This window comes from Pinus tabuliformis, chromosome X (assembly GCF_031772625.1).
Source record: "Pinus tabuliformis cultivar Carrire ecotype Pingquan chromosome X, CPIR1, whole genome shotgun sequence".
Lineage (NCBI taxonomy): Eukaryota > Viridiplantae > Streptophyta > Pinopsida > Pinales > Pinaceae > Pinus > Pinus tabuliformis.
Window position 1 is genome coordinate 1,237,743,763 of NC_142308.1, and position 72,089 is coordinate 1,237,815,851.

The 72,089-nt window shown below is 34.7% G+C and overlaps 1 protein-coding gene across 1 annotated transcript; it reads right to left on the reverse strand.

Moving 5' to 3' along the window:
* Positions 1-23,520: 23,520 nt before the first annotated feature.
* LOC149144437 (L-ascorbate oxidase-like) lies at positions 23,521-41,103 on the reverse strand. The gene is made up of 4 exons (XM_089452159.1): positions 41,002-41,103; positions 39,111-39,260; positions 30,954-31,111; positions 23,521-24,316 (listed from the first exon to the last, which is right to left on the reverse strand). The coding sequence occupies exons 1-4, from the start codon at positions 41,101-41,103 to the stop codon at positions 23,521-23,523; spliced, it is 1,206 nt and encodes a 401-aa protein (XP_089308285.1).
* Between the last annotated feature and the right edge of the window lie 30,986 nt (positions 41,104-72,089).

Below are 72,089 nucleotides of genomic sequence, written 5' to 3' on the forward strand. Positions count from 1 at the left end.
CTTTCTCTTATTTCACATTTATTTTATTTTTTTCGTTTTTCAGTTTCATTTTTCAGAGAACTGTGCATAGGAACTTATTTATTTCATGAGGCAGAAGAGGGATCTCAACTTATTGAGTGAAGAAGAGGTTTTCCCTTCATAAAAGGATGTTATATATACCTCTGATATACTTATTAAGGTTTTTCCCCTCACCTTACTCTACTTGATTGAGTTGACGAGGGTTAACTAAAATAGAAAACTGATTAGAGTAGGCGGTACTAGTTAAAAGTGAAAGCGTTGTGATTTCAAGAGGACTCACTCCAAAAGGAACATATTTTCCATCAAGGTATCATCGACTAAAGAATGCAAGATCTTCACAAAGAGATGGAATAGACAGATAACCAAATGTTGCTAGTTGTACAAATTCTCTTGTATTTCACCAAACTTGTCTCCAGAAGCCAAACACGGTTTCATGGGAAGGTAATCCTATGAGTGCAAGAACAAAAAAACAAGAAAAGAAAAGCAGTAAAACAAAAGCAAAACAAGTAAGCGAAAGAAAAACAAGAAAGGAAACATTACTCCTACTATTAAGCTAAACTGTACATGGGCCCACTCACATGAAGTGATATTTCCAATGCATCTATTGATGAATTGGTTGGCCCATGTAGGTGAAGCCATGGTTGACAAGAAAGCTATTCAAGAAAACCAACATGCAAGAAAGATAAAATAATTAAAACCAACACGCTCGATGTTTAAATGTGTCCACAAAAAAGAAAAGAGTAAAAGCACATGACAGACACTCTGTAGACGTACCATGGTGTTGCACCACATTGTGCTTAGATGACATGCATGTACACTATTTTGACCTTCACACATCAGAAAACATGCAGAAAGAAGAAAACTTAAATTGTTTTGCAACATGACTTTCTACCTATGAATCCTCCAATGCGTGAGCGATAAGATCATGAGATTCTGGTCGAGGATGTGAAAACTATAGACTAGATTGATTTTCAATGTGCATGAGAGAGTGATGGGGAGCTTGGTTGTTCAACAGTTTTCTGATTGGTAGTGGAACTGACCTCAAGACCGCGAGAACCTGACATAACCATCATCTCGAGATGAAGCACCTCGACAACTTCAGGGGTTTCCACTTCATCAGTATATGTTTCATCAAAGACTGGTGGATTAGAAAGATCAACATAAAGTGAATTAGCATCATGATTGAATGAGTGAGTGAAGGAATCACGACAACCACGATAAAAAAAACTCAATATGTGCATGGACATCCTCATGATCTGACAAATCATATAGTGGGGTTGATGAGAAACATAATTTTTCACCCTATGAATTGCTAGAAAGAAAGGGTGACAGATTAGCTGGATTCGAAAAGAAAAATTGGTCCTCTCCGCAATTAAATGACGGATTGACATACTGCATGTCATGTGAATGATCAGAAGTATAAACATCCGGGAATGAATTTTCACAAGAAAAATTAGAAATGGCAGAATCACAAAAGTTGTCAGGAAAAATTAGATGAGGTGCAGACAAAAGGAGGTCATCCTTCACCACGACTTCTTCTTTAGATTCCCACACATACTCATAAAAAATGACAGTGCAAGTTGGTTGCTCAACACCAACTCCATCAACAACTTGATCCTCATGAACAACATATGTGGAGTCTGGAATGGGTGAACACAACACAATACAATCTGGAGGATCAAAGGAACCAAAGGACGGAGGTTGAGAAGACAAGACCTCGTGACAACCATCAAGGTTGCAGTACAAATATACGCAGATATCCAGAGCAGGTGGGGTGGGAGGATGTGACATTTCAACACATGGGTTCACAACTTCTCCCACCTTGTCCTACAGAGCTAGAGTCGTTTGATGAGAAGAGGATAAAGGGTCACTTGTGACAACAACCTTGTTCGTCTTATATTTGGAAGCTCTAATACCAAGGTTTTCTGGGAGGGGATCAAATGATTTTAACTCATGCAGATTTATAATTATATGAAGAAGATACTGAAACCTTTCTTTGAGAAATTTCCAATCATTTTCATCTTTAGGAATTTGAAAGGAAAGATTATAGAAGTGGTCCCAAAATTGCATAATAAATTCATCAGGTGCTTTCCGTAATTTCATAAATTTGTTTATTAAGTGCTTTACGGTCATAACAATAGAAAGTATGGATTAACTCTTCGATCATGTGATCAAATGGGTGAACAAAGGTTGAGGGAAATGTTCGACGCCATTGGTCAACATGCCCTTCGAACGTGTAAGTGAATAGCCAACAAGCAATGTCATCCGAAGGGACTTCACTCCTTTGATAAAAGCCTAAGAAGGCAACTCTTTGTCTTGACAGGGTTGCTTCACCTTCACATTGTACTTGATTTGTGACAAGTCATCGATGACATCCTCTGACACTTCAAAATCATGTGCATGAGAAAAACACCCTAGAGTTTAGATTGTAATGTAAGTCATGAATGATGTGAAAAGATTCAAAACATAGTTTGAGGGCTCAACTTGTCATCTGACCCTCCTTCTAGTGCTAGAAATGTTGACGGTGTTGGACCCACCAACATGTCAAGGGATCTCTCCGGTAAGAAGTCCTAACTAGACTTGAGACTGTTTGGAGTAGGAGTCCCAGCAGTGGGTAGTAAAGTAGTGTCTTGACCATTGTAGCATGCAGAGGTAAGTGTGATAACTTTGTCAGAAGCAAGTGAGTGACCTTGCAGTGAGTCAATTGAGATGCACATGGTTTCTAACACACAAATGGGAAAAGGAAGTGTGTCCCCTAGAAGCCTGTAATAGTATGCAACCTGAAAGGGACACATGAGCATAATGACATCACAGGATGGAAGCGAAATAACCCACAATCCAAAGTGATGGGTTAATACAATAATACGTCTCCAACAAGATTCATACAATTGCATACAAAATAGTTCATACACAAATACATAAGTTAAATAACTTACATTATTAAAGCAACCAGAATAGTGGAACTCCAATAATAACATATGCATAAAAACTTATTGGCTCAATTATATTATTAAGTGAAAATTCCATCCATGCATACACCATTGACATCCACTAGCCCCAGTAGTGGAACATTACTGTCAACACCGCATTCTCCTCTAAAGAGGTGTACTCTCTCTACATTGTGGAGAAGCGAAGGCTCATCATAATACTCTCCAAGCATTCTCTAAGCAATGCCTAGCCAAAATTTTGGCTCCCAAAAGCCCCTTCTATGAGTTATGAGGTTCTATTTATAACAAAGGGTGGGGTGACCCTTGACATTCCCCTTTGTTACTCTTCGACTACCCTCATCAATCTTCAACTTCGTTACGAATAACTCTTTACATTACATAGTGAATGTTCACATTCCACTAATGACACTTGGAATTTCACTTACAACATATTTGAAAATAATATACATTTTCCACATGTACCCATGTGAAACAAAATAGGCTAGAGATAGCATAACAAGACACAACACTATGACTCTGAAGTTTGGGGAAAGACCAACTCGGCAACCTCCACTTGATGATTCTTCATCACGTACTAATGCCAAGCTTGGTACTACGTTATGATGTCCCCAAACTGCCTAATGATGTCTTCCTGATAGTGGACACTTAACTCCATAGCTTCCGGGTATATGGTATTGGAACCTGTGTCCATCTCGTCCTGAAGCATGTGCAGCATGGTGTAGACCATGACAGGACCACCAATGTGCTTCTGCATGTTTGGTGCGCTCAGCTCCAAGTCATCCCTAGTGGCCTCTCACCTTATCTGCTCCATGTACCTGTCAATCTCTAACCGGACTTGGTTCTTGTGCTTAGCTTTGGTGAGGGAACTTGCATCTGTTCACTCTCTTCCATAGCTACTAGTTGGTACAGCTTATCAACATGTATTAGATATTTTTGTTCTGCCATTGCACCTTGCCTTCGTTATTATTTCCGCTTTTGCTTCTCATCCTGTTCTTTCTTTCTCAGGTCTCGTTCTTCCTTCGGTTCTTGTTCTGCTTGTTTTGATCTCAGTTATGCTACCTGCAAGCTCTACTTTTCTCTCTTCCTCTACTCTAATGTCTCTGTCCTTTCCTTACTTTTGCTTCTGTTGTCAAAGCTTCCTGCATGAACATTGAATTCGCTTTTCCTCTACAACTTTTTTCTCCCTTTGTTATTTCGGTAACTTCCTCTTTCCCTAATTTTGTACTAGATTGCTGCCATCCGCCACTTTTGTTGGTCTTATTCCCATGTTAATGTTGACTCACTTTTTGTAAATAGTTTGGCATCTACATATATTGGCAAGTAAACTAGCACTTTCTGAACTTCTTCCCCAGTACGTCTTTCATTAGTCGCTCTTGAAGTAGCTCTCTTTAGTGCCATGGTACAATGAATGCTGGAGAGAATTGATTCACGAGTGTGGTACTTGTGGGATAGAACAGACACTCATGGAAAGCAAATATTATCTCTTACAAAAATAACTTCACAACATGATCAAGAAGCAACTAGGGCATATGATGAGGGGAATTGCACAATTTTGACTTACAGGGGTGACTGACAGACTATGGGAGCTTCACATTGCGTAGACTTAATAGTCAGTTAGGAAGCTTGATGACTAGAACTATGCAATGTGCAGTTTAGTCTGGGTCAGGGCCTGGGAGAGACTATGCATTGCACAACCTTAGTGACCAAGCTGGGAGATTGGCTCCTGGAAATGTGCGGTGCGCAATTGGAGCTAGCCCAAGACAGGATCTGCGAAATTCAAGAAGCCATGGCTGAGGCCTTGAGCTCCCAGATTGTGTAGTGCATGCAGTCAAGTGTGAGATCCCGGTAGGGTGGATCCCAGATCTCTCCATGGGGAGTGTGCAAACAAGAAGAGTTGAAGGATGATGTAAGGATGAGTGGAGATCTGACTAAGTGTATATGTATGCATGTAAAACAAGTGCATCAATGGATCAAATTTAAGGAACATGAAGCATGTGAAGGGAGTCACCATAAGGCGACTCTTGGTGCAAAAACAGGAAAACTCATACGACGCTTGGGGAAGGCAATGTATAACTTGAAACAACACTTATACAAGCTAAAAAAAGTTAAAACGTCAATTTTCATTCAACAAAACGAGTCAGACGACACTCTCACAAGCTAAACAAACAAAAGTGACAAAAAAACAACAAAAAGGTGATAAAAGAAAAACTCGGCCCGAAAAGTGATGACAATGCTTCGAAGGATCCTTGATCTCCTAGTGAAGCTAGATCTTGATGATCGAATGTATAAGTGAGCTATAGAGGCATCCATTACATAGATTTGAGCAAAGTGGAGTTCATGACAAGTATGCTTCAGATCAAGGACAACAACGACACTTGGCAGAAACTTCTAAAGATGGCAATGTGTCATCTTCGAGAAACTAATAATAGATCCCTACTTCCTAGGGATTCTTTTCCTCTTAGCTTATTTCTTTTCAGGAAAACTGCCATGCACTGCCAAGAAAGATTGTGCAATTCTGGGAAGGATCACACAACTCTCTGGTTCATGCACTGAGCAGTTTCTGAGCACAATAGGTTTTGTGCAATTTCTAGGTTGAGCAGCTCTGTGCTGCCACTCAAAATCTACGCAATTTTCTAGCTGAATATAGGTTGTTAGCAGACTTTGCGCAATTCTGGAGTTGAAGGCTCACTTGCTGGCTTGGACTGCTCTGCGTGGTTTCCCAACTGAAGACAAGTTGCCAGTTAGGTCTGCACAATTATGGAGCCAAAGCTCACTGTTGGGTTGCACTACATATTTCGTGAGAGAAAGGTTGGTTTCCCTCAAGGATTGTGTAGATCATCAAGGCAGTGCTAGAACCGGTTTCTAACTATGTTACGAGGTCAGTTTATGGTTAGATGACAAAGAAAGTAAGCAAACACAAGTTGTAAAGAAAAAGATAAAACTCAATGAAAGCACAAGTACCTCGGCAGTGTAAGACAAGTTGCTGAGATTTTAGTACAGAGGCCCCAAAACAAAGTGAAGACAAAATTTTGGAGGGTTCTTTTAGCCACTACAACAAATATATATATATATATATATATATATATAGTCTTTTTAACTATATATAATATATTCATAGATGAAATTGAAATATTTTACTCAACATCCATAGTCCAATGTTTTAATTATAAACTACATTATATACACTAAAACTAAAATATTATTTTGTTATTGATATAGTTTTAAATATATGTTAATATTACTAACTCTATATCAATTTTATGTTAAAAATTACACATCTCCTTTTTATTATTCTTATTAAAATGTAATTGTACTTTTTAACTTTAATTACTTCCCTTTAGGGATGGAAATATTTTATTATGATTAACATTATATATATATATATATATATATATATATATATATATATATATAAACTTTCTCCCTATAAATATACATGAAATTGATATTAAAAAAAATTAATTCACAATGTTACTCAAATAATTTTTATTGAAATATTTTTAAGTATAACAATTATACATTTTTAATACTCAAAAGTAAAATATTTTTTTTTAACTTTTAATTACTTTATCTCTATTTATAGTTGACATAAAATTATATCAATTTTTTTTATTTATGGTTGATAGTGATATATTTTCACTAATTAAAACTAATCAAATCTGAATATTCATTATTATTTTTATTGTAACTGATTTTATTTTTATTATAAAAGGGGCATGTTAAAAAAAAAAAATTACACGTCTCCCTCATATTAAGTCTTAAAATAGTTGATTTTGATTGTTGCCACTATAACTTCTAACTTAATCTACTCCTAATAAATAACAATAACAAATAATTATATATATATATATATGTATATATATATATATATACATGATTTCTTATTATATGAATATTAATGTAGGAGTAATATGAGTAATATATGTTTCAATGAAAGTAGTTTATATTTAAAAATAAAAAATATTATATTTTTTAATAATAAAGTTATTTACGTTTTTTCTATCCAAATTTATCTATGTTGTTAAAATCAGCACATTAACACGGATTCGGATTTATGATTAGATTGGTAATTCATGTATTTAAAATTATAATTTCTGTGACCTTTTCAAGGAGTGGCTGAGTGCCTAAATAGAATATCTTATCATCGACTTATATTTCGTATATACAAAATTATTTATATGTTTACCCAAAAAAAATATTTTATTTATAAATATATAGTCAATTTAATTCAATGCTTAAAAGATTGTAAATATAATTTTTATAAAATAAATAATTATGCGTGCAGAGGTAAGTGTGATAACTTTGTTTGAAGCAAGTGTGTGACCTTGTAGTGAGTCAATTGAGATGCATGGGGTTTCTAACACAGATAGGAATAGGAAGTGTGTCCGCCTGTAATAGTATGCAACCTGAAAGGGACACACGAGCATAATGACATCACATGTTGGAAGCAACATAGTCTACAATCCAAAGTGATGGGTTAATACAACAATACGTCTTCAACAAGATTCATACAATAATAGTTCATACACAAACGCGTAAGTTAAATAACTTACATTGTTAGACCAATCAGAATAGTGGAACTCCAATAACACATATGCATGAAAACTTGTTGGCTCAGTTATATTATTAAGTGAAAGTGTCATCCATGCATACACCATTGACATCCACTAGCCCCAATAGTGGAACATTATAGACAACACTGCATGCTCCTCCAAATAGATGTACTTTCTCTACGTTGTGGAGAAGCCAAGGCTCATCACAATACTCTCCAAGCATTCTCTAAGCAATGCCTAGCCAAAAGTTTGGCTCCCAAAAGCCCCTTTTATGAGTTACGAGGTTCTATTTATAAGAAAGGGTGGGTGACCTTTGACATTCCCTTTTGTGACTCTTCGACTACCCTCATCAATCTTCAACTTCGTTACGAATAACTCTTTACATTACATAGTGAATGTTCACATTCCACTAATGACACTTGGAATTTCACTTACAACATATTCGAAAATAATATACATTTTCCACATGTACCCATGTGAAACAAAATAGGCTAGAGATAGCCTAACAAGACACAACACTATGACTCTGAAGTTTGGGGAAAGACCAACTCGGCAACCTCCACTTGATGATTCTTCGTCACGTACTGATGCCAAGCTTGGTACTACGTTATGATGTCCCCAAACTGCCTAATGATGTCTTCCTGATAGCGGACTCTTGACTCCATAGCTTCCGGGTATATGGTATTGGAACCTGTGTCCATCTCGTCCTGAAGCATGTGCAGCATGGTGTAGACCATGACAGGACCACCAATGTGCTTCTGCATATTTGGTGTGCTCAGCTCCAAGTCATCCCTGGTGGCCTCTCACCTTATCTGCTCCATGTACCTCTCAACCTCTAATCGGACTTGGGTCTTGTGCTTCGCTTTAGTGAGGGAACCTACATCTGTTCACTCTCTGCCATAGCTACTGGTTGTTCCCGCTCATCAACCTGTATTGGAGTTGTTTGTTCTGTCATTGCACCTTGCCTTTGTTCTTATTTCCACTTCTACTTCTCGTCCTGTTCTTTCTTTCTTAGCTCTCGTTCTTCCTTCGATTCTTGTTCTGCTTGCTGCGATCTCAGTTCTGCTACCTACAAGCTCTGCTTTTCTCTCTTCCTCTGCTCTGATGTCTTTTTCCTTTCCTTACTTTTGTTTCTATTTTCAAATCTGCCTGCATGAAGATTGAATCCGCTCTTCCTCTGCAACTTTTTTCTCCCTCTGTTATTTCAGTTATTTCCTCTTTCCCTGATTCTGTATTGGATTGTTGTCATGCGCCACTATTGTTGGTCTTGTTTCCACGTTAGTGTTGACTCACTTTTTGTAAATAGTTGGGCATCTACATATATTGGCAAGTAAACTGGCACTTTTTGAACTACTTCCCCTATACATTTTTTAGTAGTCACTCTTGAAGTAGCTCCCTTTGGTGCCACGCATGATGCTACAATGAATGCTGGAGATAATTGATTCACGAGTGTGGTAGCTCTGGGATAGAACAGACACTCATGGCAAGGAAATATTAGCTCTTACAAAAATAACTTCACAACATGATCAAGCATCAACAAGGGCATATGACGAGGGGAATTACACAATTTTGACTTACAGGGGTGACTGACTGACTATGGGAACTGCACATTGCACAATCCTAACAGTCACTGAGGAATCTTGATGACTAGAACTGTCCAATGCGCAATTTAGGCTAGGTCAGGGCCTGGTAGAGACTATGCATTGCACAGCCTTAGTGACCAAGCTAGGAGATTAGCTCCTGGAAATGCATAGTGCTCCATTGGAGCCATCCCAAGAAAGGCTCTGTGCAATTCAAGAAGCCATGGCTGAGGCCTTGAGCTCCCAGATTGCATAGTGCATGGAGTCAAGTGTGAGATCTCGGTAGGGTGGATCCCAGATCTCTCCATGGGGAGTGTGTAAACAAGAAGAGCTGAAGGATGATGTAAGGATGAGTGGAGATCTGACTAAGTGTAGATGTATGCATGTAAAACAAGTGCATCAATGGATCAAGCTGAAGGAACATGAAGCACGTGAAGGGAGTCACCATAAGGCGACTCTTGGTGCAAAAATGGGAAAACTCATATGACTCTTGAGGAAGGCAATGTATAATTTGAAACAACACTTATACAAGCTAAAAAAAGTTAAAACGTCAATTTTCATTCAACGAAATGAGTGAAATGACACTCTCACAAGATAAACAAACAAAAGTGACAAAAAATGCAGCAAAAAGGCGATAAAAGCAAAACTCGCCCCGAAAAGTGATGACAATGCTTCGAAGGCTCCTTGATCTCCTAATGAAGCTATAGCTTGATGATCGAATGTATAAGTGAGCTCTAGAGGCATTCATTACATAGATTTGAGAAAAATGGAGTTCATGACACGTATGCTTAAGATCCAAGACAACAACGACACTTGGAAGAAACTTCTAAAGATGGCAATGTGTCACCTTCATGAAACTAATAATATATCCCTACTTCCTAGGGATTCTTTTCCTCTTAGCTTATTTCTTTTCAAGAAAAACGCCATGCACTGCCAAGAAAGATTGCGCAATTCTGGGAAGGATCAGGCAACTCTCTAGTTCATGCACTGAGCAGTTTTTGAGCACAATAAGTTTTATGCAATTTCTAGGTTGAGTGACTGTGGGCTGCCTCTCAGGCTCTGCGCAATTTTCTAGCTAAAGATAGGCTGTTAGCTTACTTTGCACAATTCTAGAGTTGAAGCTTCACTTGCTAGCTTGCATTGTTCTGTGTAGTTTCCCAGCGAAAGATAAGCTACCAGCTGGGTCTGCACAATTCTGTAGTCGAAGCTCACTGTTGGGTTGCACTACGCATTTCCTGAGAGAAAGGTTGGTTTCCCTCAAGGATTGTGTAGATCATCAATGCTAGAACCAGTTTGTAACTAAATCACGGGGTCCGTTTGTGGTTAGACAACAAAGAAAGTAAGCAAACACAGGCTGTAAAGCGAAAGATAAAACTCAATGAAAGCACAAGTACTTGGGGTAGTGTAAGACAAGTTGCTGAGATTTTAGTAGGGAAGCTCCAAAACGAAGCGAAGACACTTTTAGCCACTACTATATATATATATATATATATATATATATATATTATTTATAACTATATATAATATATTCATAGATGAAATTGAAATATTTTACTTAACATCCATAGTCAAATATTTTAATTATAAACTACATTATATATACTAAAACTAAAATTTGTTTTTGTTTTTATTATTAATATAGGTTTAAATATATGTTAATATTACTAACTCTATATCAATTTTATGTTAAAAATTTAAATAAATTACACATCTCCTTTTTATTATTCTTATTAAAAAGTAATTGAACTTTTTAACTTTTAATTACTTCCTTTAACGATAGAAATATTTTATTATGATTAACATTATATATATATATAAAAAAACTTTCTTCATATAAATATACATGAAATTGATATTAAAGTAAATTAATTCACAATCATACTCAAATAATTTTTATCGAAATATTTTTAAGAAGTATAAAAATTATACATTTTTAATACTCAAAAGTAAAATACCCTTTTTTTAACTTCTAATTGCTTTATCTCTTTTTATAGTTGATATAAACTTATATCAAAAAAACTATTTATGGTTGATAGTGAGATATTTTCACTAATTAAAACTAATTAAATATGAATATTTATTTTTATTTTTATTATAGTTGATTTTATTTTTATTATAAAAAAGGCATGTTCTTAAAAAAAAATTACACATCTCCCTTATATTAAATCGTAAAATAATTGATTTTGATTATTGCCACCATAACATCTAACTTAATATACTTTAAAATATAACTACCTGTTAAAATTATATATATATATATATGAAAATGTTAAACAATATAAAAATTACAAGATTTCTTATTATATGAATATTAATGTATGAGTAATATATGTTTCAATGAAAGTAATTTATATATAAAAATAAACAATATTATATTTTTTAATAATAAAGTTATTTATATTTTTTCTATCCCAGTTTTCCATCATGTTAAAATCAGCACATTAACTCGGATTCGGATTTATGATTAGATTGGTAATTCACGTATATAAAATTATAGTTGCTGTGACCTTTTCAAGGAGTGGCCGAGTGCCTAATAGAATATCTTATCATCGACTTATATCTCACATATACAAAATTATTTATATATTTACAAAATTTATTTTATTTATAAATATATAGTCAATTTAATTTGATGCTTAAAAAATTGAAATATAATTTTTATAAAATGAATAATTATTTTAGAATTCAAAATTAATTTGTTTTATCTCACAAATCAAATATGATTCCCGGCCTGGAGTATGCCGTAAAACTGCTTCTGCTTGGCTAAGAGCTCGTCTTCCTCGGACGTAAGGAAACAGGTTAACGGCCCAAGACCCAGAGGCATCTGGCAGGAGTGAAAGCCTGCTCCCTTACGGACCACCAGCGGGTTATTACAGGTGGCGTGGTTTTCCTTGATAACGGTGATGAGTCAAACCGACATTCGCGGATAGCAGCCAGAGATGGCTGTCCTCACTGTTGGTTTGACACCTGAGTTTGATAGGTTTTGCCACCTTCGGAAAAAAAAAAAAAAAAAAATCAAATATGATTCGCATCATGATTTCTTGTTGTTGAATGTTTTCCTTTTATCTTTATAACGCTAACTTGGTCATATTCCATTCCCACTCAAAAAGATACACGCAAAAAATGCAACGCTGATGGGCCTGGCTGTTCACAGATGACTGACAACCATAATTATAAAGTGAATACAAGGGCGGATTTGCTATTCGGTGCAGAGTTCAGAATAATGTGGTTACATGTTCAAACTTTGATACTGAAGCTGGACACTACCATACCATTGATATTGCCTGCGATGCGCCTACGTACGATTCTGGAAGCGCATCCCTAAACAAGAAAGAGATGGCAAAACTTTTTTAATGCTGGTTTGTTAAAAGATAGCGCGCCCACCCCTTCTTTACCTCATTTTCGATGCCAATATGCATGGCCTTATGATATTATTCCTCAGAAAAGCGGTATTACTGCGACTTTTTGCCTCCAAATAAGTCAGAGAATGTGGGAGGAATTTCGATAAAAATACAAACGAAGTGCAGCTATTTTTGAAGTTTTTTTTTTTTCTAATTGTTTTTTAAAGGTATGGAAGACTCATGACCAATCTTTGAAGCTGTCTCTATAACATCAAGAGTCCATCCAACTACCTGCAAGATACGCTAAGTTCCTATGATTTTAGCAAGAGCAAACTCAGGTACCACCAAGACGGAATTGAGGAATCTGCCCCTTTAGGGTCCACCACAGCAGGTCAGTGTACTCAATGAGATTTGAACTTATAACACCAAGAGTACATCCAACTACCTGCAAGATATGCTAAGTTCCTATGATTTTAGCAAGAGCAAACTCACGTACCACCAAGACTGAATTGAGAAATCTGCCCCTTTAGCTTCCACCACAGCAGGTCAGTGTACTCAATGAGATTTGAACTTCTGTCTCTTGAACTTCGGCCAAGTAGACTTTCTGTCAAACCACATAAGTTTTTGTGAAATTAATAAGCGTTTTGTAAGCATTTAATAAGTTATTGTGTTGTTTAGAAAGGAAACTTTTGAAGTCAGTACACTGATCGACATGTACAACGTTTTGTTGTGAGCCCTTTTGATTCTCTCATGTCTCATTAGATTGTTTATTTATATTAGAATATGAATATGCATGTTGAAAACGAAAATTTTACTTTATTTCCAATATTTTTACATGTCCCATCTCAAATGTTACTGGGCGTTAATTATCGACAGGTAAATCTGAAACCGTTTACTGAAAAATGATTTCCAAACCAACGTCTCTCTCATGCTGAGGAAACTTGAGTGTGGCGTGGGGACTGAGTGTCTGTGATACGATACATCTCTGTCACTACGTCGCGAAAGCACAGTCTGGTCCAGGAAATATGGAGAGCTTTTATAGAGATTATCCAGTTATTAGTTAAATTTATAGTTATCAAGTTCAAACTTTCGAATAGGATACCGAAATAATTTGATTCTAAATCGGAAAAAATTAATTTGATTCAAAAAAAATTAATACGAAAAAAATTCCTTAGTATATTTCTAAATTTACCAAATTTACTTATAATCTGCTTGCTGGTTTAAATTAACTGCTGACTGCTCCTTTTATCTGGGCTATGAGTAATTTAAGCCACACTACATTAATATTTTTTTTTATCATTTAAACAAAAGGAGAAACCAGTTTGTGATCTCCCCATCCTCGGGCTTAATGTCTCCAGCCTATATCATCTCTGCATTGTAAAACGGATCGAAATTTTACGGACCGTTCGGCCGAATTGAACGAATTGACGAATATTCAAAATTTTCGACCGATTCGGCGGAATTTGGTAACTGCGATTCAATTATTGACCGATTCGGCGGAATTTGGTAACTGTGGTTCAGTTATTGAAGTAAAGTCCAATGCCTAATGCAGTGCCAACACTGTGAGGCATGGTTATGAAATGTAAACCGAACTAACTGGAGAGAATTAGCAATACCAGGTCGAGTGCTAAGTTCAGAGCACCGTATAGCCGAGCCTAAGATTATTAGTTGTTGATAATTTTCGCTTTAAAAGCAGAATTGACTTACAAGAAGTCGACTAAAGTGATTGGAGAGAGATTAGAATTAGAAAGTCAGAGTGCTCGAAGGTAGATTAAAGTCCAGCACAGTAGTAGTTAGAAAAAGCCACTGATTTAACTACTTTTTTGAAGTATTTTTAGGTTCAACACACGACACCAGACTTACAAGCCAACCCATTCTCAAATAAAAATAATAATAATAATAATAATAATAATATTATTATTATTATTATTTTTGGGGCCATACCGATAGTCAAGTATCACAATTTTCTTTTCTTTTTTATATTTTGTATTTTGGTTAATATTTAACCCGTGGACTGGTGTTGCAACTTGGTAGAAAGGAAGAATGCAATTTGTTATAAAAGAATAGTGCCCTATAAATGATCTTTACTTTGTTATGATCATCTTAAAGACGTTTAGTCATACCCTGGGCTTATGCAGTTAGTGCTTTCTTAAATCTGTTTAGTCATAAGCTGGGATTGTCTTAAAATATGTTTAGTCATAATTTGAGTTTATGTTGATTGTGATAGAAAGAAGCGGGAGGAAAAATACAACCTTCACAAAATACACACACAAATAAATATTTATTCATTAAACTTTTTTACACACAACAACAATGGAGTTGTTGCTTTGTCTTTCACACGTTACAATGACTTAATCGCTCCTCTATAAGGACTACACTTACTAGATATGGAATCATGCAGACACTAACTAGATTGGACTCAACTTCAACTCCAGTTAACTTGTTCATGCAAACTCGCACTATACTTCTAATATTGGACTTGACTTAACTCACTCATGTCAACTCAACTCTTCATGCATACATGAGTAATTCATTATTCCTAACACTCCCCTTTAATTATGACCTCAACATAACTCAATCATGAATCAACATAATATGACTCAACTATCTATGCTAGGCTTACAATAAAAATTCGTGGCTCAATTATCAGGGAAACATGTCTGCTGGCCTAAGTCTCACCTAAGTTTACAATGACTTAAAACTTTTACAATGTTAGATTTTCTTTTTCCATTCATCCAAATTCTATACCCTTCATCGCCACCTTTATTTTCAGATTTTCTTTCTTGTTGCAAGCTCCATGCTTGTTCACTTGCAGTTTCTGCTTCAATAATTTGCTTACTGATGCCATTTATGCTCACTATTATCAAGCTTATAACCAAATTTATTTTTTCATAATCATACAACTCACAACTCAACTGCTGCCATAACATTAACTCATAGTAAAATTTACTTTCTTCAAAATTCCAAATTTGAAATATTTCTTCAACATTTTTGTTCTTCTTCTCCACAAATTTCCATGTCTTTCTCTTCACTTTATTCTCCACAAATTTCCATGTCTTTCTCTTCACTTTAATCATTAGGTACTATTTTTTTGCCTGTAATTTGCACACTCAAGATCATCATTGAGTTTACATGTAAAATCATAATTAGTCTCTTTTTGGATTTCACCATTTCATGTATTTCTTTTATTCTAGTTTTTGTTTCAAGTAAATCATCAATTTGTTCAATTGGCTCTTCAATCCATTCTTCAATGAGCTTCAAATGTGCAGTGAACTTATCAATAAATTTGTTTTCAATTTTAGTTCTCATGCTATGTTGAACACCTACATATTAAAAAATAATAATGCTAAAAACATCTTCATTATGCTTTGTAGTGAGGCTTCTTTCCAAAAAGCTCTTATACCAATTTGATGGAAAAGCAAAGGAAAAACACAATTCATACAAAATACATACACAAATAAACTTCTATTCATTAAAATTTATACGGCTTTGACTTTCACACATCACGGATATATAAGGACCACACTTACTAAATATGGAATCATATAGACTCTAACTAGACTTGACTCCATTCTGCTTAACTTTTTCATGTAAACTCACACTTAAGTCACTCATCTCAACTTCACGCTTCATACATAAGGGAGAGGAAAAACACAATTCACACAAAATACACAGACAAATAAATTTCTATTCACTAAACATTACGCCACTCTGAATTTTACACATCATGGGTATATAGGGACGACACTTACTAAATATGGAATCATACAGACTCAAATTAGACTGGACTAAATCCCCTCTAAATTTTGCAACTTTTTCATGCAAACTAACACTAGGCTTCTAATAATGGAGTCCGTCACTCATGTCAGCTTAACTCTTCATGCATAAGGGAGAGGAAAAACACAATTCACACAAAATAGCAATACAAATAAATGTGTATTCATTAAACCTTATAGGCTCTGGATTTCACATATGATAGGTATATAAAGACCACACTTACTAAATATGGAATCGTACTCACTCTAATTGGACTAGGCTCAATTTTGCCTAACTTTTTTAATGCAAACTCACGCTAGACTTTTAATATTAAACTCAAGTCAAGTCACTCATCTCAACTTCAACTTCACTCTTCATAGATAAGAAAGTAATTTACTGCTTAATCTTCAAATGAAATAAATACCAATAATTAACTTTTCTTAGTGTTAATTTTGCTTTATCAAAACCCAAAGTCTGCAAAGTACTTTTTAAAAAAAGAACACACCCCCTTTGTCATTGAAATGTCTCACGTGGGTGACATCTAAGTCAATCTCAACGAGCGGATGAGTTCCCTTCAATGCCTTAACGCCTCAGGTGGGCCACATCTAATTCAATCTCAATGGTCGTATGAGTTCCCTTGAAAGCCTTCACGCTTTCATCTAGCAACGTGCTGGCTAATCTCGACACTTCGAATGGAATAATGCCTTCTACTTTGATAACATTATTTGAGGGCCCATTAGCCAAGAACGAGAGCATTGAGGGTTGAATCATATATTCTTTTGACTGAAAGAAGTCAAAATATTCCCACTATTTCATTGAACACAAACCAGCTATACAAATTGCGCAGGATGCGTATTTTAGGCCACAAGAAGACAGCGGCTAAGATCGGACTGGACCAAAGCATCCGAACTTAGTAATGCGTTGCATTTCGATGCAATCGTGATGGCACTGGACCAAAGCATCCAAACTTGGTAATGAATTGCATTTCAATGCAATCATGAGAAAAGTAATAGACATATATCTTTGAATTTTAATTTGGGGTATAGGCAGGTTAGTCACGATCTGGCCTCCCATTTCTGATTTGTTGAAATCATGTAGGAAATTTTCGTCATACCTCAAAATTCTTCAAAGTAGTCAAAATCATCCAAATCATTTATTAAGAGGGAAAAATTATATATGATGTCGACATATGCAACAAACGTCACTGAGTCTGTTCACTTTTCATTGCGAGCTAATTGACTGCATTTTGATTTGTGTTGTGCAACATCGTGGTGATTCGTTCACACCGAAATAGCTTGAAAAACTAAGCATTCTCAAAAGAATGATGAAGATTTGTTAACGGATCTAGCCTTAATTAGTTAACGCAGCCTAATGTTAGCCCTCTGCTAGGCCAAAATCCATTTCTGCTTGTGACATGTTTAGGTTTGAAACTGATTTATCACGTGGTTCTATCAAAATTGATTATGCCGTACATGTAAGATTTGAAATTGATTTATAACGGGGTTATATCAAAATTGATTATTTCCTATATTATATGGGAGTAGAATATATAGTGATGTTTACTCATTAAAGTATTTGGTGATGTGAAGGTCATTGGTTCTAAATTTTATGGGAAAAAATCCAACTATGGCTTAGTGTGGCCTAGGCACATTGGGTAATTCTAACAATTTAGATGTTTAGATCATTGTTTCTCAAGCCAAAGACTAAATGTACAGTCATCTCAAGACTCACACAACAAACCAAAAAAAATAGATTATGTATCTCAAGACTCATACAACAAACCAAAAAAATAGATTATGTTCTACATGTAATTGCTTAAATATTTCATAAGATGTTATCACACCAAAGTAAATAAAATTTTGTTATCTCATGAAAATCGATAAGATAGAACTACAAAACTACAAAATGTGCAGTGACAGTTATTGTTCCCAGGAAACAAGAGAAATAAAAAGGAACAGTTCAAAACAAAAGAGAAAAACTTATATTTGATATATTTTTTTGTTGGAAAACATTAATTCTAGCCAACCAACCTTCTGCATTAACTGTGTTAGGTAGGAATTCTTCTCGAGAATGTAAGGACCTCCGGTTGCGGGTGCGATGGGCGCCGCGGGGGGCGATCGTGCACGGGCACGGGCGGGCGCACGGGCGCACTGAACGACGATTGTGCGACGTTTGTGCGATGAACTTACGACAGCAATGCGACGTTAAAAGCGACAATACATGTGCAACACTTAATGCGACTAAGTGTGAGCGAGCACATTTATATACGATATTAAAAATATAAAGACCAACATGATAATAAGACATATGGACATGCGATGGCACATATATATGGAGAACCATGGATAATAAAATATAATATAATGGAGCACATACATATACGTACATGTTATAAGAAAATACGAAGGTTTATACATGTTGAACGTGGAGCATAAAATATACAAAGCCGACATCATAAAATACTATGTGAAGGGCTTCATAACATGAGTTAAGTGGTCGGCCTTAAAAAGGAGAACGCATGATGTGGAGCGTATAAATGAGGAAGGCTACACCTCATTTGAAACAAGCAATCTTCGCTCATCTTCATACGCATAGGGGTAAAACACAGGGGTAAAGTAGACTACGCATACCTCATGCGTAGTGCTACTAAAGGTGTAGTTTTGACTTAAGTGCGGGTTGAGTAAAGCAACCGTGTTCGGGGTGAGTTCTAAGGTGCAGTTCTTGGTGTAAGGCTTGGCAAGGATTCTTGGTGGCTCAGGTGAGCACCGTCCTTTGTGCAAGAAAGGCACAAGATGTTGTAAAGGTAGGATTGCCCCTCGGTTGTATTATTTGGCTAAGTGTTGGCTTGAAGTTTGTCAAGCACACTTGTATTGTAAAATTGAAGAAGCTGTTATAATATATTGTTGGGCAGACTTTACCGGGAGTTGCCCCTCCCTTTATACTTGTGTATTGTTCTCGGTTTATTGTACATGGTTAATGATTGAGAATGTTCTTTGTTAAAGTATAAAGGATAACACTTTATTTGGTTATAAGAACACAAGTTAAGTATGTTCATGTTGGAATAGGCGTAGCCCATAAACGTTAGTATTGTTAAAAAGAAAGCGTTCGGTGGTGTCGCACCTCGCTACAAGCGGTTGGAAGATCACCGCAAGTGTAGGGGCGTGACAGTTCAGGTGGTTGTCTCGCAACTTCTAAGACTTTAGATAGCTTCCCAAAGAAGCCATTGTCATCAACAATCCAGAAGCTTCATCACGATGTATAAAATGCGTTATCTGGCAATGTAAACTCAGAGTTTGTGGTGCAATTTGCGTTCTCTGATATCGTATCAAATCTCACATGAGTTGTGAAGAGAGGCTAAGTGGTAAATAGCTACGTGAGGTTGATTGTTGTGCTAAGTGTTTGAGTGTCTTCCTTTGAGTGTTTGAGTGTGCAGAGAGTGTGAGCTCTTGCTGTTGTGGGAAAGCGACATAGTGTGAAGTGGTTGAGTTGAGTTTTCAACTTTGTTATGATTGTTAAGGCATAGTCGACCTGAGGAGTAAGCCAATATGGAGCTTCCTAGAACTACATTAGAAGAAGCGCACTAAGGAGTGTTTGCAATCATGTTTATGTTCATCAAGGTATGTGAGAGTTTTGAGGTAGCGTTGTTGTGGACAGGAGTGTTGTTCGTGAGCACCGAAGAATAATCATTGTCATGTGTGTTTTCGTGTAAGAGAACGTGTGTGGTTTGTGGACCTGTGCGTTGAGTTGCCCGTGGAGTCTTGCAAGGTAGATCGGGCCATATTATTAGTAGAGGGCACCAGATGAATTGAAGAGGCGAATGAATTGAACACCTGTGCAAGTGATCTCTTCTACTCTCTGAGACCAATGTGAGGATTGAAGAATTTTTGTTGTGGAGTCAAGAAAATTGTTGTGCCTGTTGTCATTATTGTGGCTTGATGAGGCTGTGTTTGGCCAAAGTCATGAGGAAATTGGTTGTTACTGCGAGGTGCCAAGGTGAAGTGCAAAGCTCGGTGAAAACTTGGTGTTGTTGGTTTCAAAAGGCAGTAATCAATTTCAAAAGTAGGGGATTTGTAAGGAATCTTGTGAAAATCTCTCATAGGTTGTAGTGGGCGACAATTAGCCTGGAGGAAAAGAATGCACCACTGAGAGCCTGCATCTGCCAATATCGGCTTCGAGACAAAGAACGTGGATGCTCTAAACTTGGATTTGGTGCTTCGAGGAAAAGAGGTGAGTGGTCGCTCCAAGGAAATGAGCCAGAATGCTCAATGTGAAGGAAAATATAAGCGACATGTCTGTTCTAAGGTGAAGTTATTAGGGTTTGAATTTAGGTTCAGCTTCAAGTTTGAGTTTCAATAGTGGGATTTGTGGAGTGCAGAGAGAATGGATTTCAGTCATTGATTTCTCAGGCCATGTGAGCTGTTGCAAAATTGTGTAAAACCCAAGTTGCCTGGCATCGTGGAGCTTGGAAGATCGAGTTGAAGTTTGGATTTAGAGTGTTGGACCGCTGCATAAAAGGAGATCCATTCAGAGTCGTGGATCATAGTCAAGTGTGAGGGCTCTATTTTGTCAGGAGCGTCGCTCACTATGCTAGAGTCAACCGTTGTGACCCATCTCAGTGTGCGTGGAGCATAGAGTCATGGGAGAAGTGGTGTGAAAGTTGTGTGGTCCTTTGAAGCAGTGTTTTTTATTTTCTAATTTGGGGCTTCTGAAGTTTGAGTTGAGTTGTAGTGGAGGGAGATCTACTAGACTGATTTGTTGGCTGTGGAGAAAAAGTTGACTATGGTGTTTTTGGTGACGGCCCATGTGTAAGATCTGTGTAAGGCCAAGTTGAGAGCCAACTGTGGAGATCAAGTCAAAGAGCTTACCGTGGGAGTTGATCTGTTAAGCATGGAGCTACAGCCTGTGATTGGTGCATGTGTAGTAGAATGCCAATCTTTTGAAAGGCGTCTTCTTTTTGGGTTTGAGTAGTGTGTTCATGTGAAGTGAAGTCGGTGTGTGGAGCTGAGCCTGACACAATGCTCATGGTGTTATTGTAAGAGAGATGTTGCAGATCTGTGTGTGAAGAGCCTATTTTGCATAGTGGTTGAGAAAGATTGCAGTGGGTGCACGTGTATTAGGAAGCTGAGAAATGAGTAAAATAATGTTTGATAGTGATATTTTTTATGATGATTTTTTAGACACTCCATTTGGAAGTATTTTTTGGCTAGGTAACATTTTTATTCTGGTAGTATTTTTGAGTCAGAAGAATTATTCAATAAACAAAATGGTTTTATTGATGACCATGAATATCAAGAGGTGCAGTCTATTCCACATGTTCCTACAATCACTGGGAGTAGAAATTGCTTCTCCCAAAACCCAATTGTTAGAAATTTGATTGGATCTGCTTCTAAAATGGCTGCAATAGTGGATGATACGACCATGGATGTTGTTCAGAGGCCGCACATGTTCGAAGATGAGTTCATTTTGGTGGATGAAGAGGAACTTGGTCGCATACTTTACAAGGCTCCTTGTGATGGAAAGTGGGGAGAGCATGAATTAGATTACCTTGTTTTCATTGTTCGGGATGTTGCCTTGCATCCCAATCTAGAAGAAGTTGTTAAGTACCTAAGAAAAGAAAAATTGAAGGAGCTCATAAAGAAAGCAAAAAAAAGTGAGGCATAAAATGCTTTCTCTACCACTGTAAATTCAGAGTTTGTGGTGTAATATGCATTCTCTGATTATTTTTTCCCACATAAGTTCAACGTTGACGATTTCTAGTTGTAATATTAATATCATCGAGCATATTAAAAAAAAAAAACTGATTAAATATTTAAAATTAAATAATACCCGTTCAATTTTGACAAATATTTTTAATGAGGTTTAACATACATAGTTAACACAACCTAATGGTATCCTCTCCCTGCCTAAATTCTATTTCCGAGTGCGATGTGCTTACCTCGGAAACTGATTTAGAAAATAGCTCTATAAAATTTCATAGGATGTTGTAATCTCATGAAAGTGGATAAAATTTCATAGGATGTTGTAATCTCATGAAAGTGGATAAGACCTTGTCATGTCAGGAAAGAAAATAATATAGAACTGCGTAAAGTGCAGGGGCATTTAGAGTTCCAAATAATAGCAATCAAATTATTAAGAAGAAATGTAGGTTCGAGCATGCGTACAAATAAAATAATGAGGAAAATGTTAAAATGAAGAAGAATATTTCATATTTAATAGGTTTCTCTTCTTTCTCATATGGTACAGAAGTTAAAAAAATTATTTTGCTTGACTGAGTTTAATTGTCCCATCTACAGGATGCGGAAGAGGCGTTTACATGAGAAAATTAATCAACTTTTTAAAAGTCAAATAAAACTAGCATATAATGTAGTGATAGAAATTGTGGATGAAAGAAATGCTGGTCGTACTCATATTAGATTTGGGGTGATATCGAAATTGTTGGCAAGATAATATTGGTTCTATATATGATTAAGGTAACGCAAAGTAAATGTTATTTAGGTTTGTGATATTAATAATAAATTTGTGCTTAAGGTAATGAATTATTTTAAAAGATTTCTTTCTATGATCAAGGAGGGTTAATCAATTATATAAAAGATAATGTAAATGTAAAAAGGAAATGAGATAAAATGATAAGAAAAAATTAAATATGAAAAATCATAAAAGAAGGAGAAGAGGTTGATGAACGGGAGATGAAAAGTCATGTTTATTTCCATTCTCTTAATTCTTTCCATTATTTTTATTAGCAAAGGAAATTGAAATTGAATATCCTATTTTCTTAAAAATAGAGAAAGACGCATATGAACATAGTGTTATAATCATTACAAGGGTAAAAACAAATTTGTTTTCCATTTCCATAATATTCGGGGGCATATCTACTATCCTTGAAAGCAAAATACCTCCTTTGCTCTATTACAGGTATGTAAATGTTGTTGTTGATTAACTAAATCTTTAAACAATGGACCACAATCCAGATAAACTCAAGTGGTCAAGAGACCTCATTGGAAGAAAGGCATTATGCCTTAGATAACGAGAAAAAAAGTGCACAACCCTAAAAACGAATAGAATCATAAAAATCACGCTAATTTCTATAGAAGATGTAAGGCAACGCTTAACCAGCCATTTATAGAGTATTTAATGCCGGGGTATATGCACGCAACTTAGCCCGATAACATGGTAGTGCCTAAATATTATTTAATACTAAAACTCCCCGCTCCCGTATTATCGCGTTAAATTGCGTACATATCCCCGAGCATTAAATATAGCTGATTAGCCGTTGCCGAAGATGCAAGGCATGAAAATATAGGTTTTCGTATCGTGTAGGGTACTATCAAGGCAACCACGTCTTGGTCTCTCCACACCCCAGTCCAGATATTGGAAGCTTCCCGAGCATCTCAATTCCCTCTGCGAACACAACTCCCATGCCCATGTGCAAATGAGGCTCTATGTGGCAGTGGAATGCCCACGCTCCTGCATTGTCCGCCACGAATCTGATGGCCGTCCACCCGTATGGGAACACAACAACCGTGTTTTGAAAGGCCGGATTGCAGAGATTGAACTTCCCAACGTCTTGGCTTGGATTGAAAGCTCCATCGCCATAGGCGAGCAACCAGAAATCGTGGCCATGGAGGTGCCATGGATGTATGTCGCTGCTGTTAGGCGTCAAGACGTTGGCGTTCTGCAGAACAACATCGACGGTGGCGTTGAAATTAAGGGAGTAGACGGAGTTCCCTGTGACCGCGTTGGGATTTGACGGGGGTCTCATAATGTCATAGCCGTTAGAAGAATATGTTTCCGGGGCTGCTCGATGGTCGAAGGCGTTGCTTAGCTTGTATTTGAAGGCCGCCAAGTATGGAGTGACGGGCAGGACGAGAGAAACGTTGTTGATTGCCCATTCGGTGTAGCCATCGATGTAGTTCTGGGTATTCAAAAGTACAATCGTGCGATCAGATTTGGGCGGAACGCGCGGGTCGAAACCGTGTCGGGCCACGATTTTCTTTGCGAGGGCCTTGCTATAGGCGAAGTCGTTCCATGCGGCGCTCGCGGGTGGGGCAGCGGAGGGCCAGGTGGTACCCTGATTGGGGATGTAGTGGAAAATGGTCAAACCCGGCGGTGTGTCGGGCATAGTTACGAAGTTTGAATTTGGATTCGGATTCGGATTCGATTCGTTAAAAATTCGAATAAAAAATGTTTAATTGGAAAAAAATTCCACAGTACACATTTAAAATTATTTTTATTCATTATTTTTTCAATTTATTTTAAATTATTAATCATACAAAACTTTTATATCTTTTAAAAAAACTTATTTTTAAAATATATTTCTAATTCAAACATTTATTTATTTAAAATATTCATAATAATAAATACAAATACATTTAACAAATATATAATAACTTATCAAATTTATCACTCTTTTTAAAATTACCTCACAAATTCTTCACAGCATAACAAATGCTTTTTTTACCTATTTTCTAGACTCTTAAGTGGTAAATTGGTAAACTTCCACATTTTACTATGATTTTTAAATTTTCTCATTCATGATTGATTTTTAAACTTGTAAATTTCCCATTTCACTATGCGTTTTAATGTTCTTTCCTTATGGTTGGACTCCATACAAGTCCCAAGCTTCATAAATTAAATAGGATGCCACAACCGTCGAAAAACAAGTAATGATGCAGAGTCTTGGCAGAAGTGCTGGAAGATTGTTTGATGTTGAGATTGTACTGCACGGACCATAGCCTGTGAGCATTGATCTAGTTCACTTCTAAGCTGCAATTCTGCCCAATTGACAACTTCGAAGCTGGCACTGCACTTTTGTTGAATGAAATCTCCTGTATGGAAGAGACATTATTAATGTCTGATTTTAGCAAATTTTTATATGAAGTTGGAGATTTATTTCTGGAAGATCTCACAACAGTCCACTGACCATGTGGGCTTGTGATCCAATCAGGCCTGTTAGCAACATCTTCAAATTTACAAGCTATGGCCAGTGCCATCACTCTATCCCTAGGAGGTCTTGAGCATTGCCTAACTGACCTATTCACCTCTGCATTGCGTTCCCCTATTGGGCTTGGTACGTTGAGTGATAGAATGGGAGAAAGCACTGCATTGGTCCACCTCTTTTCTGAATCTCTCCGAAAGCATCTCTCTAAAAGCATTTCTCCAAGAAATCCTGGATCTGAGGTGAAAGCCATGCAGTATCTTAGGCAGCTTCTCCATGCATCCATGATCTCAACCTGCTGATAGTTCTTATTGAATGAACAATTGTCCCTCTGGGTAAACTATGTAACCTTTATCAATTAAACTTGAGAAACTGTTAAACCAGAGCATACATAACACACAACAAATTTATACTCAAAGACTTAGACAACAAAAGCAGAGAATAATTTATAGAGATAGACAAATGGAGAAACAATAAGGTTACTTAGTTAAAAATAGTGAAATAGATAAAACAATCACTGGAGAACAGATATCACTTTGCATTACATAACAGGCTTGTGCCTTGGCTTGCTTTCCTTGGCCGGAGAAATTACAAATTTATGGAGGCAAAAGAAGGATCTAGAATCCTATATGTGATTCAGATGGAAGTCTGGAATGATCTAGAAACTAATGGCGGTGTTGAAGAATCTAGAATCTTGCATGTGATTCTAGAAACTATTTGCAGTGTAGAAGAATATAGAATCTTGCATGTGATCCATGAATTTGGCTTCACACTTAACATTCTGCCACTTGAAACCAAATAAGAGTCATCAAGTCACACTGAGTCCTACCATGCCTCTACATAACTCATGTTTATTTCGTGGTAGAATCTTAGTGAGCATATCAGCAAGGTTCCTATCTGTATTGATCTTTTCGAGGGATAACTATTCTTCCTCCAACACATGCCGGATCCATTGGTACCTTAAGTCAATGTGCTTAGTTTTTTAATGAAATGTTGGGTTTTTTTCCAAGTGAATGGCACTCTGACTCTCATAATATAACACATACTTTTCCTACTTTATTCCTATCTCTCCTAGGAATCGCTGCATCCACAACATTTCTTTACAAGCTTCTGTTGCAGTTATGTACTCTGCTTCTGTTGTAGAAAGGGCTACTATTCTTTGTAGCCTTGACACCGAAGATATTGCTGCACCTACAAATGTATACAACTAATTTGTAGTGGACTTTTTGTTATCCATATCTCCAGCCATATCCGCATCTGTAAATCTTTCAAGCACAATCTCATCATGACCAAAACATAAATAATAATGACTAGTACCCTTGAGATACCTCAAAATCCATTTTACTGCTTGCCAATGTTGTTTGCTTGGATTGGAAAGGAATCTACTCACTACTCCCATTGAATATACAATGTCTGGTCGTGTGCATACCATGGCATACATCAAATTGCCAACTGCTGAAGCATAAGGAATCTCACTCATCTCTTCTTTCTCCTTGTCATCACTAGGACATAATTCAGTACTCAGCTTGAAGTGGCCTGCAAGGGGTGTACTAACTGGCTTGGCATCCTTCATATTAAACCTGTCACGCATAATCCGCATGCCCAATATCTATTGTGTTGGTTCCAAATCCTTCATTGAAAATTTTCTACCCAAATCTTTCTTCCACCTATTGATCTTATTCTTATCATGCCCAACAATCAACATATCATCCACATATAACAATAATATGATATACTTTCCTTGATCATAACTCTTGATATAGACATAATGGTCAGCTTCCAACCTCTGAAAAACATGTTCCAACATGAATGAATCAAATTTCTTGTACCATTGTCAAGGTGCCTATTTCAACCCATAGAGACTCTTCTTCAACCTACAAACAAGGCCTTCTTTGCCTTTTTCTATGAGACCTTCTAGATGCTCTATATAAATTTCTTCCTCCAATTCACCATGAAGGAATGCAGTTTTTACATTTAACTGTTCACATTCTAGGTCTAAAGCAGCAGCTAGACCAAGAATGACTCTAATGGATGACATTTTAACAATAGGTGAGAAAATTTCAGTGAAGTCAATACCTTCTTTTTGGGAAAAACCTTTCATCACTAACCTTGCTTTATACCTTTCATTCTTTTTGTCACCTTCATGCTTAATCCTGTACACCCATTTGTTTTGTAGAGCCTTTCTACCTTCTGGGAGGTTTACCAACTCCCAAGTTTTATTTTCCTGCAAAGAGTTCATTTCTTCTTCCATTGCATTCTTCCATTCTTTACTGTGCTTGACTTTACAAGCTTCTTGAAACAATTAAGTTCACCTTCATCAGTCAACAAAATATAGTTTGAAGGAGGATACCTTTGTGAAGGCTTATGAGGCCTAGAAGATCTGTGAACCAACTGTGGTGGTGCATTATCAGGTTGAATCTCCTGTAAAGGTTCTTGCAAGATTTCTTGTTTTTCATCATTTTCCACTTGTTGTTCTTCATTCTCCTGAATTTGATGTTCATTTTCTTGTATTGGTGGTATGTTTTCCTGCTGCTCTTCAAACTTGTCAATAACCTTCTTGACCTCCAACTCACCTACAATCCTCTTGAACATTTATGACTCATTAAATATAACATCCCTGGCTCTAATAATTTTATGTTTGACTGGATCCCATAGACGATAACGAAAATCTTCATCCACATATTCCAAAAAATGCATTTCATAGATTTATCATCTAGCTTAGTTCTATTTTCTTTGGGAATATGTACGAATGCTTCACATCCAAAGATTTTCAAGTGAGAATAATTTAACTTCTTACCAGTCCAAACTTCTTTAGGGATACCGCCATCCAAGGTTGTAGTTGGAGATCTATTTATGAGGTAGCAAGCAGTCCTGACTGCTTCAACCCAAAAATTCTTCTCCAAAGCGGAATTGGACAACATACTTCACACCTTTTCCATAATGGTGTGATTCATCCTTTCTGCGGCACCATTTTTTTGAGGAGTACCAGGCACAGTCTTCTCATGCTTTATGCCAAACCTGTTACAATATTCCTTAAATGCATTTGAGCAATATTCTCCACCATTATCTGTTCTTAAACACTTCATCAATTTGTTAGTCTCTCTTTCAACAGCATCATGGAAATTTTGAAATATTCCAAACATTTCACTTTTATTTTTCATAGGATATGCCAAAACCTTCCTAGATGCATCATCTACAAATGTTACAAAATATGATGCTCCTCCTAATGATTTGATGTTAACAGGTCCAAACACATTTGAGTGTACCAATTCTAACACATTTTTCTTTCTGTTATGGCCACCTCTAAGGAATGAAACCTTTCTTTGTCTACCATATATACAATGCTCACAAAGATCAAGATTGTAAAATTTCAAACCTAGCAATAATTTTTTACCAACAAGGATTTTAAGCCCTTCTCACTCATGTGACCCAAACGCTTATGCCACAGATCTACTGAATTTCCTTCTTTTGTGACAGCAGCGAAATCTGATTTTCCTATCAGTGTCTTCAATGTGTATAATGTTCCTGTCTTGGGTCCTTTGGCTACGACCAATGCACCTTTTCTAATTTCCAAGCCTCCTTTTCCAAAGCTTGTTGAATAGCCTTCATCATCCAGTCGTCCCATAGAGATTAAACTCATGCGCATTTCTGGTATATGCCTGACCTGTTTCAACAATATATCTTGTCCATCTTTCATCTTGATTTGGACATCTCCCACTCCAACAATACTGCAAAAATTATTATTCCCCAAATGCACTCTGTCGTAATCACCAGGATTATATGAAACAAAACTATCTTTGCATGGGGTTACATGGTGAGATGCCCCAGAGTCAAGGATCCAATCAAAGTTACTGCTAGATGTATATACACATGCATCCTCTACTGAAATAGTAAACAACACATCACCATCTGTGGCTACAGTAGTAGTCTCACCTTCATTTGTGTTGGATGACTTGTGATTTGTACTGGACGGTCTCTAATCCTTTTGTCCTTTATTCTAGAATCGAAATTCTTATTCATGTGCTCGGGTTTTCCACAATGAAAGCAGATGATTCTGCCTCTCCTTGATTTTGATCAGCCTCTCAATCTTGATCGCCCTTGCTGGCCTCGATCCATTCTCCTACCATGATCAGCTAGAGCTAGAGCCTCTCCTCCCTGGTTTTCCGCAATTGACTTGCGTCGCAGCTCCTCATTCATTAAACTGTTGTTGACATCATCAAACTTTAGGGTCCCTGTAATTGCTGAAGTGCTCATAGCTACAATTAAATTTTCCCAGCTGTCTGGCATAGAACACATTAGCAAAATAGCTTTAATTTCATCATCTAAAATGATTTTAATAGAGGCAAGCTGATTAGTAATAATATTAAATGCATTCAAGTGCTCAGCAACTGAAGCACCCTTCTTTATTTTGAGATTATAAAGCTTCTTCATCAAGAAAACTTTGTTTGATGCCATGTTCTTCTCATGTAGATCATGGAGCTTCTTCCATAACCCTTTTGCCGTCTTTTTTCCAGACACATTGAAATATACATTCTTTGCTAAATATTGGCGAATTGTTGCAATCGCCTTTCTATCTAGCTTATTCCACTCTTCATTTCTCATCGATGAGGGTATCTTTGTTGTGCCCTCAATCGGCAAATACTGATCCTTTAAAATCAATATATCCTCCATCTGTGATTTCCATAGGGCAAAATCAGCCCTACTCAACTTCTCCATATCTGTAACTATTGTCTCCATTTTCAATCAAATTCACGCCCCAAAACACAAAAACTCCACTTAAAAATAAAACTTTAAGTATTACTCTTTAAAATTTAGTAATAATGACCTTCCTCCTTAAAAATTACCATTTTCAAAATTCCTGCTCCTTTTTAAAATATACTTTTCAAAATTCCAACATATAATTATATATGTTTCATAGTATATATAAAAAATATATAATTTTTTAACCTTTTCACATTTCACATATACATATGTTGGTTTGAGAAAAAACTTGATGTATACGTGCAAGCTTGATGTAAAAAAAACTTACAAACACCATGTTTCAACTCCAAACTCCATGGACCTCCACGTTTCAAACTCCAGCAACGCGTTTCAACATAGGTCCACGACCTTGTTTCAACATAGTTCCATGACCTTGTTTTTCTTGCAGCCACTGTCTTTTAGTTCCAACTTTCCTCAGCTATTCCCTGGACAGATTCTTCAACAACTCCAGGGGTAACAACCAATGTTTTAACGAATGTTTTTGTAGTAAGGTGATGGCACTAAGCGGCTTGCACAGTGGATATTGAACCCTAGCTCTGATACCAGTTGTTAGACCAGAGCATACATAACACATAACAGATTTATACTCAGAGACTTAGATGGAAAAAACAAATAATAATTTACTGAGACAGACAAATGGAGAAACAACAAGATTACTCAGTTAGAAACAGCGGAATAGATAAAACAATCACTGGAAAACATAAATCACTTTGAATTACATAACAGGCTTGCGCCTTGGCTTGCTTTCCTTGGCCAGAGAAATTACAAATTTATAGAGGCAGAAGAAAGATCTAGAATTATGTATGCGATTCAGATGGAGATCTGGAATGATCTAGAAACTAATGGCGGTGTTGAAGAATCTAGAATCTTGCATGTGATTCTAGAAACTACTGGCGGTGTAGAAGAATCTAGAATCCTGCATGTGATTCATGAATTTGGCGTCACACTTAACAGAAACGAATCGAATTTGGACAAATAATATGGTATTCGTACTGAATCCACAAATTATCGTATTTTTTTGCCCGATTCAGGCAAATTTGCTAACTATGGTGTTGGGACATCACCCTCTCACATTCACGGCAGTCCAGTAGTTCTTGGACGGATCCTGGTCGGCCTTAACCAGAAAAGAATATGTCTGACCTGAATAGATGTCCACGTTCTCCACCTCAAGGGGTTCGATGTAGTTTCCGCCCTCTTCCACCAACAACACGTTGTGTCCCTACACCATAGAAGAGAAATTACATTAAATTTGAATTTCGGTTTCATATTTTCTTCTCGTTTCAGCAAGGGGGGTTCAATAATAATATTTTCTCATCGTTTCAAGGGGGTTCTACAATAATTACGCTGTAAGGCGTTCCCTTTGAAATCAACTCCCCTTCTTGCCCCTCTATCATTCTTATGCACCGTCACATTATATGTTAGACGATTCAGAAACGCTGAACCGTTAGATCACAAAACATAGTTATGAATTCGTTGCAAGTAGCTCTTCAATGCGGTTGTCGAAAAGGGGAAACTGAAGGAAGCATACGTTTTGCCAGAGGTGGTTACTAAGAAGGGATACGATGGAGCCAAGGCCGACATCTGGTCCTGCGGAGTCATATTGTTCATGCTCCTAGCGGGCTACTTGACTTTCCACGATGTGAATTTGATAGTGATGTATAAGAAGATCAAAAGGGGATTTCAAATTCCCGCCCTGGTTTTCCTCTAGTTTACCTCTAAAGTCCGGTGTTTGGTTTTCCGGCTGCTAGACCCTAACCCTCTGATGAGGATCACCGTTCCGCAGGTTATGGAGGTTTCTTGGTTCCGTTGGGGCTTCAAACACCCATAGGTTGACAACAATGTCGATGTCAGACAACTCGAAGATTTTGGATCGACCATCCCCTACCCCAAGCCGACCTGCTGAAACGCCGACCTGCTTGAACACCTTCGACACAATTTCCCTCTCACTAGGGTTCAATCCCTCTCGGGCCTGTTCAAGGATGATGTGGATCAACGACTTACTAGAAAAAGGGAGAATTATCTAGATACGACAATCCAACTCTCAAGAAAATTTCACGTCAAACAGAGTAAGGTAATTTCGTAACACTTCTCAAGATTACATAAAATTGTGCTTTGGGGATGAATCCTGCTTCCTACTTGTAGAGTCCAAGGTGATGTAAAACATGGAAAGCATATAAAAAAAAATCATTCTTGCTTTGGTGCCACATGATGGACCAACATATTTTCTGCTTTAAAATGCCTATGTTGTGGCTAGAAAATGGAATGATGCAGCAAAAATAAGGAGAACAGTGAAAAACACATCCCTGAAGAAGGAACCCACATGTAGTTGGATTGAAGTTAAGGAGCAGGAGGTCTACACTGAAACTGTGTGGGTGCTGTTTTTTTGGGATGGAGGGAAGGAGGGGGATTATATGAACCATGATTGTAAAGCACTGGAAAATTAGTCTGGTTCAATTATCCTTTCATAATGAGAAAAGGTAGGAACCATTGTGAGTCCATATTTGGAAATTTTGGTACTATGTTCCATATTTGCTTTATTTTTTGTATTTTTTGCCTACCGGATTGTGGTCTAGCCCAAGTAGTAAAGTGATTGGTCTTCTATTAAGTTAGATGATGCTGAGTGTAAATTCTGAGTGACTTTTACTATAGATGTGCCCCTCACAACCTTGCATCTTAGCTAAAAATAATCTATAAAAATCATTCTCCAAACTAAAAGAAAATAAAATATATACCTCTGTATAATCGTGGTACTTTGTAATCCTTACAAGAAATATAAGGCAACTGAAGTGGGGGCATCTGAAAGAGTTGCACAAAGAGATAAAACTATGTGAAGCTGCTCTACTCTATGGAGACGTGAATAACATTTCACTGGGCCATGGCCTTGAGGTTGGTCATTCAATTGAATATTTTTCTGTAACAAGATTAATATATTATGACATTGCAAATAAACATTTGTTTCTTGCAAGGGAGTGTCATTTTAAAAGCTGTTGAGATGGACCCCCTTTTTTTTTCTCTTTTTCTGTAGATTCACTCTTTTTCTCTGCTATTTCTCATCCTTTTTCATGGCCATGGCCATCGGAAGGAAGGGGAAACCAAATTTGGTGATAAAGAAAACATTTTTGATAGTGAAAATGCCAATAAACTGTTAGAGTTGGTAAAGGGTGAATGCTTGATAGACATGTTCACTAGACCATTAAAACGTAGAGGAGTAGCTTGGCTACTCATGTAGCTATGGGTAGGTTACGATTTTTTTTTCATAGAAGGAAGTTCCATATCCTATAGTGAAGGGTGCTGAAGAATTTAAATATGCACTTGGAATCCATGAAGCAACTAATTGCAAGCTTAAGCAAACAAATTCATGTATGGCTAGTTGATGAAGGTTGTCATTACTTCAATTTTACAAGTAGATATTATAGTATCACACCACTATGTCTATATGGTGAATATTCTTGGTCATGCTATATAGTTGGAAGAGGCAATGGATCTTATCAATAAAATATCATTTCAGTATTGGGATTCGTGGATGAATCCTGGTTCCTACTTGTAGAGTCCAAGGTGATGTAAAACATGGAAAGCATATAAAAAAATTCATTCTTGATTTGGTGCCACATGATGGACCAACATATTTTCTGCTTTAAAATTCCTATGTTATGGCTATAAAATGGAATGATGCAGCAAAAATAAGGAGAACAATGAAAAACACGTCCCTGAAGAAGGAACCCACATGCAGTTGGATTGAAGTTAAGGAGCAAGAGGTCTGCACTGAAACTGTGTGGGCGCTGTTTTTTTTGGGGCGGGGGGAAGGAGGGGGATTATATGCACCATGATTGTATAGCACTGAAAAATTAGTTTGGTTCAATTATCCTTTCACAATGAGAAAAGCTAGGAACCATTGTGAGTCCATATTTGGAAATTTTGGTACTCTGTTCCATATTTTCTTAATTTTTTGTACTCTGTGCCTATCGGATTGTGGTCTAGCCCAAGTAGTAAAGTGATTGGTCTTCTATTAAGTTAGATGATGTTGAGTGTAAATTCTAAGTGACTTTTATTGTAAATGTGCCCCTCACAGCCTTGCATCTTAGCTAAAAATAATCTATAAAAATCATTCTCCAAACTAAAAAAAAATAAAATATATACCTTTGTATAATCGTGGTACTCTGTAATCCTTACAAGCAATATAAGGCAACCGAAGTGGGGGCATCTGAAAGAGTTGCACAAAGAGATAAAACTATGTGAAGCTGTGCTAGTCTATGGAGACGTGAATACCATTTCACTCGGCCAAGGCCTTGAGGTTGGTCATTCAATTGAATATTTTTCTGTAACGAGATTAATATATTATGACATTGCAAATAAACATTTATTTCTTGCAAGGGAGTGTCATTTTAAAAGCTGTTGAGATGGACCACTTTGTTTTTTTTATTTTTCCCTAGATTCACTCTTTTTCTCTGCTATTTCTCATCCTTTTTCATAGCCATGGCCATTGGAAAGAAGGAAGGGGAAACCAAATTTGGTGATAAAGAAAACATTTTTGATAGTGAAAATGCCAATAAACTGTTAGAGTTGGTAAAGGGTGAATGCTTGATAGACATGTTCACTAGACCATTAACTCGTAGAGGAGTAGCTTGGCTACTCATGCAGCTGTGGGTAGGCTACGATTCTTTTTCATAGAATGAAGTTCCATATTCTATAGTGAAGGGTGCTGAAGAATCTAAATCTGCACTTGGAATCTATGAAGCAACTAATTGCAAGCTTAAGCAAACAAATTCATGTATGGCTAGTTGATGAAGGTTTTCATTACTTCAATTTTACAAGTAAATATTATAGTATCACACCACTATGTCTGTATGGTGAATATTCTTGGTCATGCTAGATAATTGGAAGAGGCAATGGATCTTATCAATAAAATATCAATTCAATATTGTGATTTGGGGATGAATCCTGCTTCCTACTTGTAGAGTCCAAGGTGATGTAAAACATGCAAAGCATATAAAAAAAAATCATTCTTGCTTTGGTGCCACATGATGGACCAACATATTTTCTGCTTTAAAATGCCTATGCTATGGCTGGAAAATGGAATGATGCAGCAAAAATAAGGAGAACAATGAAAAACACGTCCCTGAAGAAGGAACCCACATGTAGTTGGATTGAAGTTAAGGAGCAGGAGGAGTGTTGTCAATCAATTATATTCAAGAAAGTGACTAAAACCTAAATATTTATTATACCTCGGCAATGATGGTTGTTCCTTGATAAATTGTACAAGACCGTTCAAATAAGCTTCCCTTGACCTTAAAATTAGCTTGAGCATTATTGCCCAAATATACCTTCAAAGAAGGCCTCAACTGAAACAGTGTGGACCTCCGTGCAGTGAAAATCATACTTTATGGCTTGGTTCCCTCACCTCGATATGCTTCCCAGGTGTCGTGAAGGCTCAACATCTGCCATGAGATAAATCATTAAAGAGAAAACAACAATCAGACTCACAGATGCCATAATAATTTTTGGAAAATAACTGTTTGTGAATTTTCATTAATACATTATTACATTGCAAATAAACCTTAATTTATTGCAAGGGAGTGTCATTTTAAAAGCTGTTGAGATGGAAACTAATAAGTCATATGGTAGGCATCAAAATTATGTTGAATATCTAGGAAATAATATATTCTACAAAGAATTCTAGTGTACCGTGTATTTATGCCTCATCTGCACACAAGTTATTCATGAGAATTATGTTTTATGTCTGTGTTTTCATATATATGTGAACCAGACAAAACAGGGTATTATACCTCGGCAATGACGGTGGTTCCTTGATAAATTGTACAAGACCGTTCAAAGAAGCTTCCCTTGACCTTAAAATCAGTGTGAGCATTATTGCCCAAATATACCTTCAGAGAAGGCCTCAATTGAAATAGTGTGGACCTCCGTGCAGTGAAAATCAGATTTTATGGCCTGGTTCTCTCGCCTCGGTATGCTTCCCACGTGTCGTGAAGGCTCAACAACTACCATGAGATAAATCATTAAAGAGAAAACAACAATCAGACTCACAGATGCCATAATAATTTTTGGAAAATAATAGTGTTTGTGAATTTTCATCTTGACCTGAGTTTTTCAAAGTTTGCAAGGTTCAATTCCCTCGAGGTTTTTCAGGATGAGCAGGGCTCAATTCCGGTACAATATTTTTCCTGTTCTTGGAGACGTTTTCAGGATTAGCAAGGTTCAATTACGATGCAACCTTTTTTATGCTCTTGGAGGCAAAGTTCATGTTAAGGTACTGGTAGAATCTGAAACTGTTCACTAGTAAACGTGGTATTCAAACAGGTAAATAGAAAGATTATATTAAATGTTCTAATAACCTGTAGAATCATAATCCATTTCTATTTCAGCAACTTTAAAATTTTCAATCAAAACACTATATTCTACAAAGAATTCTGGTGTATGTGTTGCCTTTCTCAGCAATGTCCATAGGAAGCAGGATGCGACTGTGCAATTCAATGGAGAATCTTATAATCTACCTGCTTGCTCTGTCAGTGTCTTGCCAGACTGCAAAAATGTGATCTATAACGCTGTGAAGTTTAGTGATATTTTATATTGATTGTCATCAGAATAGCTGAGGTGATGATAAAAGTTGTAGGGTTATATAGGAGAAGCTCTAATCAGATGTGTATATAATTTATAGGTTAATATACAGACTTCCCTAATGGGAATGAAGTAGGTCAGCATGGAGTCCCTTCATCCTGTTGCAACATCAAGTGGAGATACAGGAAAAGTATTTGTATATTGGTCATGGCACAAAGAAGATGTTGGAATATGGGGACAAGATAAATTCTCTGCCCGGGGCTTGTTAGAACAACTAAGCACAATTTTAGATAAAAGTGATTATCTATGGTACACAATTAGGTATTGAGAACCTGTGATAATCTGTAATTGAGACTATAGGACTACTAATTCTCAAATTTGTTAGGATTTTGATTCCATATTTTATCAATACAGTGTCAATATCCCTGAAGATGAACCCTTTTTGAAGAGTGGAAGCCAACCAATCTTGCATGTGGATAGTCGAGGACATACACTTCATGTGTTTGTGAATGGGAATTTCGCAGGTGAGTAAGATGTTTAATATTTCTGTATAATTTATAGGGCATTTGCCTATTTTTGGTTGATTTATCACAAGAAAGCTAATTTCTTAAATTTCTGTTATATCTGAACTGAATACTTTGATATAAGATTGGATTGATGGATGGGTTGGTTAAAATCAGAAAAGACTATAAACATGATGATGATGTTATGCAGGAACTCAGAGTGGAGATTATTCGAAATGGGGATTTACGTTTGAGAAGCCAATTATAACTTGGCAGATGAAATTACTGCAAACAAACAAATATTTATCAGCCCTGAACATTAAGGTTTAAATCCTGTAAAGAACTGTAACAAGCTGTAATGAGAAAACAAAAATTACTTTCTTCAATACCTGCAATGAAGACTCAAGAATTACTTTAGTTAATATCTACAATTAAAGTTAGAACCAGAGTGTCCGATGCAGGATGTTGGGGTTAGAAAATTAAACTAATGGGTAAAATGCAATTCATTTATATTGCACATTGTTTGCAGTAATTTATATTGCACATTAAAGATGAGTTGTTCACTGAACATTGTCATTGACTGGGCAGACGAAATTACTGCAAACAAACAAATATTTATCAGCCCTGAACATTAAGGTTTAAATCTTGTACTATACTTCCTAGAAGAACAGGCATTCACATTTTTTATTCGAGCTTAGATGTGTACTACAAAAAAAAGCAATTTACCCGTTGTCAATTTGGGCAATTGATTCAAACATTTCAATTTCTGGCACTTCCGCAGATTCAAATCCTTTTAAAAAAAGAGGGGGGAGAATCCCTCAATTAGAAGCTATATATCAGCCCAATTTTCACAATCAATATATATATGTACAAAAGTGCAATGTTCACAATAGTTGTTGGGTAGCGCAATGATGCGACGAGGGTTCGAACACGAGTGGGGAGGCGGAAATCCGTCTGTCCCGACCACATGACATATACGCCCAAGCGCAAGCAGATTCAAATCCTTCAGGCTTCTTGGCACTCAACAATTCTTCAAGTTGAAACTCTTCTATAGAATGTGTGAATTACAGCAGAATGTAGATCAACACAACTTTCGTCCAACTACATTTTATCAAAGTGGATCGAGGTTCCTCTTAGCAGGGAATGACTAGTTCTATTCAATAGAAATCTTAAATTTTCAAATGTGGCTTTTTATTTCTACACACTAACCTGGAGTAAATCCTCTTCACCTTATCTTTCTGAAGGTTATGTACCTCAAAGTTGTAACATATGCAATTATGAAGGTGTCCACTGCAAACAGTATGTGGCAAGAGTCATGTTGGTCAACACAATCCACTGCAAACGCATAACCTTATTTCTTTATAAATTATTGAATAACATTTTTGGTTAAATTTGTTATGTTATTGTTTTAAAACATAAAAATCTGAGTTCATTGTTTTAGTTTTTGCAGGGAATTCGGATTGTTCTTAGTGAAAATGGAATAATGTATTAGAATAAATTGATAAAACATATATATATTTTTAAACAGAAGGGAAATAAATTGAAAACCAGTCAAAATTTATCGTTTGACACAAAATAGAATTTGCATAATCATAAAAATTATTTCCTTCAAATTTTTTAATTGAATTTGATCTTTGTTTGGTCAAAGATATCACATTGCCCAAAAATCTCACAAGGCCCAACAACTTATTGGAAAAAGGGAGAATGATCCGGACACCAAAATCTAACTCGGCATCATATAACTGATGATGAGGGAGTTTTTTAATGTTCCCCTTACTACTAAAGTCTTTCTATTAAGTTTTCCTTGTAAAATTAGACCAATTTCTAATGAACAAAACTATTATCCATTGCATTGTGAATTAAGATGATATGAGATTACTTTTTTATGAAATGTTTGATTTAAATCATTTACTTATAAAGGTTCCAAAATCTTAATGAAGAGAATCTTCATAAATCCTTCACTTTGAAGATATCTCGGTTGGAATCTCCTTGAAATATAATATATGATAAAAAAGAAACACCAATAAAGAAACAAAATTGCATAAAATTTTGACTTTCTTTCTTCTATGCCATTATTTCTTATGTCATTGCCTTTTAAAGTTTCCTTTGCAAAATATGATGCAAATGCTAGTATATAAAGACCTCTATAATGAAATTGAGCGACCACAGAGCGGTGGTGCTGTCAATGCTCACACGATATGTCTTCCCCGCTTCCACCGAGAGAACGAATGGCGGGCACCGCTGATTTGTGTTGTTACAATTGCAGTGTCCGCGCCCTCCGATTAGCAAAGACTTTGTACGCCACCAATTTTTTCACGTAACATCAATTGACAGATTGTTCTTACAGTACCTCTATGCACAAAGAAACAAACGTCTACCATTTCAAATGATTCTTCTGATCATTTAATAGTAGAAGGGGGAGAGTGAAAGACAAATAGGGAGGGACGTCAACCCTGGTTTATTATATTTTTTTTGGTTTGAAATTAAAAATGAAGTGCATGTGATAATATCTTGTTCTTTAGCAATGATGTATTGTAAGCACAGGGTAGCACAGGTGAGGCCATATGAGCGAGGCGAACTTCAATCCTTTCTGGTTAAACATTATAAACATATGTAAGATGTAATGTACTACTAGCCTGAAAAGAAATAGTGTTTGCATTATAACCTGAAGAATAAGCTAAGAATATTATAAGCTAAGAATATTCATTAAAGGTAATTATCTAGTTATATTTATCGTAAAAGGGAATTTAATGATTTATTTTAAAAATATAAAATAAATAAAGTTTATTTTAAAATAAATTTATATGAATAGTTATAATGATAAATTAAGTATTAATATTATTCTAATAACTGGGTTTATTCCATTCATATATATGGGTTTATTCCATTCATATATATATATATATACGATACAATAATCAAAATTATTATTATAGTTTTGACCTTGGAGGGCCGATTCATGGTCCAAAGAATTGATTCATTTCCGTCCAGAAAGGAGATAGATGATTAACCATAGGGGTGTGGTCCACGAGAATTCATCGACCTAAACGAGGTGGGTTGTACTCAAAATGTCTGGTGCCCTCCTGGAAGAAGTACAAGACCATTTGAATAATTTAAATGGTTTATGACTTTAGTAATTAAAAATATAATTAGAATTTGGTTATTAAAAAAATAACATAGTTTATTATTGATCGATAAAGAATCAATTATATGTTTTAAATTATTATTAAAAAGTAATATTATATATGATTACATTTTTACTACCAAATAATAATTTTAATAAAAAATATTAAATAATATTTATGTTTAAAAAAAATTAAACACAAAGTCTACTTAGACCGTTCTTATTGAGATAACTTGGTGATGATTATGTTATTATCTATTATGTAAGCAATGAGATTCAACATATAAACATAAAGATATTGGGGATCTTGAATTTAATTTAAATGATGTTTGAAATGATGAAATAGATTTAATTAAAACAAAAATATAGATACATTTCTATCTATGTAAAATACATTTCATTGATTTTATTATAAAGATGGAAATTGAGTAAAGAAATTCCATATTATTTATTATATTTATATCCCAAACAAATTATATAATAACAAGAGATTTATAAATTAGGGAACAATAGCACATTTTATATAAAAGTTGATACACTACTAAAATAAAATGCAGTGAAGAATTGAAAAATTGAATAAAATAAATTATTAAATCAACTATTTATAATTTATTAGATAAAATATTTATAGCTATTTTAAAAGTACTAAAAATAAAATATATAACATTATAAAAATTAAAAAATCAACTTAAATAAATAAATTAAAAAAAAAATTACACAAAAATGGTAAATTTTAGATAGGAGTTTGATATTACAATAAGATGGAGTGGATTAAAAAATCCATAAATTATATATATATATATATATATATATATATATATATATATATATATAAAATATGTTATAATATAAAACATGAAAATGAGTTTCTCACTTGAAAGTTACGAGTCATAATCAGTTTGATCATACCTTGTCCACAACGAATCTGTAAACGTAAGTCTCCACAAGTTGATTGCGCATTGCGTGACTGAGGCGGTCCCGTCTGACCAAGGCGTTCCTCGCTGCCGACATACAACAATTTGGATTACTTGCATTTCATACGAGGAATATTGAGGGCCATAGGCTTGCACTTCTACTCCTCCGTTAAATTTACAACTTCTCATTCTTCTCTTTTATTGGTAGATTGATAGATTCGATATGGAAGCAGAAAGCTGTCTGAATTGCAGCGTAGTTTTCCTTTTTTGACTTTAGAGCAGCCTTAGCAAGTGACCACAGACCTGTATTCGGTTCTAGAACTCCCATACAACTTTATGTTTTGGGTTCGGTGTACAGTGATAATGGTGTATACACAGCACCGTCAATTTTATTGATAGAATGGAGAATATTCGATTGAGAGTAATATGGAAGTTGCTTTGATCGGTGGCCCGGTAGGCCGATGAGATTTCCACCTAATAAAATAGAAAAGATTGAAACTGACCCAATGATTGTTTTGAAGTTATCATTCAGTCTAAACTTCGTTAATTTCATTTTTATTTATCATGCCTACAAAAAGCCAAAATTTGATTATACAACTATATAATTTAAAATTTCACAACAAATTGACTTATATATATTTTAATAATGTTTTCAAAAAATAAATTAATAATTTTTTTACGATAAACTTTTTAATACAAATTAACGGTGTAATCGAGTATTGCAGGTAAATCGAAAACTTTAAAAAATATTTAAATATATTATGAATTTTTTTATGGTTAAAGTTTAATAATTTTGGTGTAAAACACTTATTACACTTGTTAATGATCATAATGATGGTGATGATTAACATTTATTAAAATTAATGTGGTTTATTGGATTTTAAGAAAAAAAGTAATTTAGTTGTAATTTTTTAGAATTTTATTTCTATGTTAAAAAAAAGGGAAAGAAGCTCACCAAGATCATATAGTTGGGCTCTCTTAACAAGTCAAAAGGATTGGAAGTGTGACATATGTTAGGGAAATGAGAGCGGATGTGAATAAGGGTCGCACAATCTAAAAAAAAGTGTTTTTCATTGTCCACCTTAAGTGTGTTTCATCCTCCACCCTCATAGTATCACAACGTTGACAAATTCTATCATCCCAAGGAGTCTTAGGAGTAGACCACCGCCTAGTTTCATTTTGAAGCTCATGATAATTAGTTCTAATTTTAACAATGTTCAGGTTGAACAATCTAAAAGAAAGTGTTTTTCATCCTCCACCCTCATAGTATCACAACACTGACAAATTCTATGGTCCCAAGGAGTCTTGGGAGTAGACCACCGCCTAGTTTCACTTCGAAGCTCATGAGAATTAGTTCTAATCTTAGCAATGCTCATATTCTTCTTCGAGTTGGTCAAAACAGAAAGTTAATTCTCAAGGATGGCATTGATCACCTCCTTATAATATCTTAGCTTCCTTTTACCCTCCAACTCCTTATTATCCTATGGCTTATCGTTAAATTTGAAGTTGATAGTCTCTTTAACTCTATCCTTGCTTCCAAGGATGATCTCCTTATTTATCTCATTTATCCCCCAATTTTTGAGCCAAGAATGGACATCCTTATGCCATCCATGTTTGAAGTGAAGGTGGGGACTAAAGTTAGAAGCAATTTTAGGAAGCCTCCTTGATTCCATGTTGTAAAACTTATTCTTATATATTAGATAGTTAATTATAGCCCCTTTTTCAATAAGGGAGATACCAATTTTGATCATTAGGATATGATAGAGGGTATTTCCCTTGATCTTAAGATTGTAGGTTATTAATTGCTTTTGAATCATCTCAATCTTTCTCCATGACTCTTTGGATACACTGCAACCCCATACTTCACAACCGTATAGGACAACAGGGGTGATGAGGGTCTTAAAGAGGAACCTTTTTTCACTCCAAATACAAAGATCGAAAACCTTACAATTTTTTTCAAACTCATAATAAGCTTTCCAACCTCCAATAATCCTTTTCTCAATGTTGTAATTCTAGTTGAGCTGATAAAGAATGTCAATACCCAAATATTTATAAGATATGTATATTTATATTTCTCAAATTTCTTAGATTATCTTAGAAGTATGTATAAACTTCTCCGTTCATTAGGCCTATTTTGATGGAACCTCACATGATGATGGTGCATGTGGAGGTGGGTTGGTTCTCTATCTTCATGAACATTAGTTTTTCAAATCTCTGGTTGGTTTGGGTAAATGTGCAAATTACTATGGAGAGATGATCTCCTTAAAACGATTCATTTATTTTTCTATCAAAAATGAATGCCGCACACTACAAAGATTTTGTAATTCTATGAACCTTATAAATTGATTCTATTAATGTTATAAATTGATTCAATGAATGACAAAGATTCCAAAATCACGCACATTCTAGAGGAGATTCTTCACCTAAAGCTATCTTTTGACCACATCTCATGTAGCAATATTTACAAACAAAAGAAGACAAGACAAGAGTGGAATCATTGTGGAAGGCACGCTATGAGTAAGCTATAGGAACTTGGAAGTTTTCAGAACAATTAGGTGAATAGGTATATGGATAGTTTCATCATGCCTTCATGACTTAATATCGAGAAACATAATCAATAGCACAATTAACACTATCATGTTTATTTACTATCGTAATTTTTTTTATGATATACTCTTGTTTAGACTTTCTAAAGTTACAACTATATGTTTATATGTATGTTATTTACTATCGTAATTTTTTTTATGATATACTCTTGTTTAGACTTTCTAAAGTTACAACTATATGTTTATATGTATGTTTCTTATATTTATGGATACTAAAGTACCGCATATAATGCACATCTTAATGACTAATTGGTTTTCTCTTTTATCGCTAACTAATAAAAAGAAAGACTTTTGGACTATACTTCTCAAACAAATTTTGAAAATTAAAAATTGCATCACAAAATGTAACTTTTTCATACTTTAATAAATTGTTACTATTTTTTCATATATATATATATATATATTATATATAATTTAATATTTATATTTGTTATTTTATTTTATTTTATGGTTTAATATATTTTAATTTTTAATTTAAAAAATTATAATTATTTTCATTTAATTAAATTTATATATATTAATATAAATACTTTTTATTTGATATTGAAAATTTAAATACAATTTGAAATAAGATTTTAATTTTCAATAGAAAATTAATAAAAATGAATCAAGCTCTTTAAAATTAAAAAAAAATATTATAATTTTTTTAAATCAAGAAAAATATTATAATAATAATTTTTGTTTTTAATTTATATCATAAATCTTTAATATAATTTCAAAGATGAAGAGAGTAAAATAAAACTCCATGATAAAAGAAGTACTTAATTGTTTCTAGTTGAAGTGTTTTTATAATTGTAGTTAATAAGGTTTTCGAAATAGCTTTTAAGTTTTCACTATGACACTATCTTTAAGATAATTAATCTTAATTTAAAGAAGAGTGTTGTACAATAGAAATATGTAAGGTGAAATATTTCGGATGAGGAAGAAATATTTATGTATTAGAATTCAAATTCTATCTTTTATAAATAAGGTGGGGTATTATAGAAGAAAGTAAAATTTATATGGAATTTAAAATAGAAGTAGAGGTCATAATGAATATAAATTAATATATGAATAAAATAATGTGGAGTTTACGAGGATGGTATATATAATTTTTTACGTGATATTTTAAAAATTGTTTTTTAGTTTTTAATTAAGTGGATAGATATGTTTATGTTAGAATAAAGCTTTTAAAATTAAATTTAATTATCAAATATTATTAATTAGATAGTAGATATTTAATTTCTATCCATAGTTATTGAATGTTTAGTAGGGATTTAAATTCCATTCAATATTTTAGAAGGATAGTAGGGTTTGACCTTCCTTTAATATTTTTAATGGTAGTTATGTATTAAAGGTTGAGATTTATTTCAAAATAGTTATGTCCTTTAATTAAATTGATTAATTAAAAAAATGGCATATTAACATGTGGCATATGAATATGAGTTATGGTTTTTTTGGGCATGTGGTATTAGTAAACATGGTATTGGTCCATGATCTTGTAACCAAGTCTATCTATAGGTTAAGAATCTCCATGATAAAGTGAGCATAAATTTCCATAGTTAAAAATCTTGTTAAGTGTTCTTATATATATAAGAGCACTTAACAAGATTTTTAACCATGGAAATTTATGCTCACTTTATCATGGAGATTCTTAATAATAATAATAATAATATAACATAAAATTATAATTTACTTAATTTGTATGTTATTTTTAAACTTAGCAATGTGAGATGTGTTATGGGGTAAGTGTTTTGATGCTTATAGGAGTCCTTCAACCATTTAATTTATATGGTTGACTTAGAAAATAAAATCCTTTATATGTTTAAAAAATAAAAAATACTTAAATTTTTACATATTATTTATACATTATAATACAAAGTAAATAAATAATATTTTATATCTTTTAAATTCATTTTGTAAATTAGTGAAAATATACTTTAAATTCACTTGACAAATCAATAAAAATGTAGAATAAATATAAATACAAAATTCCATATTTGAACTAGGGGCCACCTACCAAAAGCTCGTGATTCACCCAAAAAAAAATAAAAATATAATAATAGAAGTCTAAATTATCCCTATACCATACACAAACTCGCCCAATTATTGATTCTCTTCGCATGACCCCCAACTCCCCCATCCCCCAAAAAAAATTACTCAATCATATTCATATTAAGGAAAAAAAATTATTAATTTTATTTATAACCATTTTTTCCATATATCTTAACTTAAATAATTATAAATATATTTTCTCATAGAATAAATCATTTTTAAGCTTTAAAATTTAGTGCGAATCGAAACGAAATGATATTCTGTGTGTCTTCCGAATTCTACTATAAATCATAGAAATAATTTAGACTACTTCACCACTAAATTTGACTTCTAATTAGATTTCTGCAGGTTATATGTTTTCCTTTATGCTTAATGAAATTTAATCTTATTCCAGCCCCACTCAAAAAGACACGGAAATAATGCAATACTGATAACTAATAGATAGCCATTATAAAGGGAATATAAGGACGGACTGGGTTTTCGGTGCAGAGTTCAGAATAGTGTGATTAGTTGTTCAAAGTTTCCTGCTGTATGATCCCTGAGGCGGAAGATATACAATACTACTCATTTTGAGTATAATGCACCAGCTAATGATCCTAGAAGCGCCTCCTAAGGGGATGGAAAAACTTTTTTTACGCTGGTTTATCAAATGATAACGCCCGTACCTTTTATTCCGTTTTCGATGCCAAAATGCATGACTTTATAATTTATTTTTCAGAAAAGTAGATCACTGTCATTCTTTGCCAGCCTTATATGTCAGAGAATGTTTGAGGCATATGGATAAAATGCACTTAAAAAAGCATATATTTTCGAAGTTTGTGTTTTTCAAATTGTTTTTAACCAGAAAATTGTGTTTGTTATTTTCTCTCACATGAATTGTGATTTAAGTTATTTGGTTGCGTGAGTTATCACGTTGTTTAACGATTCAGGAAAATTGAAAATGGTGTTTATTTGTTTTTCTTGATAATATAGGAAAACAATTACTTCTGGATTGAGGTTTTGAGATTGATAATCATAATTTATAATATACATGAAATATATGGAAGTATTCTTTCTAATATATATGTTTTTTAATTTTATAGGTAGGTAGAAAACACACATTACAACAATAATACTAATCTATGTCATATTTGTATGATAGGGTTATCATTATCACTCACATCCACTGTGAAATTTTATAGTTTTCAATTTTTTCATCACCACATTTCAGACCATCGTTGATGTTTTTGCAAAATTGATGTTTCTTGACTTCCGAGAAGGACACTGAACCATCCTATGGAACTACCACCATCCATTGAATCCATTGCCCTCCCCACTAAGAATGCAGAAAGTAACCTATACTATTGCTCGAGGAAGACGATGAGTGGCACCAACTTAACCTTATTAAGAACTATTTGTAACTAATTCTCCCTTAGCAACCGGTCACATTAATTTATTCAATAGCTAGCCTATTCTTTGTGGTTTTGAATTTGAATTTTACCACTTCTTTTCACCATTAAAATTTATACCAATATCATTTTTTTTAATTAACTCCTCTCACCAATAAAATGTCTCAAACCAATATTAAAACAACCTTAAAGTATAAGGCTCAAACCAATATTAAAACAGCCTTAAAATATAAGGCTCAAAAATAAATAATGTTGTCATTGTTAAATTTCCATAACAAAATCAATATTCTATTAATCAAATAATGTTACAAATAAATTAGTGAAATGTTGTCTCCACATAGGGAAACTATCTTGGACACACAATCTGTTGTTGAGATAATATCTCAACCACACACAAATATAGGAAACAAAATAGGAATAGATTCATCTAGATAGAAAGAATTACAACTGAGACAAGTAGGAATTACATATTCCAACACACCCCTTTAATGAGTACTTGTCACAATATCAGTTTGCAAAGCCTAGTTGTGGTTAAACATAACAAGAGAATATGTCGACATCCATATAAAGGAACAACCATCCACTGGAATGCATGGGTGCCCAACCGTTGGAACAACCAGTGTACTAGGATGTCCTTCGCATACATGGTTCTGTCAACCATTATAACTGCATAAATGTATTTGTACCTGCAAATCCCCCTACATCATCATAATGAGTTTTATCGGATTACCAGTAACCATGCTATGGGCTTTATCGGATTACCCTCAACCATGACACCAAAATCTCTCAACCACCATGGCTCAACTCAGCCCCCAATGCTCAACACAGTTGCTCTGGGCCACAAATATGCCACTAAGGCACTCCAGCCACTCTGGGCCACAAACCTACCACTAGGGCACTCCAACCACTCTAGGCTACAAACCTGCCACTTGGGCACTCCAGCCACTAAGGCTTACCAAAGACCTGACTCAACCAGGCTGAATTAAGCTGCCCAGAAATGCTTCACAAATGTAGAAATTGACTAATTCGAGTATGTGATCCTTGACACCATGACATTAATTGCATCAACACAAGGATTGCGAACATTGGAATCAGGGTCCTTAAGGTGACGGACAACATTTCCCACCATGAATGCCTTTTTAGATCGCGTGAAACGAGTAAACTGATCGGTTAACTATGAGATCCACATATCACAGCTCCACCGGCATGAGGGCAATATGCTACACACCACATTTCTACAACAATTCATGATCCACTACTCGGCTTCCGTTGCAATTGACAGATCAGACCCCTACCTCAAATCAGGTTGATCCACCTACGTCAACTCGGCCCTCGGCCCTCCTCATGTTGCTTTGTCCACTAAGGATCTGTTGGATCTCAGTCACAGATCCAAAACACTAGAGCTCCACCTCAATCCGCTAATTCCAATGCCACCTCCACACTACTGCTACAATCCATGAGCAGCAGATCCTAACGCTACTCATCTTGATGCAATTCTTGTGTAAATAATAATCAACAAAACAACTGAATAATGGACAAACATTCACACCCTTTCACTCTACTCTCAACACACAGTTTTTTATTATGGACAAACATTCACACCCTTTCACTGTACTCTCAACACACAGTTTTTTATTTCCCTCAGCCAGGACGGACTAAGCCCATGAGGGGTCAGGCCCTCAGGGGTTCTAATACCATATTAAATTTCCATAAGGAAATCAATATTCTATTAATCAAATAATGTTACAAATAAATACTTGAAGTGTTGTCTCAAGATAGGGAAACTATCTTGAACATACAATTTGTTGGTTGAGAGAATATCTCAACCACACACAAATCTACGAAACAAAATAGGAACGAACTCCTCTAGATAGGCATTACAGAGATTCCAACATTCATTGAAACAAGTAAGCATTACAGAGATTCCAACATTCACAAATCAAACCTTATCAAAAAAATATGGCCAATTCAGGTAGTTGTCATAAATAAAAAAGTTTTGGAGGATAAAGTTTTAAATCAAATTTGTCAAAGTCCACAGTTGCGTCTATGGCTATCCAGGAGCTTTCACGCCACTCCCTCACTCAGTGAAACGAATCGAACGATTAATCAACATTCTATAATCATGATCTCGAAATGATCACTATTCTGCAACCACGTCCCCAGGGACAAGCAACCATTAAAATCTGCAATTTTGTAGTCTTCATATTGAAACTCAAAACAAGTGACCATGAAAGATCCTTTGCACCAATTACAAATCAAAGAGATAACAAATGATATCAAATCCAAATCTGCACACAGATCTTGGCCCGCTTTGGCACTAGAAAATAAAGATATATTTTCGCGCACCCATTCTGGTTGAACCCACCACACAAATTCAATCCTTAACACAAGGAATGCACACACTTCAACAAATTTTAGGTAGATATCATTTCATTGCAAACTCAAACAACCTTTGAATATGTTACTCTTCATAAGCTCAATGTATTTATTCCCACGCTTTGTGTCGCCATATGTGGAGAAACCTCGCCCACAAGAACACGACCACGTGCATTCTCTTCCAAACGAAGATCGCAACCAAACAGGTTGACAGTTTAAGGGAGAGAAGCTGTGAGAATAGGAAAGTGGGTATCCAAAATTCAGATTCCGAAATCAAGAGAAAAGATATATCTAAGTTCTCACAAAATAGATGTGCAGGCCGCTTTAGCCTTCGACGTAGCAATGTATTTGCCTGACATGACCCAGGCCAAGTTCAACTTCCAAATGGCATGAAATTCGACACGCAATTACACAACATTATACAATTTTAGCCACCGCTTAATAACTCAGATCATTAAAAAAAAAATTTACTCACAACAAACATTCCACACAACAAATTATCCTATCGTAATCTATTTATATAGCAATAAACTCAAGGCTTTTTTTCATGTTCTCAGCATTTTTGTAAAAAAATTAAGTCAGAACTTGCTCTAATACTATGTAAGAAATTTAGATAGAGAACAATATCACACACACTTCATATTTTATTGATCATAATGGTTACATATATATAGTATAGATCACTGATTTCTATAAATATAGATCTTAAGAAATTGGATCTAGATAGCTAATACAACTCACACATAGGAAAGCAACTACTTTTAGATTGACACCTAGATACTCACAATAACAACTTGTAATACACTTGACACACATGGAAACATTACTTCCAATATCTCTCACACCATTTGTGATTTAATTTATTATTGTAACAACCCAAAATTAAAATAGGTAACTAATTAGATCAATCATGTGATTAATCTGATTAGTTTGATATTTATTGATCTAATTAATTGCCTATTTTAATTTTGGTGTGGTTACATATAGTATGAGAACTCGTTTCAACTCTATATAACCTACATAAAAATTAGAAAAATATTTAATTAAAATTACTCATAATTTTGTTTATAGTGAAAGTAAAATAAATTCTTATCCATAACAATAACATTATATTATTTGTTGATTTTCTTTGCATAATCTAAAAAAATAAAATGAAAAAAAAAAATTGTTTGAAAATTAAAAATGTCATAAATACTCTACCTTATTATCTTTTTATTTTTAAAAATAAAAATGGTAATCCATACTCTCATGTGCACCTAAAAAAATTATAATTCAATGTCTATCTAGCAATTTCGAAGATTTTATATATGCATTCACAAAAACAGCTCAAAAAAATCCTTTATAGTTGAGACTGCATGGTCTTCAAGAAGATGGTTTTGAAGGTATTATCCATAGAAAAATTTAATATTTAGGCCGATAGGGTTTTTCTATGTATCAATTTTTTGTCAACAATTTTACCCTGATTCGTTGGATCATGTGAGACACTTTCAACCATGGATTTGAAGTGTGACTGCTTTTTCCAAATATCGATTGAGTTGCCTTCTTTTCATGGCAAGATGTTTTTATGGCTTTTTCCCATTCTTTTAGATCACTCTTGAAGATATTTTTATTGCTTTTCCCATTCTTTTATGTCACTCTTCGCCTCAGAGTTAATCGTGTCTGCTAGTTGTTGTCGTTCTTCCTCTTCCATGGCTTTTGGCCTTTTTCCCCAAATGTAAGGCTCAGGTGGATTATTCCCGGAATATGCTTCGTTTGAAATCTATCCACGGTTGTCATTTGAGAAGTCCAAAGCGTCTCATTTCCTCTCCATTGCTCTACCTGCCTCCATTCTCCTTCATCCCAAGGCTCGCATTTAGATAATGGAAATGACCTATGCATTTCTCCATCTCTGCTCCAACTGATTTGTGCATAACATGGCAGAAAATTTGGGGACGTTATGTGGTGCGGTGAATGGCTGTGCGTTTGGAATTGAATCACCGTACACCAACTGTTTTATGTTCTGTGTTTTGTTGGCATCTTGATCATTCATGGAAGGGCAGGGAAAGGCGGTTGCAGGATTGGGTGCTTTGAAGAAGAACTCCACCTCGCGGAGAAGCAAGGTGAGGTTGAAGTTTCCAGTGGGAAGAATCACCCAGTTTTTGTGGTTGATAAGAACAATCCTCATAATCTGCCCAATCAGATTATTCAGTCCCAGCGGCAACCATCTGATCATGGCTACATCAAAGAAATATATTACAGATTTAGCTTTCTTGCAGATTTCCTAAGGTTGCGCAAAAAGCATCGTCATGATCATTTCAATGTGTTCCATCGGAAAGAAAAAAAATGTTGAATCAGAATTAGATTTACTGAGTGGTCACAGATCGTCAGTGGGAAGAATAAAAAAAATGTTTGGGTGAAAAATTGACGGACTGACGCCTTTGCAACCTGATCAAGCAAAACTCACCAAGAAGGTAGCCTGACTACTGTCTCTTTGTTTTCCAATATTATCTGTGCATTAATATTTCATATATAACACCCAATAACATGACAATGGTGCAGGCAAAGCGGGTCCTCCTGCAAAATATGCATCACAAGTTTGAAACTAAGAAATCAGACGGCCGCTTAGTCCATACTCCATCAAAATAACTCCATGCACCAAAAATTCTTGAAATCACCAGTACTGCCTTGTATTGTAAACTTGGAAGAACTAGTGAACAAAGGAAGCACAACATTGCACATTCTTCATCTTCTGCACAAACAAATGGTGACCGAAGTGTGTCTGTGCCAGCGGAGCATGAGCTTTATTCTCAGGGAGCTGCAGATTATGAGATGACGACGCATATTGACTATAAGCAAATTCTTTCAAAGAATATAAAAGTTATCATTATATTTGAAAATGCATGAATATTAGAGTTTTGTAATGGTGATGCTCACAGTTTGCAAATTCTTATTTTATATTATTGCAGATATCATTCTGGAGTGGTAGTTGCTACCACAAAAAATAGGAAAATGGGCAAACACAAATTGTGAAAAAATTGCCAAAATATGAGAAAAATCATAAAAATTCTAGGCGACTTGAACAACATCACAGAGGAAAGTCTAAGTTCTAAGTTTTTTACAACACAGTGCTTTTGTAGCTTCAATCCACATGGCAAGGAAGCCAGATTTTTTATTCTGCCGCAGGACAATGTTGCAGCTTTTGAAGTCGACATTCTTCTTCATGTGTGCGAGCATGAAGTCTCTTGGGCGAAAGGCAGCCGAAGAAGGCCAGAAAAAGGGTCACTATCATCTCCTTAACTGGTCATCGTCTTTATTTTTTTGATTTTTCAAATGGCAATGATTGGTTTGCGCAGTCAAGACTGTGGAACACTAGCGTTTATATTTGCTACTTTTTGCTTTTGAATGGGGTAATGCTCTGGCATTGCAGAGCTGGGTTTTGTTTTTTGTGGTTCTGTTATGGCTCATGAATGGATGTGTTTATGGATTGAAATTTAAGGAAAATATGGGTTTATTGTAGCATACAAATGGCATGCATCCAAGCATTGAAATTTTAGAAGTTGGGTTTATTGTGCATATGAAATGGCATGTGTTCATGCTTTTGAAATTTTAGTCAAAGAAAAGAAAAGATGGATTTGGAGATATATCCTTTTTATATGTTTGGCCATCTATAGAGGTTACTTGATTTTGGGTAATTAACTTAACTTCTTGATTTTGGGTAATTAACTTACTCTAAAATGAAATAAGACATTCAATGTATTCATTGTAATATAGAAATAAACAAAACATCTAAAGAAAAGTAATTGCACAATAATCCAATCCAAAAAAACAAGGTTTTCCACAAACCAATTAACTCTGGTAAAAAAATTCAACAATTCCAATTTAATAATCCTATCGCACTCTCTTTATACTTTTTGGGACAATTGCTAGTTATAATATTCTCATAAAATATGGATTTTCATCTTATTACTAGTTCAAATTATTTTAATTTATTTATATTTTAAAAATTATCAGCAAAGAAAATTTAACATTTATTATAAAATAAAACAATATTAATATTTATAATATTCTCATAAAATCTGGATTTTCATCTTATCACTAGTTTAAAATATTTTAATTTATTTATGTTTTAAAAATCGTCACCCGAAGAAGATTGAACATTTATTATAAAATAAAACAATAGTACAAAGCAAGGGAAAAATCCATGACCAGTCGTTTTGACGGCTCTCGTAACTTTATTTTATTTTCACAGTAATGACTTAAGTGGAAGAAAACTACAATACACCACCACTAAATACTTAATTAAATACGCCTACTTCTGTAATTAGTCTTTGTTACTTTGAGAACTAATGAAATTTCCTTTTACCCGGTCTCTTGAAAAACATTGGAGTTTTTTAAAAATATTCTCCCAGAAATCAATTTGAGAATATTAATTTAACCGTGATAGGAATATTATCATTATTAAGATATTAATTTTTAATTGTTATATGATATTTTTGTTTTTATATTTAATTTTCATAAATTAGTTATATGATTTTTTGGTGTCTACTCGTTTTTTATTTAATCACGTGTCATGATCTGCATCTTCATCTGCCCTCTATTTAACCCTGTGTCATGATCTGCATCTTCATCTAATCATGATGGTGAACCATAATGTCGGCAAATTTTTCTCCTATGTAATTTCTACAGAAAAGACTCTTCTTAATATATGATAGTATTAATACAACTTATATTTATAGATAAAATAGTCGTTATATGATCTTTTGGTCTATATCACCCTCTATTTAATCCTGTGTCATGATCTGTATTTTCATCTACCCTCTATTTAACTCTGTATCATGATCTACATCTTCATCTGATCCTGATAATAAACTATAAAATATAAAATATCAACAAATTTTTCTCCTTTATAATTTCTACAAAAAAAACCTCTTTTTAATATATGATATTATTAATACATCGTATATTTATAGATAAATGAATGTACTACCCTGTAATTTATTATTATTAAGAAATCATGTAACTTATTATTATTAAGAAATCATGTAACCCACTAACATGAATTATATAATGTGTTCAAACACCCATAACTATTATCCTTAATTTAGAAAAAATAGGATTTACAGGATGTGCTATTATTAGTTTAAAATATATTTAAATTAAATTTTAAAATTACAACTAAATGTTAATATATAGGTATACCAATGTGGTGAATCAATCTTGTAAAATAATTATAATTATAAATGTGCTATAATTTTTTATTGATTTGTAAGATGTTTAGTGATTGCTGAGATGATATTAACCAAAAAAAATATGAAATCCATTTTTATTAATCTCAAATTTGTGTTATAAGTGAGTAATCATAATTTTTAAGTATGAGTAAGTATCAAATAATATCTTTATTAACCAATGCGGATGGAATAATGAGATGAAAGTTTTTGGTATAAATAGTGTTTTTGGTATAAATAGAAATATAGTTCATGAAACTATACATATGCAAATTAAATGATTCTAATTGTTACAATTATTAATCTTAAATTTTTGTTATAAGCGAGTAATCATAATTTTGAAGTATATGTAAATATCAAATAATATCTTTATCAACCAATAAGGATGAAATAATGAGATTAAATTTTTTGGTATAGATATAAATATAGTTCATAAAATTATACATATGCAAAACAATGATTATAATTGTTACAATTATTAAAAGTATAAAAAAAGATTGTAAGTTTGGTAGGATTATATTTTCATCATTTCTAACTTCTCACCTCTATTTGGGGGATAGCACAAGATTTGAACTCAAGACTTCTAGTTCAGTGGGACTTCATTTCCATGACCATTGCCAATTAACCTACCCCAAGTCCACAAAAGTCTGTAAACTTTTGAAATTAGAAATGGTTGCTCTTTTTTAACGAACTAGATAAGTTTTAAATAGAAAGAGAACTTCAAATTAATTGAATGTATGTGTTTAGTTTGGTAGAATACATTATTATGTGATGCATATTTGTTTAGGTTTGAATTATACATTATTTATATAAAAAAATTAAGTGTTTTCATTGATTGAAATTGCTTTTTTGGAATGTGTATATGAAAGAGAAAATAAGGATTTAAGTGTTTTAATATATGTTATAAAAAAATGATAAGAGACAATATCAATATGAGTAAGGGATATTTAACTATGAAATAAATTCAGGTTGCTATGAATAAATCAATTATGAAATCAATATTGTAATTGACATAAGATTTTATATCATTTTAAAATATCACAACTTGATAGTTTCTCTATTAGCACAACTTGACAAGTGGACATGGAGAATATACATGCATGAAGATCAATTGGTTCCTTAGCTCTAAAATTGTTGAGACCAAATTATAGAAGTTTTGTGGTTATATGAGGGTTATGAAATGATGACAATTGATGAAGAGAAATAATACATCTATTAGAAATTAACTATAGAGAAACTAATGTTGTGGTGACATGTACAACGTTGAGCTAATGTTTAAGAATGAGATTCTTCTTTGTGAATTATGGGTGACGTATTGAGATTGGCGGATGAAAGTATGGTCCATTGGTTGAAGATCTTGCACGAATGAAGTATGGAATAAATAAAACTCACTAAGGAATGATGATTCTCATCTTCTTTATTGTCCATTAAATAGACCAAAAAATAGAAAGAGGACAACATATACACATTCTATGTGTTATTTTAAATTTTATTTAGAACTCTAGTTTATTATTTACAATTTTATTTATTTATTATTATTATATTCTCCTATTTATTTATTATTATTATCTTTTCTTTATTATTTATTAACTATTATTATTTTTTATTTATTGACTTTTACTATTTATTTATTTATCATTATTATCTTTTCTTTATTATATATTTGGTTATATTTTAATATTATATTGATTAATTAATTAATTATTATTCTTATTAAGAGAAGAAATTACAATTAGATTTTGTAAGTTATTATGTTATTAAGGATTAAATAAATTAATATATATGGTTTAAAAAGAAAACTGAGGAAGTCAAAGTTATTACGTTGTGTAAGTTATCATGTTATTAAGGATTCAGAAAAATTGTGTCTGTTTGTTTCTCTCACATGATTTGAGATTTAAGTTTATTATGTTGTGTAAGTTATCATGTTATTTACGATTCATATGTATTGTTTAAAAAAAAATGGGGAAGTTTAGGGCATGATTGAAATACAATGTTTTTATTAGTCTTTTGAGTTTAAAGACTCCTTGTATCATTGCACAATGTATATAAAAATATAAGGATGTATATTGAAAATTAAAATTTCATTTTATTTTTAAGGATTTTACCTCTATTACCAATGTATCCCACTTGATATGATAGGGTGTATAAATCTTTAGGGTGTATAAATCTTTAATGAAAACTGTTGTAGGAGTTAATCTAAAATCCATTGTTGAAAGTGATTTCCAAACGTGTGCTTCTTTCACACTTCGGAGACTCAAATGTGGTGATGGGAATGCAACCTAATGTTTGTTAGACAATAATGTGGTGATGGGAATGCAACCTAATGTTTGTTATACAATAATTGTAGGTTGTTGTATTTCTATTACTCTATGAGTGTTTTTGTACATACACATTAATATAACATAAAAAAAAAATACTTATATTTAATTAGCTTTAGGTAGATTTAGTGCTTGCATGTTGATAAGCTTAACTTAGTTGCTTTATATATTGATTTTTTCATCACTCTTGAATATATAGGATTTATTTTCTCTTCTATTTTTTGTTAATTCTTGCAAGTTTATGCAATATTCTCTAGCTAAGTCCTTTCCTCTGCAAGATCTAATAACTTAACATGGTATCCAAGAAGGGAGGGGCCTGGAGAAGTGATTGAACAATTTTTTGCAGGTTTGAAGATTAAAGCATTGGAAACTACTAGGAGATTGCAAAGTTCTATAATTTTCCACAAATTAAATGTGTCAAAAACTGTTAAAGTATTGAATTAGTAAAAGAAATTAATCCACATCTTTCTCCATTCTCATTCTGTACAATTACTATGAATGGAAGTCGATGATTTTACTTCATCTTAGGAGAAATGGATTGTACTAGATAGTCACGGGAATTGAGACAGAACCAATGTCAAAGGATGAGAAGTTCGATTGCCTTAATAAATCTTACATAGCTTATGGAAGATTATCTCTATTTGTTTCTCATGATATTCTTTATCAGATCATAGATATTGAATCATCACATGAAATTTGGAATACATTGAAGGGACTATATGGTGATGATGACGATTTAGACGAACACCATTTGGATAAAAAGAGCGTGATCTATCATAGCAGTCAAGAAATCAATGAAGACTTCTTCAACAATGTGGACAAATATTCTTGAGACAATGTTGCACATGAAGTCTCTCCTTCTTTTTTTGGTGATGAAGCCATTGTAGATGAAATTTTTATCATGTCCAATAACAAATATACCGCACATGAGGAAATATCTTCGTGTGCTATTGATAAAAACTCTGCTACAGATGGATGAACTTCTTTGAAAAACATAGAAGATGAATTTGATTCCTCTACTATTGACAATGTTGATTATGCAGATCTAATGATATTAGTTTGATAATGCCCCGCATGCACTCTTAGTTGTAGATCCATGTATGTCCATGCATGCATTAAAGGAGGAATTTATAAAACCATGTATACACATGCATGCATCCACAAATGCATCCCTAAAACCATGCATGCACATGCATGCATGCCTAGAGATAAGCATGCCGATGCATGCATATATCATGCATGCATTTGATCGTCAAATGCATGTTGAAGTTGTAGGGAATCCATATTGGCATGGTTGTATTGACATGCAACCATGCTTAAGGAGAATTATCCTTCGATCCAAACATTGGAGTTGATACCTCTACTTCCAAAAAGGAAGGTAGTTCCTCCAAATCCATTTTCAAAGAAGGAGTCCACTTCCAGTTATGTATTTAATTTTGGATCTGGTCTCAATTATTGGTTAAGGAAGATGCAAACTACCATTGCTTTATCATCAACAGAGGTTAAGTACAAAGTGGCAGTCAATGATGCCATTTAGGCCTTTTGATTGCAACATTTATTTTCCAAGATTAGTATCATTGTCCGTCATATGACTATTATACAGTGTGACAATCAGAGTACATTGATGTTTTGAAGATATCTACTATAATGAAAATGGATCAAACATATTAATATCAACATACATTACATTAGAGGATGGATTCATGATGGGATCATCAATATGTAGTATTGTCCTAATTTTGAGCATACTACTAACATCTTCACCAAGGTTTTCACTAAGCAAAAGTTTCACTTTCTATGGGATTTTCATGGGGTGAAGGACGGAATTGCCCAACTATTGTATTTTCTTTTAGATTTGCATTGTATTTTGAGGTATGGGTTTTTTTCCATTGGATTCTCCCTCTTTCTTTTTCATGCATTGTAAATGCGTACCTAAAATGGCCTTGTTGTCAAGACTCATCCATCTTGCATCATACTCACTTAAGTTATGCTTAAGGGGGGTGTTGGTATACATGCATGTTAAATTAACATAAAGAACACTTAACTTTAGTTAGCTTTAGCTATCTTTAGTGATTTCATTTGATGTACATGCAAATTGACATAACTTAAAGTACACTTAGCTTTGGTTAGCTTTAGTGCTTGCATGAAGTTAAGCCTAACTTATCAGCTACTTTATGTATTGATTCTTTCAGCACTATTGAATATATAAAATCCATTCTCTCTTCCAACTTTTCTCAATTTTGGAAGTTTATGAAATTATTTTCCAACTAGGTTCTTATGTAGACTCTAATAATTTAACAATGGGAAAGCACAATCTCATTTGTGAAACCTAGAAATGTTTTTATAAAAGATTATCTAGTTCTTTAACTCTTAGTTCAATTATCAAAGCAAACTACAATGTAGAATGCAAGGCCAATAATGTGAGGAATCGTTATGAAATGTAGATTAAAGTGATTAGATAGAATTAGCAATAAAAAGTCTAGTGTTAAGTTGATATTGAAATATAGTATAACACAATGATAAAGCGAAGCCTAAGATTACTTGTTGATAATTTTCACTTTAAAAGCATAGAAATCTAGATTTAACGACTAAAGTGATTTGAGACATATTAGAATTAGAAATTTGAATTCTAAGAGGTAGGGTAAAATTTATCCTAGGAAATAGAGAAAAGCCTATGATTTAGGCACTTATCAAGCATTACCAGGTTAAACACACAATTCCATATTTATACCAGAGTTATTCTTAAAAAATATGAAATTTAATCTTTGAGAAATTTGGAAATACCACTAGAAAAGTATCACCAATTTTGTAATTAATATTTAGACCATGTGCATTAATGCTGCAACATGGTATAATGGAACAAGGGTAATAGCTGGGATGCAACATAGTCCCTACCTCTACCACTATTTAATTGATTTTTTTTACATAATGTTTTCTTGGTAATGACATATTCGTTTTCCAATAATAAAATAAAATAAATATCTCTGCACAATGAGCTAAGTTCCACACAATAGGCTATATTATATGCATAATAGGCTATATGCTCTGCACAATGAGCTAAGTTCTACACAATAGGCTATAAGATCCTTACAATAGGATAAGTTTCTCACACAAAATTTATTAGTTGTTTTCTTAGTAATGAGGTATTCGTTTTCCTATTTAATTGATTCTTTTGTGCATAGTTTTTTCTCAGTAATGACATATTTGTTTTCCAATAATAAAATAAAATAAATATGCCCACACAATTAGCTAATCTCAAACAATATGCTATAACCCCGCACAATGAACTAAGTTCTGCACAATAGGCTATAAGCTCTGCATAATGAGCTAAGTTCCACACAATAGGGCAAGTTTCTTACACAAAAGTTATTAGTTGTTTTCTTGGTAATGATGTATTTGTTTTCCAATAGTAAAGGTAATGCCATATTCATTTTCCAATAATAAAATAAAATAAATAGCTCCACACAATGAGCTAAGTTCCACACAATGTGATAAGTTCTGCACAATAGGTTAAGTTTCTCGCACAAAAGTTATTAGTTATTCTATCGATAATGATGTGTTCGTTCCAATAATAAATTTAATGAAGTATTCATTTTATAATAATAAAATAAAATAAATATCTCCACACAATGAGCTAAGTTCCACACAATAGGTCAAGTTTCTTGTTTCCGCACAATAGGATAAGTTTCTCGCACAAAAGTTATTAGTTGTTTTCTTAGTAATGATGTATTCATTTACCCATAATAAAATAGACTAAAAAGTGGGGATGAAAGCATGTTCTCTAATAATTGGACCATTATGATTAGCCATATTTTATCTAAGCTATACATAATTATTTCGGAAAAGAAGATTAGTCTATTTCCAGAAAAATATGATAAAAGAGCTAAAGGCCAAGTTGGGTTTCAAAGATATCATTCAACTATGTATCACCTTGTTACCCTTAGGATCACCATGGAGGAGTGTCATAATAATAAAATTGATCTCTTTTGTTTCATTGACTTTAAAACAACTTTGACCCTATTCCTAGGACAAACCTTTGAAAATGATTGGAAGAGATAATTGTTCCTGATAGATCTAAGACCTTTGTGATCCATCATGTAGATATCAACCTTTCAAAGTAATCACATCGTTAGGATTTGGTCCATGTTTCAAACCTACTAATGTGGTTCATCTTGAAGGCAAGGTGAGAAATCAATTGATCTAAAAGAATAAATAACATGGATGCATCATTGCCCAGAGTTAGTCGTTGAAAATTAGCCATTGGTTAATTTGTTACTGAGGAAATATTGCTTAATATCAAGTTAAAAACTAGTTGTTATGTGATAATTAAATATTTTATTTCGATATTATAAATAGATTATTTAATAATATCAATTTTTATAATAATAATAATAATAATAATTTTATCTAAAAATAACTAATTTTTATGATATAATTTGTTAGGGTTTGAGTTATTCATGATAAATTTGAAAATAATTTTTCAAATTAAAATATTATTAAATAAGAATATTATCCGTTAAATTGTTTACTACTTAGTTAGGGACTAACTATTATATAATAATGAATAAATATTTTATTTGGATATTATAAATTGATTATTTAATAATATTAATTTTTATAATCATGTTATCTAAAAATAATTAATTTATATAATGTAATCTATTAGGGTTTGATTAATCCAAGATAAATTAGGTTTAGGAATAATTCAGATTAAAGTATTTAGATTTCATTAAAAGTTAATATTATTAAGACTATTATTAATATGACCATAATTTGTTAGAGGAAAACTTATCTTGTTTATATAGGAGGATGGCTGAGATAATTTTGAAGGTTTACAAGATGAATATTAAAAATTTAGGATAAGTTAGGTCAACCATTTAGATTAGAAATTTACTCCTCATGTTAAGCAAATGAAGTAAAAGAAAATTAATGTACAGAAACAAGGGGGGATAAAGCCTGAAGACGAAAAGGGAGAATTAGAAAAACAAAGAAGAGGAAAGAGGAGAGAGATGGAATCCAACTTTTACTTAATTTCCAGCCATCATCCCTATTAAGGTTTCTGGCATGCCTCTCAATTTCAATCACTTACCTGAGTTTCCTGTGGTGGAAATGATCAACCCTAGCAATGACTTTAGATTCTTCAATGCAGACATGGTGTTTCGATTTCTCTACACGTTCAGAAAGAGCTGATGTGTGGGATCAATTGTGTCTAATGTCAGCAACATGTTCGTTGATTCTCTACTTAATAGACCTTCTTGTTTCCCCAATGTAGGGGATACCATAGGAGCAGGGAACAAGGTAGACTCCTTTCGTGTCTTTAGGGTCAATAGGGTCCTTAACGGATCTAAGGGATTTTGAATGGTTTTGAGAGGTTTAAAAGAAGAATAGACATTCATCTTCTTAAGAATATGGGCAATCCTATCCATGGTTCCTTGGATATACTGGAGATGAACCTTAGAGATAGGATCAGCTTGGGCAGGTTTAACTCTAAGCGCTTTACTGGATTTGTGAAAGGCCTTGAGGTTTTGGGGTCTATTATACCCATTATTTTTAAAACTTCAAGAAGATGAGATCTCTCCTAATCAAGGTGGCTATCATCGGAGATTCTTAGAGCACGGGTAGCAAGAGTGCTGAGAACCTCCAATTTCTGAGTTGGGAAGTGATCAATTTATAATATCAAAATAAAACATTTATTCATTATTACACAATAGCTAGTCCCTAACTAAATATTAAACAATTTAAAAGATAATTTTCTTATTTAATAATATTTTAATTTGAAAATTTATCATGAATAAGTCAAACCCTAAAAAATTATATTATAAAAATTAATTATTTTTAGATAAAATTATTATTATAAAACTTGATATTTTTAAATAATATATTTATAATATCAAAATAAAATTTTGAATTATTAATAGCAGCTAGTTTTTTACTAGATATTAAACAATTTTTCTTCAGTAACAAATTAACCAACAGTTAATTTTCAATGGCTAACTCTAGGAAATGATGCATCCATGCTATTTATTCCTTGAGATCAATTGATTTCTCCCCTAGTCTTGAGGATGAACCACATTAGTTGGTTCAGAAGGTCGACCAAATCCTAACGATGTGATTAATCCGAAAGATTGATATCTACATATAATTGTTCCAATTGAGTTGAGTGTTGTTGTCAAAAGGTTGCATGAGAATATTATTTCCAAGCTTAGGACTATTGAGGGCTAGTCAAAACAAACTAAATATATCATCAGAGAGTCTAGAAAGGGTGTCATTTGTCCCCTACTGTCATGCCCCTACACTGGCGGTACTCTTCCAACCGCACTATAGGAGGTGCGGCACCACCAACCACTTTCTTTTTAACAATACTTGCGATCGTGGACTATGCCTACTTTCTATACTTAGTTTATTTTTCAACTTTCCTAAGTATACTTTCATTAGCACAGTAGAAACATTCATACATCATTCATAGTTATTATCTTTTACACATAAATGCACAACAGATAATAAACTGAGAGGGGCAACTCCCTGAAATATGAGTCTACCCGATAATATCAATACCTTTTAAAATATTCATATTTACAGTCTTTGCAGGAAACCCCAAGTTTCCTTGGTACAATATCTGCCAAATCGTGCAAGTCAGCCTGCACCGTTCACACTACCCAGCATGTCGTTCACCCTCAGCTTGTTCAGCCGAACACCGTTAACTCGTTCAGGTGGGCGCCCTCACTCATTCAGTCATTCAGCCTCGTGCCCTCGCACGCCCTTGCCCATTCACTTGTTTGGCCCGATGCCCTCAAACGCCTTTGCCCGTTCACTCATTCAACCTGACACCCTCGTACTTCTTCACTCATTCGCTCATTTGGCCCAGCACCCTCGCCCGAACACCTTCGAACAACTTTTCCTGAACGTCCTCGAACGACTTCACTCGAACGTTCAATTGTTCAGTCGTTCGGCCCAGCACCCTCACACACCCTCACCCGAATGCCTTTGCACGATCTCGCTTGGTCGTTCAGAGAAATGCCGTCAGATGCCCTCACCCAGTCATTCAGCTTGACGACCGCGGATGCCTTCACACGATCGTTCCGCCTGACGCCTTCGCATGCCTTCACACAACTTTCAGCTCTGTTTTCTGTGTTTTACGAGCTCTGTGTTTTGGCCCAAGAGTCCACCTACAGTTTGCCTAATTTCAATCCTCTCCAAGTTAGCTCACCCTCTAGCTCACATGAACACTTGGAAAACTTCACTTGAATGATTTTTTCCACCATTCCAATTCTTTACTTATATGGTGGTTGGCCCATCGTTTGGGGTGTTGACTCACTAAGATGACCCCCCGTTTTGTCCAACTCGCCTCAACTTCATTTTGGCCCACGGTGTGGGCGCCCATGTGCGGGACCGCCCCACATATAAACTTTCAACCACCCAACACTTATTCATTTTCACATGATGACTTCGCATCGCACATTTCCCTCGTTCTGTCGGTTCATTGCACCATTCGCACGTGCCCTCAACTCGTCGTTCCACCGCCCAGATCGTCGCTCGCCCGTCGTGTGCCCATGCCAACTCTCACCAATCCATCTGTTAAACACGCCCGCCCAGCATGCCCAACTTGTGGGCTTGACATACTCCCCCACTCTAAACAGTTGTCTTCCTCGACAACACCATCATATGACATCGCAAAGTGTCGTTAGCTCCAACATCCAAAGATGCCCATGTTGCCTGCCTCTGCTCTGCCATCGTACAAACCATAAAGGCTCATTTCTCCATAAATTGGAAAGTCTTCTCAATCCATGATCATTAGCCACATTCGTCACAATCCCCACATGTTTCTCCCATTGTGGAAGGCTGGCCCCTCCAACTCAAGCTACATGTTTACTGCAACATATCGTGTCGACCTCATCATGTATCGCCATTGTGTGAATTGCTGCCATGATACTCCAACATAATTCTAACACATTTATGTACACTTCTGGACCCCATGATTTTTAACTAGTTGGGTAGCTAGTCCAACTGTCACGCTCAAGCCATGAGAATGAATATCCTCATGCCATCATCAGTCATTTCTCAAACTCCTGTCACAACATCAACTCGATCAAGAATCCATCTCCATCAAAATAAGCCATGTCCAGGTCTATGAGGTAAACTCCATCTCGTCTGCAACATGTTGTCCATCATGTTTGGTGTCAATATGCTACATGAAATCAGTCGCATCTATCCCAACATCATCATCCATATGTGTAAAATCCATCTCCTCAAAATGAAGAGATCCTCTCATCAAACTCGATTCTCGATGTGCTACATCCAAGTCCATGAAGCAACCTCCATCATATCTGCAATGTGGCATCCCTCAAGTCTTCCAAGGAAACAAGAATACACCTATCTCATCTGCCATGTGCTGCCCATGATCATAGACCAATTAGCTCCCATGTATCAAAAGTGGTTAAGTCTCGACTCAACCCATGCCCAAGCATTACCACCAAGGCATCACCATTGTTGCAACTCCATCACTCCAAAGTGTCTTATATCGATCCTCCACATCAAGTCACTCTCTCAAGCACACCCATACATGTACTCAAAAGTATGCACCCCATACTGCATCAAAGTCCCTGACCTCATCTCCTTAATGCATCAGATCCTCTAAGTCCACCATAATATGAAGTCCCCAAAAGTCACAACCTCATGTCATCATGAGCTCCATGAGTCATCTCCAACCAACATCCCAGAAAGCATACATGTCTTGACCCAAAGGTCTCTGCAAGATGCCTCAGCTCTCCATGTAGTAGGAATGATCCATAGTCTACTCACAAATCCAGCCAAGTCCATGGCCTTGTTGTACAAGATTGCACAACATCCCCATCGGCTCATAAATAAAACATCTCCATGTCACATCAGCAAATCCACCTGCACAACATCCTTGCCTTGGCACTCCTCATTGGATGCCCATAAGTGACACCTCTACAAGTGCTCCTGCATAATGTCCCTGCATAAGACTGCCATGTTCCATGTCTCCAACTTGATGTCCATGACTCAAGTTACCCATGTTGTCCAAATAAGTAGACCCGCCAAACCATATCATCATCACATGAGACAATTCCACCATGGCTCCCCCACTGAAGGTTCCATCAAGACTTCCTCTTGGTCTCGGCCATGATAAGTCCACCCAAGTATCATCAAATCCAAGTCTGTGCCCTTCTCCAATCTATCCATGAGTTACGTCGAGCACATAGCCAATTTCTCCATATGGCTAAAGAATGACCTATTCCTTTGCAATGATCATCACGTTCCTCCCTTGTCACGAGCATTTTCACCTTCTTCCATAAGGTCACAAACAACCCCAACAAGCTTTACAATAGTCAATGGTCCTTGCCTCTCCATATAAGGTTTCATCGTAGACATCCATGGTATCATCCTGCATCGCATTGGGTTTTGCACTTCCCTGCATATGGTCCATCTACCAAAATCTCCAATGAAAAACAAGTATCAGCAGTACTTACTTCATCATGAGGCTCCTCCATGTGAGTTTCCTCATCCATCAATGTTTGCAAACTGCACTATCCTAGTCCAACTTGATCAATTTCAAGTTCATCCTCCATTGTTGTCATATCTGCAACATCCTCAAACATCAGGACTTCTTCTTTTTCATCATCACAACCTGCTGTTGCGACCTGCTCCATTGCCCAACCAAGTCAAAGAAGTTCATCTTCAACATTCCTTTCCAAGACTTCAAGTTCATCTCGAATTCGTGGGTTCTCTTCTTTCATCCACTTCAACCTACATAAGGTCAGCAAGAACCTCCCTTGAAATTCTTCAAAACCTGCCATGTCCTGTCGTTCAGCTTGGTCCAAGCACGATGCTTCACCTCTGCTAAACCTGTCACAAAGTATTAAACTTTTGTTCTACAAATCTGAATCACCTGTCACAAATGCCAAGTATTCAGCGTTCTTCGTCACGTATTAGTAGCTCCGATACCAATTGTCACGCCCCTACATTGGTGGTACTCTTCCAACCACACTATAGGAGGTGTGGCACCACCGACCACTTTTTTTTTAACAATACTTATAATCATGGACTATGCCTACTTTCTATACTAAGCTTATTTTTCAAATTTCCTAAGTATAATTTCATTAGCATAGCTGAAACATTCATACATCATTCATAGTTATTATCTTTTACACATAAATGCACAAGAGATAATAAAGGAGGGCCAACTCCCTAAAATATGAGTCCACCCGATAATATTAATACTTTATAAAAGTTTGAGTTTTACAGTGTTTGCAAGAAACCCCATGTTTCCTTGGTATAATATCTACCAAATTGTGCAAATTAGCCTACACCATTCGCACTACCGAGCACGTCGTTAACCCTCAGCTCGTTTAGCCGAATGCCCTCAACTCATTCAGGCAGACACCCTCGCACGCCCTCGACTGTTCAGTCATTCAACTTGATGCCCTAACACGCCCTTGCCCATTCACTCGTTTGCCCCGATGCCCTCACACACCTTCACCCATTCCCTCATTTGGCCTGGTGCCCTTGCACGCCTTGGCCTGTTCGCTCGTTCGACCCAGTGCCCTCGCACACCCTCTCCCAAACTCCTTCGAATGACTTCCTTCGAATGTCCTCGAACGACTTCGCCTGAACATTCACCCGTTTTTTTGTTCGGTCCGACGCCCTCCAAACCCTCACCCGAATGCCTTCCCACGACCTCGCCCGCTCGTTCAGAAAAACACCCTTGCCCAGTCGTTTAGACAAATGCCCTCGCCCGGTCGTTTAGCCCGACGCTCTCGCACGCTTTCGCACGGTTGTTCAGCCCGACGCCTTCGCACACCTTCACACGACCTGCAGCTCTGTTTTCTGCATTTTCCCCGGCTCAGTGTTTTGGCCCAAGAGTCCGTCTACACTTTGCCTAATTTCAGTCCTCTCCAAGTTAGCTCGCCCTCCAGATCACACGAACACTTGGAAAACTTCACTTGAACAATTTTCACCACCATTCCAACGCTTTACTTATATGGTGATTGGCCCATTTTTTGGTGTGTCAACTCACCAAGCCGACCCACCATTTCGTCCAACTTGCCCCAACTTCATGTCGGCCCATGGTGTGGGCATCCATGTGCGGGACCACCCCACATATAAACTTTCCACTGCCCAACACTTAGTCATTTTCACAAGATGACTTCGCATCGCACGTTTCCTTCATTCGGTCGGCTTGTCGCACCGTTCACACGCGCCCTCAACTCATCGTTCCACCACCCAGCTCGTCCCTCGCCCATCATGTGCCCATGCCAACTCTCGCTGACCCGTCGGTTAAACGCACCTACCCGGCACGCCTGACTCGTGGGCTTGACACCTACCCTTTGGGCATATACATATATGAGGTGGAAGACTTGGAAAAAGGTTTTAATCTAGAGATATTTGATGTCTCTCAAGACTTAATGGATATAGGTTTAACATGGATCTACACTAGATATATATACACTAACACACACACACCATGTGTCAACTCCATGTTGAACATGGAAGGGATTATATAACTCCATCTAAAGCAACATACTAATAAAATATCTTAACTGTAAGAATTTTTTTATTTTCATTTGATTTATATAATATATACATAATTTACATTGGTATATTTTACTCAACATGACCATTAAAATAGTTTATTTATGACCCACATTGTCTATATTAAAATAATTTTTGTTAGCCATATATTTTGAAATATATACCCCTCATATATCCATAAGATAGAAGCACATTCTCCTTATATATAGATATTTACATTACCAAATTCCCCCATACTTTGAATTAGAAAACACTTATCAACAAAATAAAAATATCTCTTTATATACATAATTTTACAATTATTTTGTTTATCACTTACAATAAAAAAAATTTGTTATTAATATTTTTTTAAAATATACTAATAATAAAAATGAAATAAATTACACGTCTCTTACAATAAAAATAATTTTTTACAATATCTATTATTATTAAAAAATATTCAAATAATTTTTTACAATATCTATTATTATTAAAAAATATTCTATATCTTAAATATATGCATTAAGGGAAAAAAATATGTCCGTATAAATCAGCAATAAAATTAATATGTGCAGTTAGCCTTCCTTTCCCAACATTTCTCTTTCTCAATCATGTCTAAGCTTTATTTGATTTTAAAAGTTAAATTTATTTATTAGGGTTGATTCTATATGAAGATTATTTTGCCAATATCTTTTTCGCTGCATCATCTCTAAGTTTTATTTGATTTTCAGAATTTTAATGAAATTTCTCAAATGAATCTTTGTCATGGGCCATGATAAGAATCCAGCAACTTGACCCGCCATCATCTATCAACTTCTATCATAAAAAAGTTATATTAGATAAATTATTCTCTTCCATTTTCATTTGTTATTTTTATTTGGCTACTTTTGAATAATTTATTCAATCTCTTATTTCTCCGGAACTGTATATGTTACTGCACTTTCCGCAGTTCTCTGTCATCTATTCTCATGTATTTTCGGAGGTGTGATAAAAACATCCTGTGAAAAGCTCCCTGACATTTTGTATATTAGGGTGTGTTACACTAATTAGACTAGACTAACTAGTTAGGAATTTCAAATCTAAAACATGTGTTATATTCGACAATTTTAACACCCAAATCACTTTAATAATTATCAAGATAGAATTTTTAAGTATATTTTAGGAGCCTTCAAATTCCATTCCCGGGGACGGCTATCCCTAATTAAGAATTCATAATTTTTTTTTAAGGATGCTTACTTTTTCCAGTTGTTTCAGTGTGAATGAGTTGCCACGATTATGGACCGCCAAAGCCAAAATGCAGCCAATTCGGTCCCAATGAAAAGTAAACAATTATATCACATAGTATAGATAACGAGATAGAATTTTGAAGTATATATTTTCTTTTAATTATATGATGAATTTGTAATGGTTAGTTTTAATTTATGGGAGATAATCAATTTTCTTAAATGCCACTATAATATCAAGAGTACATTCAATTATCTACAAGTTGTTATACTAAGATTTTATGGTTTTAGTAAAGCAGGGATGGGGAATCTGCTTCTCTAGCTGCCATCACAACAAATCAGTATACTCAATGAGATTTGAACTACGGTCTCCTAAACTTCCCCAAATATATTTTAGGAGCCGTCAAATTCTATTCCTGAAAGCGGCCATTCCTAATTAAGAGTTCATAATTTTTTTTAGGATGCTTACTATTTCCAGTTGTTTCAGTGTGAATGAGTCGCCACGATTTTGGACCGCCGAAGCCAAAATGCAGTCAATTTGCTCCCAATGAAAAGTGAAAAATTCCTGATTATCTGAAAATGACCAGACGACCATTTTGTCCCTGTGTCGACATTTTTCCCGTCGTTGACGCAGGGAAGGTTGAGGTTATAACGAAAATTCTCACATCATTTAAACAAATAAAAAATAAGAGATCAGATCGTGTGTATTAAAATTGAAATATATGAGTCCACTGCTTTCCTCGTGATTGCATCGAAATGCAATTAATTACTAACTTCGAATGCTTCGCCACTATCTTCTTGTTGCCTAATGCATGCATGCCGGACAAGTTGTATTGCTGGTTTCAGTTAAATTTAATCGTGCAGTGGGAATAGGGGTTCTTTTGGCTTTCTGTGGTCCAAAGAATATGGTTCTGAACGGTCAAAGCTTGCTTTCTACTTTAAATAAGGATTTTAGAATAATATTAAAATAGAAGATATTATTTTATTCAGTGGTTTTTAATTGTGATTTTGTGGAAAGTTTTTTGGTATATTCTAATCTAATCTTTTAAGCATGGATTTATTGAAATTACAAATTTGACAAGTGAAATTTTTATAATCTAAGTGTATTAGGGGTTTTAGAGTGTACTAAATCCATATATGAAATCAAAAAACTAATTTAAATAACACAAACCAATATGAAATCAAAAAACTGATTTAAATAACACAAATCAAGACTTGGCCACTATTTTCTCCACCAAATTTGAGACAAAAATCTACAGAAAACTCCAAAAATAGCACTTAAAAAATACTCTGATTCCAATAACAAGTATTGAGACTAATAATATGTAAGGCATTGAATTTACATGTAAATTTAACAATGAATAAAGTTTACCATCAACTTTATTCTATATCATTTAAAAACTAAAATCTGCAATCTATATAATAAAATCAAAAATAAAATAAATAAATAATAAGTTCAGCAAAGACTAAAAGCCTTTAAAATAATGTTAACACAGCAAAGGGGATCATCCCATTACACCCAATATACCCTTTAAAATAATGTTAACAAAGCAAAGGGGATCATTCCATTATACCCATTATACCAAATCGCAGCATTCACTTAGGGTTAAATATTAATAAAAGGCATTGGTGACTAGGGTTCTAGAAGATTAAATATCTGATTTTCTTAGGAATAGCCTGGACATAAGTCTAGAACTGTGTGTTTAACCTAATTATCCTTCACAACTAAGTAAATCATAGAATTTGCTTTATCTACGGTGTTAAACTTGTAGAATATGAAATGACTTATTTCCAGCCAAATGAGAAAACGGTACTATGAAGAAAAAAACATATAAAAGATAAAACAATTAAAAAACACAGTGACTATGTGAGCTAACAAATGTTGCAAATCTCATATATTTAATTCAACTATAAACTACATTCTTAAATACTAAAACTATTACTAAAATATTTGTCAATCAACTCTGCAATCAATCTACAGCTAATTTCCAGCACTACTGCAGCTAACAATTTGCTGCCTTATTTTTGCAGAGAACACTAAATAGAAATTTACATAACTAATTAAGCATTATTCCCAACACTCCCCCTTAATGATTAATGAGGATTTACTATCTTATCTCGTAATGCCAAAAACTGATCTTTTGCAACTGCTTTAGTGAATATATCTGCTAGTTGATGCTGAGTATTTATATGCTTCAATTCAATCTCTTTCTTCTGCACCAAATCTCTAATGAAGTGATATTTGAGGTCAAAATGCTTTGTCCTGCTGTGATGAACTGGATTCTTTGCTAACTTGATGGCACTTACATTATCACAATAAACGACTGTAGGCTGAACTTGTTTTTCTCCAATTTCTTCCAAAATTTTTCTGAGCCAAAGAGCTTGTGTAGCTGCTGAGGTAACTG

Bases quoted from the DNA above. Each gene is read 5' to 3' on its own strand.
- LOC149144437 (XM_089452159.1), bottom strand. From the start codon at position 41,103: ATGTCGGCAGCGAGGAACGCCTTGGTCAGACGGGACCGCCTCAGTCAC. The intron at 39,261-41,001 runs GTATGATCAAAC...TGGCGTACAAAG, and splicing joins ACAGATTCGTTGTGGACAAG to TCTTTGCTAATCGGAGGGCG. The intron at 31,112-39,110 runs GTCTTTATATAC...TCTATGGTGTAG, and splicing joins CGCTCAATTTCATTATAGAG to GGACACAACGTGTTGTTGGT.